At 39.3% G+C, this 72,089-nt stretch overlaps 1 protein-coding gene across 1 annotated transcript; it reads left to right on the forward strand.

Moving 5' to 3' along the window:
• The first annotated feature begins 16,893 nt into the window (after window positions 1–16,893).
• On the forward strand, window positions 16,894–19,705 carry LOC146308095 (tripartite motif-containing protein 16-like). The gene has a single exon (XM_084745905.1). The coding sequence runs from the start codon at window positions 16,936–16,938 to the stop codon at window positions 18,619–18,621; it is 1,686 nt and encodes a 561-aa protein (XP_084602031.1). The 5' UTR covers window positions 16,894–16,935; the 3' UTR covers window positions 18,622–19,705.
• The last annotated feature ends 52,384 nt before the right edge of the window (window positions 19,706–72,089 follow it).

The following is a 72,089-nucleotide window of genomic DNA, read 5'->3' on the forward strand; positions in this document are numbered from 1 at the left end:
ATGAGTTCATGATTTATGACATGTCAACATTTCATCTTGCAGGAATTTTGCCATTTTCATGCCAGCATTTATCTCTGTACATGCAAATTCTTCATCAAAACCAGTTCCTCCCGATGCTATTTTGCAGAGGAACCGTTGGTACATTCTTGGCTTTGCGATGTCTAAGATGATCGTGACCAATTTACGAGATAGACGCGCAGCAATTTTTTTTTCGATGTAGCAGAATTGTTATGTATGCAGTCAAACCTTTGTCCAAGGTGGACACAGGACTCAGGAGATCTGCAGGTGAGACCAGGTGAGATGAGATATTTTATTTCATCATTGTTTTTTTCCAAATAATTTATGATTTCATGATTTATGACATGTCAACATTTCATCTTGCAGGAATTGTTGCCATTTTCATGACAGCATTTATCTCCATACGTGCAAATGTTCTGTCAAAACCAGTTCCTCCCGATGCTATTTTGCAGAGGAACCGTTGGTACATTCTTGGCTTTGCGATGTCCAAGATGATCGTGACCAAGAAATAGATCCGCAGCAATTTTTTCCATGTAGCACAGAACTCAGGAGATCTGCAGGTGAGACCAGGTGAGATGAGATATTTTATTTCATCATTGTTTTTTTCCAAATAATTTATGATTTCATGATTTATGACATGTCAACATTTCATCTTGCAGGAATTTTGCCATTTTTATGCCAGCATTTATCTCCGTACGTGCAACTGTTCCGTCAAAACCAGTTCCTCCCGATGCTATTTTGCAGAGGAACCATTGGTACATTCTTGGCTTTGCGATGTCCAAGATGATCGTGACCAATTTACGAGATAGATAGACGCGCAGCAATTTTTTTTCGATGTAGCAGAATTGTTATGTATGCAGTCAAACCTTTGTCCAAGTTGGACACAGGACTCAGGAGATCTGCAGGTGAGACCAGGTGAGATGAGATATTTAATTTCATCATTATTTTTTTCCAAATAATTTATGATTTCATGATTTATGACATGTCAACATTTCATCTTGCAGGAATTTTGCCATTTTCATGCCAGCATTTATCTCTGTACATGCAAATTCTTCATCAAAACCAGTTCCTCCCGATGCTATTTTGCAGAGGAACCGTTGGTACATTCTTGGCTTTGCGATGTCTAAGATGATCGTGACCAATTTACGAGATAGACGCGCAGCAATTTTTTTTTCGATGTAGCAGAATTGTTATGTATGCAGTCAAACCTTTGTCCAAGGTGGACACAGGACTCAGGAGATCTGCAGGTGAGACCAGGTGAGATGAGATATTTTATTTCATCATTGTTTTTTTCCAAATAATTTATGATTTCATGATTTATGACATGTCAACATTTTATCTTGCAGGAATTGTTGCCATTTTCATGACAGCATTTATCTCCATACGTGCAAATGTTCTGTCAAAACCAGTTCCTCCCGATGCTATTTTGCAGAGGAACCGTTGCTACATTCTTGGCTTTGCGATGTCCAAGATGATCGTGACCAATTTACGAGATAGATAGACGCACAGCAATTTTTTTTTTCGATGTAGCAGAATTGTTATGTATGCAGTCAAACCTTTGTCCAAGTTGGACACAGGACTCAGGAGATCTGCAGGTGAGACCAGGTGAGATGAGATATTTTATTTCATCATTGTTTTTTTCCAAATAATTTATGATTTCATGATTTATGACATGTCAACATTTCATCTTGCAGGAATTTTGCCATTTTCATGCCAGCATTTATCTCCGTACGTGCAACTGTTCCGTCAAAACCAGTTCCTTCCGATGCTATTTTGCAGAGGAACCATTGGTACATTCTTGGCTTTGCGATGTCCAAGATGATCGTGACCAATTTACGAGATAGATAGACGCGCAGCAATTTTTTTTTTCGATGTAGCAGAATTGTTATGTATGCAGTCAAACCTTTGTCCAAGTTGGACACAGGACTCAGGAGATCTGCAGGTGAGACCAGGTGAGATGAGATATTTTATTTCATCATTGTTTTTTTCCAAATAATTTATGATTTCATGATTTATGACATGTCAACATTTCATCTTGCAGGAATTTTTGCCATTTTCATGCCAGCATTTATCTCCGTACGTGCAACTGTTCCGTCAAAACCAGTTCCTCCCGATGCTATTTTGCAGAGGAACCGTTGGTACATTCTTGGCTTTGCGATGTCTAAGATGATCGTGACCAATTTACGAGATAGATAGACGCACAGCAATTTTTTTTTCGATGTAGCAGAATTGTTATGTATGCAGTCAAACCTTTGTCCAAGGTGGACACAGGACTCAGGAGATCTGCAGGTGAGACCAGGTGAGATGAGATATTTAATTTCATCATTGTTTTTTTCCAAATAATTTATGATTTCATGATTTATGACATGTCAACATTTCATCTTGCAGGAATTGTTGCCATTTTCATGACAGCATTTATCTCCATACGTGCAAATGTTCTGTCAAAACCAGTTCCTCCCGATGCTATTTTGCAGAGGAACCGTTGGTACATTCTTGGCTTTGCGATGTCCAAGATGATCGTGACCAATTTACGAGATAGATAGACACGCAGCAATTTTTTTTTCGATGTAGCAGAATTGTTATGTATGCAGTCAAACCTTTGTCCAAGGCGGACACAGGACTCAGGAGATCTGCAGGTGAGACCAGGTGAGATGAGATATTTTATTTCATCATTGTTTTTTTCCAAATAATTTATGATTTCATGATTTATGACATGTCAACATTTCACCTTGCAGGAATTTTGGCATTTTCATGCCAGCATTTATCTCTGTACGTGCAAATTTTTCATCAAAACCAGTTCCTCCCGATGCTATTTTGCAGAGGAACCGTTGGTACATTCTTGGTTTTGCGATGTCCAAGATGATTGTGACCAATTTACGAGACAGACAGACGCGCAGCATTTTTTTTTCGATGTAGCAGAATTGTTATGTACACAGTCAAACCTTTATTTGTGCAGTCAAACCTTACTCTAAGGTCACACAGGACTCAGGATCTACAGGTTTGTCTAGTTGAGACGAGGAGTGCTATCTTACGCCCGGTGCAAAAGCCATTGTGCCACCAGTGCAAGTGTATTTGCTATCTTACGCCAGCGCAGGTGCCATTTTTGCCATGTGGGTAAGATAGTAAACGTGCTTGCACTGGGTCTGTGCTGCTGTGGGCGGGAGGTCTAAGCATGAAGGCCAAACAAAGGCGTGGCCGGTCGCGTTTGCTATCTTGTGCTCAGCACATTGGAGTAAAACGCACTTTTGCCTTAGGGCCGTGTCTTGTGCTGATCGAAAGCGTAAGTGGAAAGCGCAAGGTGCAATGGATTTAATTTATTCAAGGCATGTCCAAATCCACCTTTGCCGTCCTGTGCCAGTGGCAGGAGTGATATTTCACCCTGCCCCGCCCTTTGCTCCACCAGCACAAAGCAGGATACACCTATCAGATGTGCCCAAGTGCCCTCATTAATTCACAGGCGAGTTTAGGCTGAACATGCAATAAACCAATCAGAAAGTCAGCTCTCATCACCTTTTAAGAGGCAGGTGCACCAGCAGCTCAAGTGGTGTCAGCATGACGGCGGATTTACCAGGAGGAAACAAAGAGAAAAGATTTACAAAGCAAGGAGACAGATCTCCTGGTTCGAGAAGAGAATGAGCAAGAGCACGCAATATATGGAGACAGCAGGACAAACAGCTTCACGCTGAAACAGTTTACAGTAACGCCTGCAAAAACCAATACAATAAATATGAACTGCAAATGTCATGCAGATATGTAACTGGTTATGTTTTACACTGAAGCACCTTGAAATTGTGTTGTATTTTATAATTTATTATTAGCATCATCATCATTATTAATTTTACTGGCTGAGGAGCGAGGAGAGAGATGGTGCAGTAGAGAGGGGAGGCGAACAGATCCAGTCCAGCTGTGAAGCTTCCCGGTTCCGCTGGTCCACCTGAGCCAGGTGGAGGAGCAGTTAAGCGGAGGTCTGTGCTCCTCCTTCTTCTCCTCTCCCACCTAATCCTCATCTCCTCCTCTCATCCTCCCTCTTCTGTCCCGCTGTGAAACAAGCTGTTCTGTTCTGAAGTTTGCAGCGCGCAAAATTACACACGGATCTATCCAACCAGCTCTGACAGAAGCACACATAACTTTTTTCTCTCAGTTTGGGCCGGACTCCTGTGGTCCAATATAATGTCTATATTTTGTATGTTATAGATCATAACTGTTCAATCATTGTTTTTCTGGATCATAACAAACAGGCAGACATAAACACTACAGCTGCTCCAGCTGTCATGCTGACTCATCTGATAAAGACAATCTGACAGCTGTGATTGTGGCCGTGCTCACTTCGCAGGTCTATTTAGATTTATTAGTCTTTATAATTCTTTTCCTCATTAATGAGTTCATCTTTAAAGACACATGGGTACACGACTGTTTAACATTGATGAAAAGTGTTCTGTGTGTGTGTGCCTCAGCCAAGCACGAGACACACGTGAATTCTTTTAGCTTCAATATTTATATTTTATTGCTGATAGAAAATATGTTCGAATAACATTTAACTAATTGACACTCAAGTGGGAGTGTCAATTAGTGTTTTGTGATTGTGATTGTGAAGAGGTGTGTGTGTTTCGGCCGAGCCCGCCAGGTGCTATCTTGTGCTGAAAGACCACAGACTTTGCGCTTCCACCAGGTTTTGGCTGGTCTAAAGCACAAGCACGTTTTACTCCAATGTGCTGAGCACAAGATAGCAAACGTGCCTGGCCACGCCTTGGTTTTGCCTTCATGTTTAGACCTCCCGCCCACAGCGGCACAGACCCAGTGCAAGCACGTTTGCTATCTTACCCACATGGCAAAAACGGCACTTGCGCTGGTGTAAGATAGCAAAATCACTTGCGCTGGCGGTGCAATGGCTCCACAATCACCAAACACCTTAATTTACATGAGTCTTTATTCTACACAGGAGTGTAGATTAGTGAAGTGTCCTTTGAACATATCCACCAGCAATAAAGTGTGAATATTGAAGTTAATAGTGCAGGTATGTGTGTGTCTTGGCTGAGGTGCGCACACTCATCTCCACAATCACCAAACACCTTTCATTTATGTTTAAAAGTCCTGCATGTGCGTGTGTCTTTGAAGTTAATCTCACTAGTAAGTACAACAGTACTATTATTATTATTATAAAGCCCAATAAATCTATAAAGGAGAAGGAGGAGGAGCACAGACATCCACATATCTGCTCCTCCACCTGGCTCAGGTGGGCCAGCGGAAGCGGGAAGCTTCGCGGCTGGACTGGATCTGTTCGCCTCCCCTCTCTGCTGCACCATCTCTCTCCCCGCTCCTCAGCCAGCAGAGTTAATAATGATCATGATGATAATAATTAATTATAAAATATAACATACTTTCAACGTGCTTCAGGTTAAAATATAAGCAGTTACATATCTGCATGACATTTGCGGTTCATTTGTTGTATTGTTTCTTGCAGGCGTTACTGTAAACTATTTCGGCGTGAAGCTGTTTTAGAGATGTCCTGCTGTCTCCATATATCGAGTTTTCACTCCTCGAACCAGGAGATCTGTCTCCTCACTTTAAAAATCTTTTCTCTTTGTTTCCTCCTGGTTAATCCACCGTCATGCTGCCTCCACTTGCACTGCTGGCGCACCTGCCTCTCAAAGGTGATGAGAGCTGACTTTCTGATTGGTTTATTGCATGTTCGTCCTAAACTCGCCTGTGAATTAATGAGGGCACTTGGGTAGGTGTATCCTGCTTTGCACTGGTGGAGCAAAGGGCGGGGCGGGGCAAAATATCACTCCCGCCCCTGGCACAGGATGGCAAAGGTGGATTTGGACACACATTGAATAAATTAAATCCATTGCGCCTCGCGTTTGCCACTTGCACTTTCAATCAGCGTAAGATATGGCCCGAGATGTTTGATTTTATTATTGTTTCTTTCTTTTTTAGTAATTTTTCTCATTCTAAGTGTCCAGACACCCACCTTGAAAAAGGGTCCATCTTGTGCAGTTCTTGCTAAGACAGCTATAATTTCCTCTTGCACACTGAGGATGGTCTCTTGATACATAGTCTTTTCTTCTTTCAAATTTCTGATTTCATGATTTATGACATGTCAACATTTAAACTTGCAGGAATTTTGCCATTTTCATGCCAGGATTTATCTCCGTACGTGGAGATCTTTCAATTATAACAAGTTCCTCCTGATGCTATTTTGCAGAGGAACCGTTGCTACATTCTTGGCTTTGTGATGTCCAAGATGATTGTGACCAATTTAGGAAATAGACCCGCAGCATTTTTTTCTATGTAGCACAGGGCTCAGGAGATCTACAGGTGTGATCAGGTGAGATGAGATATTTTATTTCATCGATTTTTTTCCAAATAATTTATGATTTCATGATTTATGACATGTCAACATTTCACCTTGCAGGAATTTTGGCATTTTCATGCCAGCATTTATCTCCGTACGTGCAAATTTTTCATCAAAACCAGTTCCTCCCGATGCTATTTTGCAGAGGAACCGTTGGTACATTCTTGGTTTTTCGATGTCCAAGATTGTGATCAGTTTACGAAAAAGATAGAAGTACAGCATTTTTTCTTCAAAGTAGCAGAATTGTTATGTATGCAGTCAGACATTTCTCCAAGGTGGACACAGGACTCAGGAGATCTGCAGGTGAGACCAGGTGAGATGAGATATTTTATTTCATTATTGTTTCTTTAAATAATAATAATAATATGTCCAGACACCTGCCATGAAACAGGGTCAGTCTCGTGCAGTTCTCTCCAGGAGAGCTTGAGTTTTTTCTTGCCACTTTAAGGTGGTGATATACAGTCTTTTCTTCTTTTACTTTCATGATTTATTTCTTTGCATGTAAATATTTAATCCTGTTGGCATCCAGACCTGTCTACAATGGGAGATCCACAGGTCTGGCTAGTTACGATAGTAACAAAGTATAACAGCAACACAACACATCTTAAGTTCCATTGTCACATTTGCCTCCCTTCCATGTTTGGAAGGAAAGGGTGAGGGGAGATGGTTTCTTCCTACTAGAAGGGAGTGCTTCTTTTCCACTGTCACCAAGTGTTTGCTCATGGCAGGAATAGTTTGGTCTCTGTAAACAACTTCATAAATGAGATAATAAATAATACAATCTGATATGATTTAGCAGAATATAAACAACAATGACTTGAGGAAATCCTCCTCTCTCCTCTTGAGGTTCCTCACAGTTTTTCCCCGTTAAAGGGTTTTTATGTGGAGATCCTAATTTGATCCAGGTATGAGGATGAGAGTATCATATATAATCAACTAACTTATTGTTTCTCAATTTAAATACCCTTAAGTTTTATGATTTAGTTGAATTTAAAACAGCACAGATAATGTACAAAGCACACAATAATTTACTTTGCTGCAGTACTCAGAGGCTGTTTGAAATCAGAGAGGGTCGGTACGATCTGAGGGGAACAGGTTTTTTCAAAAAGAACTAAGACAAGAACAAATATTAAGCAGAGATGTGTTTCTGTTAGAGGTGTTAATTTGTGGAATAGTTGTGAGGATGAATTAAAAATATATATATGAAACTAAACAAATAAAAAAAATATATAAATCAGTTGTGAAGAAGAGTAATAATGAAAATACTGAAACTTTTGGTCGTATTTGCTTGTGTTACTGTTATGGAACTTATTTATTTACTTTTGTAACATGTCTGAGAGTTTGTTTTTTGTTTTTTCGTTTCTTTCTCTTGTTTTCTTTTTTCTTTTTTTTTAACTTACGGTGTAACTTGGACCACGTAGCAAAAGAAGTCGCCTTGTTAAAGTTGTTTTTGTAAAAAGGGTAGGCATAATAATTCAGCCAGCACCTCTTCAATTAGCTTTATCCCTCGTATTATGTTTGTTGTTGCGACAAATCTTCTGTGTATTTGTTGAGGGTGTATTTTGAATGCTAATCGAATAAAAATATATGAATATGTCCTTGCCATATCTGCTTCAAACAGTTAGACTGTCGAGACACAATCAGAACCATTTAAAACATTATCGGTAACACCTGGGTCTGTTTCAGGAGGGAGGCAGGTTTAACAAACTCTGAGCCTAATCCTTAAGTCTGAGTTGTCTGAGGCCCTGTCCACAACCACACGGATAGTTTTAAAAATGTAACATTGGGCTTTTTGTCCTCACACAAACCATGTTTAGGTCACTGACTGAGTTTTTTGAAAACGCAACCCAAGGTGAAGACATTTGAAAACATTTGGGTTTATGGAGGCACCATTGCCTGTTACCCTTTTGTTCACACAAGGAGCTATTTCATGCAATGGGGGAATGGTGAGAAAACTTTCCAGCCTCAGTAAAAAACTGCGCCCCCTGTGGAGGCAGTAACAACAAAAATAAGGGTGCCTGTGGATGCATGTTCTCTGTGACTCTGGAAAATCATTATTGCATTGCCATCATTAAAACAAGTACAGAGTGTGAAGTGAAGGATGCTGTCATCAGAGGCTACATGGACAGGAAGGGGAAACTTTCTTTGAATGGACAACTCTTGTGTGACTAAAAGTTCTGTTTAGTGGACATTTTTATCAATAATGAATCTGTTAGATGTATCAAAGTTTGCTGGTATATGACAGCTTTGGTCGAGTCTGCTGTTACTGTGTTCACTTTGCACATATTTAGTTGTAGCACCAGCTAAATTACTGTCTTTCTGTTTGTGTTCAGTGGCAAAACTAAATATAAATATGTTCTAAATTTATTCATTAATAAAGTAACAGAATAAAGAGAAAAAGTGATTTGGCTGTAAAGCAAATAACAATTAAAATTCAGTTTAATGAATGCCCTAACTATAGGAACTCTTGTGTATGTAGGTGTGGTGGGGCTCCTCCAGCAGTGGAGAACAGTGGGTGGGTTGAATGCAGCCTGGGCTGGACTCCTCCTTTGTTCCAGCCTCCTAATCAGAGCCAGGCAATATAAGGCACCTGTGGGCCTTTCCTTTCCTTCTTTTCCTGCCTCATACCTTGTCCCTGCTGCTGGCTCTGAATGTTTGCTCACAAGCCTGTTTCTGTACAATTGTACTTGCATTTTAGTTTTGTTTACATATGCAGTGTGTTGGTTGCCCAGGTACTGTGACTTCCCTCCTGCCCCGCTGTGTATTAGAGCCCAGACCTCAAGGTGGTGAGTAGGGTGCTTCATTACCAGGGGGGTATACCACGAACACAGCCAGGCTTTCTTTGCATGATCTAGATCGACAAAGCCTAAAACCGCAATCGGAGATAATTGGTACCACGATGGTGGTTATCAACTCGCTTTGTTAACCCAGGCTCCCATGTTACGGCTTTGTGCGCGCTCACATAAAAGGGGGCGTTTGAAGCGTCATTTGACGCAACTTCAATCCAAAATGGACCGATTTCAGTCAGGAGGAGCAAGTCGTCATAATGGAGGGTTATGAGGAGTACAGAAAAATTATTATGGCAAAAAGCAACACTGTTGCTGCAAATAAGGCAAGAGAGGAGTGCTGGCAGAAAATTGCTGACCGTGTCAACACGTAAGATGACACTTATTCTAAGACCCAGTGGTTACTTTCTCACTACTGACCATGTTAGAAGTCTAAAACATTAAATACATTTAAAAATGATACTCACGATGTGCATTTAGTCTCACACTGTCCTGTAATGAGGGATACGTTAAAATCAATTTTATTTGTGACCAATTTAATGTGAAGTTTTTTGATTATTATCTGTGATAAATACCAGTAAATTAACGAACATTTTATTTATTAGCTGTGGTACCAGCACAGCATGCTGTGTCGCGTCACGTCAGAGGAGCTGGCCCTCTCTAACAATGAGGGGCGCCCAATAATGGAGGGGATCGAAGGGGGCATCCAATCCGATCCCTGTGCTGGCAGCTCCCAGCATAATTGATATGTCCAAGGTATGTATAGAGGCTTTGGTGGTAAAGTACTAAATGCCTATGTTTCGTGGCTTTTAGGTGTGAAAATATCTGTATCAGTGTCTGTCGTGACACTGAAAACCCTGGCTTTAGACTCAACATAGCTCGCTAACCCATTAATCTCGCTTCATAGTTACACCCCTCAGTTTTAATATGAAGTGTGGGAGCCTGGCTAATTGTATTTTCTGCCTTTTTTCAGGTCCTAATGCCCCCCCTTTTTACCACTGCTGCTTTGCCCTACTGTTGTTGTTCTGTTTTACATTACTGTTGTTACTTTTGCTTTGCCCTGGTTTTCCTTTACTTTGTATACGGTTCTTTCGTTTTGCCTATGTTTTTTCTTTTACTTTACTTGCCAACTGGGGTACATATTTGTTTGTTGTTTTCTTAATTATTTTTCTTGAGTTGTCTTTATTTCAGGAGCAGAGAGCCATACTGGTGGGAGGCTAGGCACCCGTGGTGAGGTCCCTTCACATTTGTGTGTGAGTAGTTGCACGGGGACACCATGGACTGCACCATTTTCTGTTTGAGGATTGCTGTGTTTGCTGTGCTCACTTGCAGTGATTAGTGGTAGCACCCCTAGACACTCCTGAGTAGTCAGCTGAGTCAGCTCAGTTTTCTTAGTTTCATTAGTTTTGCTTAAGTTGGGCTGAGTTTTTAATTATTGTATTGTTCACCCTTTTTAGAATTTATATCAAGGCCCCTTTTAACATATATTGTAATCAAGTATTTTTATCTAGCTACTTGTTATCGCTTGTTGATTAATAATTATTTTCTTCTTTCTCAGCAGCTCCAGCCCCTGCTATTGTTTTGATCATTTAGTTTTTCAATAAAAGTTTCTGTTTTAATTGAATACATGTCTCCGCCTGTGGTCAGTAACGAGCCTGTGTGCCTTACATTAGCCTTGACACAATAATTGAGGTGCTTCACGTATTTCCTGGGGTGAAATTCCCCAGGTGGCGTTGTCTGGCATATTCTCTTTCCTTCCCTTATGTCATAATTCCATACCTACCAACACCCCTCGCCTACATGGGCTACAAAATTATTAGCAAATATGAGCTCTATTTGAGTTTGTACACTGACTGAATGGATGTTATACAATATTGTCTGTATGTAGACAGATACAAAAGGACAATGGGCCTCATTCATTAACATGCATAAAATGGTTCGGCACTGCCAGTGTCTGAGGAGGAAGGCAAAAAAAGACACTTTTGCAACTCATAACTCCTTGGACTGCATTAACCAAAGTGGTGCATGTTGTGTTGTGTCCACGCTAAAATGGACCGTGTCTCAGATGAATAAGAAATGGTTTGACATCAAAGTTGATGCATTAAAAAGAAAAACTACCAGAAACAAAGGAAACAGCTGGAAAACCAGGAGCAACTGAGACCCACCGCAATTATTGCAAATATCTATAAGTGGGATTTAAAAAAGTTAGGGTGAACGTGGTGACATCCAGCAAGGACTTTTGCCCAATGATAGTGTTGATAATAATAATTAATAATCTAGCACAACACATTCATAGAAAAAGCAATATAAATGCTTTACATAAAAACAGATAATCATGACATTTATGACAAAAGCCTAAAAACAAGGAAAATAAAACAAGACAAACGCTTTCAAGACTTCTTTTAAAGCCTTTTTAATGAATGCAGTTTGGATATGCTTTTTATTTAGTTAAAAGGTGTGTTTCAGCAATTTCTAAGACAGCCGGCTGTCATCATTTCTGTGTACAGATGGTCCAAGGCAGTTCTAATTTTGTTCCCAGAGTACAAACAAATATTGATGAATCCCAGATTTGTGTTTAAAATGTTCATATGCACAGTTTTAGCATAAATCCTGTGTGTCTGCAGCGTTCGTGGATGAGGCCTATTGAGAGTACAGTGATGGAAGAGAGAGAAAAAAAATGTCACGTTCCTCTGGCTCGCTCAGTGTCGTTGAATTTTCATGTGAAATGCATTTTCAGGTGTGTTAATAGACACGGACATTTTTCAGAAACTGTGCCAAAATCCTCTTTAAAAAAAACCCCAAACTACTTGTGGAGTAGGCCTAAGCCTGTGAAGGGAGTTTTCAGTTTCAGAACAGCTGATCAGAATTAGTCAATCAACTCTGAGAATGTTCAAGCTGCAGTCAGTAGAAAGCCAGAAATGTTTGACTTTTGAGTCTCATCTTCAGGTGGACGGCTTCCTGTCTGTCCCGAGCCACTCCCACTAAATGAACACAGGCAGACGCTCACGCTTCATTTGCACACACAGAAGTTTTCCTACTGGAGTGCGTTGGCTCACTTCACTTAATTTTCAGTTATCTTGTCTGAGACACATTTAAGAAAAACTTATTTTACAATCCACAAAAAGCTACTGTGAATAACTTTGAGGATGTGAACGAACAAAAAATAATATTTATGTTAATGTACAAAACTGATAGAGACAGAGGAGTACAAAAGCTAAAGTAGTGCTACCTAACATTAGCCAATAGATCTGGTATTGGTAGTACCTTTATAATAATTACAAGGTATTGTTTATTTTACAGTAACAGGTATCACGACGGTGGTTATCAACTTGTTTTGATAATTCAGACTTTCTTCTTCAGACGCACATAAAAAGGGGCGTTTGTTGAGTCATCTTCCACACAAAGAGAAGCGACTGCAAGCCGACCACTTCAGTCAAAACGATCAAGTTGTTACAGTTAAGAGCTATGGAAAATATAAAAAAGATACTACATAAGTAAGGCAGGAGAAGAAGAATGCTGTCAGAAAATTACTGACTGACTAAATGTGATCTTAATGCTGCCATTAACTTTTAACATGACTGCACATTAAACAGTTAAACCTGACCAGGTTATGAGTTCAGCATAAGTTACCATGGTGATCTATCCAAGCTAAAGGAGAGCCACCTTTGTGACACCAAAACCTCTGGCATTAGACTCAACGTACCTCGCTAAGACATTAATTTTGCTTTGTAGTTTCACCCCTGTGCTCACCTAGTAATCTTCCACTCACCCTGCCTCTGCTCACTTCACCTGTCAGCCACTCCCACCTCATCACCCCACTCCACTCACCTGGTCTCACAGCTGCAGCTCATCTGCAGTCAACCCAGTATATAAGCCTCTCCACTTTGCTCACTTGTTACCAGATTCTTCTTTGTTTTCTCCATGCAAGACTTCCCAGCACTCATTCCCAGACCGATTCCCTGTTGCCAACCCTGCTTGCCTCTGACTCTCCTGTCTTGTCTGAATCCCAGAAAACACCTCAGCTTTCTGTCCAGCCAAAATGCTTGATTCTGCTGGGTCAGACAGTCTGGCAGTCTACCCCTCTGTGGAGTAGACGTTACACTAGTTTTGTCAGAATTGCAAGAGACACATAAAATACCATTATAGATTTTGATAATGCATGTCATTGCAGAATATAACAAACAACGGAGACTGAATTCCTGACAGATAAGATGAGCTTTATTGCTACAAGGCCTGTTCAGATTGTCAACACAAACAACTATCCACGATGTCAGTGTTGTTGAGATGGGTGATTGAGTTGGGATTTGTGGCCTGTATGTTTTGAAAGCATGAAAGCTAAAGAAAAAGAAACTATTATATCAAAATGGAGGCTAGAAAATCTCAGGGAAAAATATGTTTTCACCAGTGAGACAAGAAACAATATTGAACTGGGCCCATCGATGACAAACACAAAATGAGAAAAACTACAGGCTTACCTGTCCCAGAAGATAAAAAATAACACAGTGCACTATTTGATCTGCCTTCCTTGACATCGACACACTTATTCTTTTGCTGTAATATCGCATTAGCTTGTAAGACAATCAGGATGACTGACATGGATGACTATGATCACACGGCTACAGCACCTCTCCTCTCTGTCAGTGCAGCTCCACCATACACACACATACAGTACGTACAGACAGAGTGAGCTCAGTACAGTTCTTTTATCCTGTCTGTCTCATGCGTTGATTTGTTCATCAGCAGGATGTTTCATAAAGTCACCCCACATCCCAACTTGAATTTTGGTTCTTTTTTCCATGCATTCCTCCACCTCATATTTCAACATGAAAAGTTATAAAAGCACATTAAGACAAATTCTGCCTATAAAAGCTCACTTTTTAAACTATGTTTGGTTCAGTTTTAGTCTTAGGCTTAGGCAGGCTTTACCTGCATGACAATCATCCTGACTCACAAATTCACATCAACATGATATGATAACTATGATTAAAAAAAAGTTCCATCAGTGCAACTGATCACATGACAGATAAGACAAATGATTGTTCATTGATAAATGTCTTATACAGATTAATTTGATTTAAACAGTGATTACTATAGTTGCATATATTATGTAAACTAGTTTCAAACAAATTCAGAGTTAACAAGAGTAAACAAGCTTTCTGAAATAGGTCCCTGTGCTATCTGTGAAAAAGGCCTCATCCTGTCTCAGTGGGAAAACTGAGCCAAGGGGGACACCTGGTGGTGAAAGACATGTCCAACCAAACTAAACAACAAAAGGGGCCAGGAGTGGAGACAGATATTTGAAAATAGTCCTTTCATCTGCTCCTTCCCTGACTGGATCTTGTCCTGATGTTAAAACTGTGGTAGGCAATTTTTTTTGGCAATGATGTCATAATAACAATTCAACATATTGTAAATCAAGTGGTCTGAGACAGAACTAGACTTCTGCACCTCCTCTTGGTTCTGTTTTCAGGCTATGGGAAATCTGGCCAGGGATGGTAGATTTAAACCAATCACTGGTCATCTCAGACCAAGGCCTCCTATTGGCTGTTCTACTATTGCAGCTGCACGTCCACATTCCTTTGGTGAGACCTGCGACCAATGACAGAAACTCCTGTAAGAACAGTTGCTATAAAATGGGATTATCAGAACGAGAGTCTTAGAGTCCAGCTGATGAAAAACATACTTCAGCCTTTTGACCTTAACTTCAGTTGCGTTCATTTACGTCTGTCACAGGGCCGAGAGGACGGGGCCGAGCTGAGACACAGCCGACAGACAGCTGCTCTGAGCCCAGTGAAACACCGGTGTCGCTCTGATGCCGACTCCTTTATTTGCAGCTCACAATCTATGATTTAAACATTTGGGATTAAAAGCTGATTTATTTTCACTCTTGCTTCTCAATCCTCTGCAGCAGCAGAGGAAGAAGACATCGCAGACACGAAACTGGCCAGACGGGAGCTCAGCGTTTGTTTCTTAAAACTTTTAGGGTTAAAAAAGTGGATTTATGTTCACGTTATCTTCATGATACTTGTGATTTACACCCCTAATTTTGTATGGTTGTATAATTCCATTATTTTCAGTGCTGTCATTTCTCTTTACTCACCTTTAAATAACTCAAGACATGAGTCTGTATCTTTTGACAGATTAAAATGTACAATAAGTAATCCAGGCCAACAAGTAGGTACCTCCACCACAGAGTGTGTGTGTGTGTGTGTGTGTGTGTGTGTGTGTGTGTGTGTGTGTGTGTAAGTGTGTGTGTGTGTGTTTTCAGACTATTATCCAAAGTTTAAAAATCTGAGTAATTTAGTGCTGTTTGCTAGCCCTGATCATGGATAGCGAGCTAACTAATATTAGCTTTATTTAACCTGTTGCACTCATGACCTCAGATATCTCACACCAAGCCTTGTTGTTCTTGTCCTTATTTTTATGACTCATGTTTGCAGTCGTATCACAAGTTGCATTTGTATTTTGTTGATAAGCTTCTCCTCGTCCATGTTTTGATGAGCCAAGCAATGACGCTGGAAATCATAGTCAGTGAAACAACACCTCTTTAGGACCTCATGGATGCTCTTGCCAGCTGCCTGTCAAGAAACGTTTGGCCCAGAACTCCCTTTACCAGGCTCATTATGGTTATATCATGGCAATTTATTATTTTATCCATTTGATTGATTATTACTAATACATTTCTTCAATAAAATATTGTCCCATGGGGAAAATCTTTACCTTTTTACTTTTTGTTGCTCTCTTAAAAGAGGCACTGTGGCTATAGAAAAATCTGCTGTGGTCGCCCTCCTCCCCATTTGATGCTTCAAAGTCAAAACTAGTTCGGAGTGGGAGCATCAAGGCAGTTTGACATGTGTCCAGATGTTTTCAGTGCATGTTCTGCCATTTTGAACAATGGCTGTGCATTAAAACTCCAGCTACAGATGCTTTTAGTGCATGTTGGCCTTATGTGTCATGCTATTCTAGTCTCAGATTATACAACTATACATTTTGCATCTACTAATATAAATGAATTAAGGAACGTTTTTCAATTTGAACTGCATTTGTTACTTGACTGGAATTGACTTGTTTTGAATGTAGCAAAAATATGTATGATGCCAGTAATGCATACCAATAAAGAAAAAAAATGTTTTCCTGTTCATAAAGTGAGAATAAACCCTGGAGAACATGAAGAGTTCAAAGGTAGGTCAGTATCAGCACCAACACTTTCTGTATTTTTCTGCCTGGGCAGGTCAAGAAACTGTTTACAGTTAATGAAGTAGTTAGATGGAACAGATTTGTTAAATCATGTCACAGCTGCTCCAAACAGAGCAAAGCCTACCAAAGAATGAGTGGTCTGGGTCAACACATCAACCTAAAACTGACTTAATATCTGAGCAAGGTAAGCTTAAATTGTGTATTGTGTGAGCAGAATGGACTTTAAGGGGAATTATTATTCAGTTTGGAGTCTCAAACATTTCACAGACAACAGGAATACTTGACTTGCTTGAATGACTCCTCCCACTGCAATGTATCAAAGCCTCTCCCTCCTCTTCCTGCTTTCAGCAGCCAGTCCCATTCAGGTCATGTGTTTCCTGCTTTCTGACAACCACAGATCTGTAAGTTTACAGATGGGTGTAACAAACATGCTGTGAAGTGTAAGTGCTGTTAAGCCCCATTCAAGGCCTATCAGTGAGTGAACATGAAACTGAAACTCAGTGTTCATCTGGATTGCTCTTGTTTTTTCCTGTATGAGAAAGTGAAACTATTTGACATTCAGTGTCTCTGGGACATGAAATGGCGCAGCAAAGAACTCAGATGGACCAGGAAAAATTCTGCTGTTCAATCTGTTTGGATCTACTGAGGGATCCGGTGACTATTCCCTGTGGACACAGCTACTGCACGAACTGTATTAAACACTACTGGGATGAAGAGGATCAGAAAGAAATCCCCAGCTGTCCTCAGTGCAGACAGACCTTCATACCGAGGCCTGCTCTGGTGAAAAACACCATGTTAGCAGATTTAGTGGAGGAACTGAAGAAGACAGGACTCCAAGCTGCTCCAGCTGATCACTGCTATGCTGGACCAGGGGATGTGGCCTGTGATTTCTGCACTGGAAGAAAGCTGAAAGCTGTCAGGTCGTGTCTGCAGTGTCTGGTTTCTTACTGTGAGCAACACCTCCAGCCTCACTATGAATCCCCTGCCTTTGAAAAACACAAGCTGGTCGACCCCTCCAAGAAGCTTCAGGAGAACATCTGTACTCATCACAATGAGGTAATGAAGATTTTCTGTCGCACTGATCAGCAGTGTATCTGTTATCTCTGCTCCATGGATGAACATAAAGGACATGACACAGTTTCAGCTGGAGCAGAACGGACTGAGAGGCAGAGAGAGCTCGAGGTGAGTCAGCAAAAACTCCAGCAGAGAATCCAGGACAGAGAGAAAGATGTGAAGGTGCTTCAGCAGGAGGTGGAGGCTATCAATCACTCTGCTGATAAAGCAGTGAGGGATAATGAAAATATGTCCACTGAGTTGGTCCGTCTAATCAAGAAAAGAGACTCTGATGTGAGGCAGCAAATCAGATCTCGGCAGAAAACCGAAGTGAGTCGAGTCAAAGAGCTTCAGGAGAAGCTGCAGCAGGAGATCATTGAACTGAGGAGGAAAGATGCTGAGCTGAAGAAGCTCTCACACACTGATGACGACACCCAGTTTCTCCACAATTATCACTCACTTTCAAATCATACTGACACTAAAGACTCATCCAGCATCAATATCCGTCCAGTACAACACTTTGAGGTTGTGACAGCTGCTGTGTTAAAAGTCAAAGATAAACTACAGGACATTCTTAGTGATGTGTGGACAAAGATTTCACAGACAGTGACTGAAGTGGATGTTTTACTGCCACAACCAGAACCCAAGACCCGAGATGAGTTCTTAAAATATTCATGTGAAATCACACTGGATCCAAACACAGCACACACACATCTGTTATTATCTGAAGGGAACAGGAAAACAAGGTTCAATGAATTAGCTGCAGTTGCACTGGCGATAAAAGCAATGTATGGCTTTCAACATGTAATGCCCATTTCCCTCAGGAGGTTTCAGGTCCTGAGTGAAAAGAGTCTGACTGGATGTTGTTACTGGGAGGTGGAAAGGAGTGGGTTAGTTTCAGTAGCAGTTGCATACAAGAATATTTGTTACACAAACGAATGTAGATTTGGAACCAATGACGAGTCCTGGACTTTGGAATGTTCAGATGACAGTTATGAATTCATACATAACAGCATCAGCACTTCCATCTCAGGTCCTCAGTCCTCCAGAATAGGAGTGTACCTGGATCACAGTGCAGGTATTCTGTCCTTTTACAGCGTCTCTGAAACCATGACTCTCCTCCACAGAGTCCAGACCACATTCACTCAGCCGCTCTATGCTGGACTTGGGCTTCATTGTAGATCCACAGCTGAGTTGTGTGAGTTAAAGTAGTGAGATTTTTTTCTCTCTATTTGACTTGATAATCACACCATGTAGGCAGTATGCCTTCTTCTGCCTTTGATTTTCTGTTGAAGTTTAAGTTTTGGGAGGTGAGAGAGAGTTTTTGCCATTAAAATATAGATGCATATATTGAAGGTATTTACTGCAGTGTTGAAAGTATAAAAAGTATATGTAGAAAGATTGAACCATTCATATACCAGGAATGACTGATTATATGTGAACAAAATCATTCAATTAAGTACATTTTTTCTCTCCAGTAAGTATTTCTTTTGAGTTAATTTACAAGAATACCAGACCTACTTGAGATACTTAGAAGCAACTACTGTAGAATGTCTTATGTTGTTGTCCCAGGAAACATAAAGAGCTGGAGAGGCTCAAAGTCTCAAAACAACAAAACAAACATCAAAATTCACAACATGAGTGAAAAAAAAAAAGAGGTTCTTATGAATAAAAACTACACAGCCACAGTGCGCCTGTACCTAACTTGAGACTGCTGTTAAGGCCACAATCCTTAGACACACACATAAACAGTAACCTAAAAAAGATCTTCTTCTTTGAAGCTTAATTTTGTTCTCATCACAATGAGGTGATGAAGATTTTCTGATGATTGAGCTACTGATCAACAGTATATCTATTATCTTTGTATATAGTTTAATAAGAGCAGGTTATTGACAGGTATGCACATTTTCTAAAAAAAAAAAGACTAAAGTAATAATAAAAACAATTTCAATATATATGAAACATTAAGATAAAAATACACATCTGCATATTGAACTATTTTGATAGTTAATCATTTATCCATCCATCATCAACTGCTTATCCAAAGTCTGGTTGTGGAGGTAACAGTTCCAACAGGTGACCCCAGGCATCCCTTTTCTGACTACGTAAACCAGCTCTAACTGGGGGATCCCGAGGGGTTCCCAGGCCAGGGTGGAGATATAATCCCTTCATTTAGTCCTCGGTCTGCCCCATGACCCCCTCTCAGCTGGACCTGCCCTCTGGCTAAGCTCTCTTTTAGTCACAATGACGCGGTAAAGTGAATGCAAAACCGCTCCCGCTGCTCCGATTCTGCGGCCCATCTCGCGCCCCATTGTAACCCTATTACACAGCCGTCAAAATCTGACAAATCATTTTACGAAATTCATTTGAATGGTCCAATGTGTAAGATTTTTACGGTAATTTATTGGCAGAATATGGCAGAAATTGATTATAATATTTTTGAGTGTTTTCAGCAGTGTATAATCACCTGGAAATAGGAATTGTTGTGTTTTTGTTACTTTGGAGTGAATCCCAAATAGAGGAAGCATGTCCTCCTCCGTGGAGTCCGCCATGTTTTACTCCCATGTTTCTGCATTAACTCAGAAAGGAAAAACCAGACACTGATTCTAGATACGTTTTGTTTTTTTGTTTTACATCCACCATTGGTTCTCCTGCATGCTTGGAATGGGATAGTGAGACAAGGTGTTTGCAATCTGCAAGCCTATCACTAGATGCCAGTGGTCCTTTAAGGAAAACAATCTGATTATTTAACTTTACTTTTGTGAACAGTATAATCAAATGAATCCTTTCTTGTTGAGTAGAAGGATTACATTGACGGGAAGCAACCGTATCTATATCTTAAATACAGAAGAATCTAGAAGTAATATTTAATATGTACAATCTGCATGATGTTGTGATGTTATGTTATGTTATGATTATTGTGAGTTTAATTCATCAAATCTAAGTCCAAATCTCTGGATCAGAAATGTGTAATATTTCTGTCCTGTGAAAACAACTTGTCTCCAAAACTGGTGATTTAGAATTTTTCAATAAAACTAAAGGAGGAGGAGTGCTTGTTTTTGAGTTGAGACTACCCTCTTCTTCCTTTAGCCAAATAAACCATTCACAAAGTCACTGGATAATCTGAAAAATGCATTGCCACAAAATTGAAAATGTGGCTGTTTTTCTCCTTAAAAGTTGCCATTTTGGAGATAAGTGTTTTTTTATTTGGCAGCAGTGATATGTAAATGTATGTTTGTGTCTTCATCTGACTGTAAGTACTAAACTCAGGTCTTACTACAAGTGTATTAGAACAGTTTAACAGAAGTGTAAGTGTATCATAAAGAACTGTATAAGACGTCTGTGTGTTTGAATAAATCAGTACTGTTTGGAGCCTCTGGGTGTCACTGCAGGACTGTGTCTCTCTCAGCTCTGACTCCAGTCAAAACTCAGTGTGTAGTGTCACTGTGGGAACAGAGGATGGCAGCTCTCATGGCACCGAAACATCTGAACAGGCTTCACTGCTCATATTTTCTCATATATTCCTGCATCTTCACCTGACAGTGCAATTTGAAGACACTTGAGGATGTGACTTTTCCCCAGACACACACACAGTCCTCACTCCATCTATGAAGAACCTGATTTTTATTCATTTATTTTCCCACTTGTTTGTTGTTTGTTTGTTTTTTTGCCCGACGAGTACATCGGGCTGGTAAAAGCCAAAATTACACCATTTTTAATGTATATATTTTTGATTCATAGCTTTAAATCCACATTCACATTTAAACTAACCAATCAACTTCTAACATGTCCTTATTTATAGAGTTTCTTCATTCTTAGGTGGCATTAGCTTATTTGTGGTTATTTATTTTATTACAATACACAGAATAAAATAATTACATTATATATAGATATATTTCTTCCAGCATGTTCTCTAATTATCATTTGTTCTCTGAGAGTTCTCACATTATTCTAAAATATCAGGCTTCTATAATTGCACATACAGGGGGAGAGCATAACATGTACACCACTGAATCCACGTAAAACCTTTTACTGCACTTATTAGTACCACAGGAGGACAGTAACAAAGTACACTTACATGAGTTCTGTACTTTGGTACATCTTTCCAAGTGTTCATCACAACAGTAAAAACACAGTAAATCACAGTAAACTACCCCGATGCTTTCAGTCCAGTTCAAAGAGTTTGCTGCATTTTGTGAAACCGTTAAATTTGAAACTGGCGGTTTCAATGATAGCAGATAAGGATGACGATTACTCACACCCATGGCTATATCTGAAGTACATGTTTGAGATTTTTAAATGAATACAGATTCATATTGTGGCATAATAATGTTTGTCTTAATGTTTGCTCTTTTTACTGCACACAAATGTATTCACTACCAACAAAAATTCACTATCTTTCATGTAAAAGCAGGTCGAGGTGTGTAAACCCTTTGTTTAATTCCAGATAAACATTTTAAACAAAGTTGTCTGTGCTTGCAGCAGTTACAGTTCTTATACTATGATTTTTATGGATCTTTCTGTGAAGTTGGCTGCAGGTCCTGTGTGAATCCTGTGCTGACACATAATGTTACTAATAGTTAGCTAGCGAAAATGCCAAGTTAACTTTCCTGACTAAAGTCCTTTTAGATATGCATCTTTTAATCTAGTCAAATACAGCATTATTAGTAGAGATGGGTACCAAAACCTGATATTAAATAGAGTCCCAGTCTAAATAATTAAATATAACAGCATTGATAAAAATATGAAAAAGAAAATGCTCTTGAAAACATCTGTATGTTGCACAGAAAGCGCTCCAGGATTTGAACTGAAGTAAAAATTTGAGTGAACAGCTTTAACTTGTATTGGAGTAATATTTGATCAGGAGCGTGTATACTTTGAGGACAGATAAATACGAGTAAACACTTAAAGGCCCTGAAAACTCTACTTCTGCAACTGTAGCAGAAGTAAAGTTTGAACATATTTGTTTTGCAGGTTTGAAGAGTGCAGGGCTCACACTGAGGTCACAAACTTGCATGCACCAATCATAGCAATATTTGAATCAGAATTTGATGGCATTTGTTAGCAAACAGCTATTTACTGTGTAAAGACATCATGGACTGATGGTTTCCTGATTAGAGAACGAAGTCACAGTCCCTCTGTGTGCATTGTAATCTGAGCTTTTCTGGTCTTTAAAAAGTTTTCAATATGGCGGCTTGGTATGCTACACTACGCTCTGCGCTACACGAATTGACTGGCCAGGCACTTCAGCGCTTATTTTCACCGAATGAAAGTGACGTACGCAGTTCATACCACTTGGCAAGATAAGGAGGACATTGCCAAAATTTCAAAAAGTGTTGTATGTGAGAATTATTTCAAAAGGCAAGAGTCAACTTCTATTAATTATACATTTTCAATTACATAATTTTTTTAAAAATAACACTCTCTTCCACCGACACCTGGGTCATGTCACTTCACCTTGACCAGGCTGAATTCTGGGTGAAAACAAGTGCTGTTTAAGTACCAGAGGCAAATACAGAAGACTGGTGTCATTCACATACACATTAATGTTGGCAGTGTAATTAGTTTACCATAATGCCACAGTGGACAGATGACTAAATCAGCAAAATAGTGTTTTAAAAAGTGGCAGATATCAGAAATATATCACCTGGAGATTCAGTAAGGTACTTGCACATGACAATATATATCACCTCCAGCCACTAGGTGGAGTCATTCCTCAATTTGATGACGGCAGACACTCACTAACTCCTATTCTTTATTTATTTTCTATGTAATGATGCTGATTATTGATCGGCAAAGACAGCATGATTGTTCACTTGACTGCCTCCAGGATTTGGGCTCCTAATAGCTCAACTGTGATGCGATTTTTCTTATTTTATGGATTTAAACTGGTAAAGACTTTGGAATTTGCTTTGACCACCAGTCATATTAGAGAGGTTGTTTTCAGGGGCAAAGTTGGATGCCTGGATGGGTTGCTTCGGCCCATAGAGAGGCGAAGTCAAGCCCCCTCCGCAGACCACCGAGGGACCTAACTATGGAGAAAATATGAATGGCAGTCTATGGCGAGAGAAATTATTTTTTGATTCCGTTTGAACCGTGCCACAAATTACACATGATGTTTGTCAGTTTTAAAGATAATTTTACAAGTCAAGAAAGTCTCAGTTTTGTGTGAAACCACTCACTCGTCTCGCACAATATACATCACCAACACCAATCTCACTGCCTCTTGTAACGTTATCTTTATCCAGCGACTCCTGGTGGTTTTATCAGCTGTAAACAGAAAGAACAAGTAAGACCCGCTGTTGTGTGACTACAAACACTGTAGCTTCAACGGCTAACGTTAACTTTTGTAAGGAGAAAGTCCTGACACCTAAGCAACTGCAGGGTGTGTGGTTTTTCTAATTATCTTAACAGTCTGGCACTTCAACAGTTTGATGACAAATGGCGACTTTTTTGACTTGTAAACTTATGCTTTAAATTGACAAACATCATATGTGTGATTCGTGGCACAGTTCAAATGGGATTTCAGAAAACGGACGTGACTTCACCTCTTTGTACCATCTGTGGCTCCAACTTGCTCTACTCTGCTGTATTCATTTCTGAGTGCTAGGGTGTTACATATTTCATCTTTATAGTAGTAAAAGAGACAAAAAGACATCAGAATGTGTCAAAGACAGAGAGACAGGTAAAAATTCTGAGAAGGCAGATAAAAAGTATAAAAACTGAGCAGACAGACTACAATAATAATTTCCTTTAAAATTTGTTTAAGCAAACTCCTGAGCATTAATGGAAGAATAGACAGAGGAGCGTCAGCAACATTTAAGACTTTGATTTGGCCTTAAAAGGATCTTAGTCTCCAAAAAAAGTCACTTAAATTTGTACCTTAAAAGTGTCCATATTAACATTTGATGGTTTCTCTACCTTAAAGCATGACTGACATGAGACTCCATTGGGGTTTTAAAAGTTTAAATTTGATTCGATTCATCCGTACAACCAATAAAATTACTGCTGTAACACTGCTAACAGCATGTTAAATCACCTTTTTTTTGGCTGCTATCTCTCAGTCTCTCTGTCAAATCTGCATCAGTTCCACATCGGAGGCCCCCAGGCGGACTTAGATAATGCTCTCCATATTTACAGTGGCAGGAGGATTGGGAGGTTTTTGACTAGATCCCATTTGTGTGAACCTATTAGTGCTGAGCGCTCTGAGCTCCCTCTGATACGCCTCTGAGATTAGGCAATGGTATTACTGTAAGAGGATCGACTCGCCTCGAGGTGAGGGCCGAATATACAGAGAGGGAGAGACAGAGAGAGAGAGAGGAACACACACAAAGACGGGAACATGCTCACACAGATAGGACCACACACTCCCCGAAAAAAAAAAAAAAAAAAATCAGGACCTGGCAGTGAGAGCGGGGAAGAGATAGAGGGAGGAACACACACACGCACACACACACTTCAGACTGAAGAACTGAAACCAAGGACCTGCAATGATAACGATGGTAATGAGAGAAAGTGTGTGTGTGTGTGTGTGTCTGTGTGTGTGTGTGTGTGTGTTAACCTCTTCTGTTCTGTTTGGAGGAGAGAACCAAAAACCTGGCCCATCCCAATGTGCATAAAATTAATTTCAAAAGAAAAGAGACCTGATCCAAAGCTCTCCATTCATTAAAAGGGAAAGTGCTACAAAAATACATTTCTTTTTTTCTGAATCTCACAGCTCAAAGTTTTCCTCCTGTAATGATATGAGCTGCTCTGGGATCAGATCTGAGAACTGATACAGGTATCGAATTGCTTGCATGCTTTGTAATGTTACTGTAAATGAAATTATCACCATGATCACCAAATAATTAGTGCAGTAGTAATAGTAAAATATTTAATCAAACCTCACAAAGTGAACTGTATACAGCAGAAGTGTCCTTAGACTTGAAAATACTTGATATTTCCCCCGAAGCCTGAGCCCACAATTAATTTTCTGAATCAACTAACATGAGTTCTATTAATTCCCAGCAAGTCGACACTTAATTGCCACAATGCCCAGATCCACTTTGTTTGAGCCAATCTGACAACATCCAGTTGTAGGAAAGAACTATGATGAACTAGTGTGACGTTAGTGAGCTCTAGTTGGGAAAATTGAAACCAAAGATAATTTTGTTCATGTACAAAAAGTACAAGATGGTCAACAAGAAATTATTAAATGTGCATTGTTTTCTTTTGCGTGTGGCCTACTTTTAATTTTTTACAAGATTAATTAACTTTATGGATCGTTTTACAACACAGGGTTGTATAATAAAGTTAATTGTAGTTCTTTTTAAGCTAATCATAATAACAAAAACGTTCACAAAGAATATATATGCAGCATGGATAAATAAAAATTATTAGAATATAAATTGTAAATGATAAAAACTCGTGTCACCACTCGTGTTGTGATTGGTAGGACTATTTATCTTTTACATAAAAATTTCAAGCAAAGGAATGTAAGGATCTGTAAGACACTAATGTGTAGCGCTGTAGTTTAAGTAGGAATGGTAAATTAGTGCTATGCGTGCATGCATGAAGTAAATTTGTACATGTGCATGTATGTACTTCATGCTACCTCTGCAGAAGTTATTGCCCCACTTGGGCCCCTCAGTCAAAAAAGGCTGGATCACAGAGACCAGAGAATTCATTTTTAAGAGTTTTTTTTAAACCCGAAAGTACAAAGTGATCTCTCCATTAGCTTACAGTGAGTAATCTAATTAGGTTTTTTTTTTTTTCTTTTTTGAGGTATCTGAGTGAGTAAAAGAAAAGTCAGCTTCTCTCCCAAAGACCTCAGTGTCACAGGCTTGTCTTGGATTGAGAGGAGGAAGAGGAGATGCAGAGACAGAGGATGATGATGTATGTGTCACACAGAGTAAATGCATTTAGGAGTAGATGAAAGCTACACCTCTGGACTTCAGGAAATTGAATCTTCATGGCTGCTGCTGGACCTCAGTAATAAAATATTTTCCCTGGTTGTAATAACCCTGGATGGATGTTTCTCGGGTTGAATTGACCCCCTGTCTAAGTTCTGTCACTGTCTGGTCGGCTGTTTACACCTGGCACGAATGTTGCATCTCAACATGCACCTTGGACAGCTCTTAAGTGCAGGTGTGATCCAGTCGCTCAGACCACATTCAGAGGTGGTCTGGGACACATGTGACCAGATTCTATCGGCAGTGTGCCCTGGGCCACACTGAAGGACCGCCTACTCAAATGATGTCCTCCAAGTCCTACATTTGCTTTACTGTAATGCAAATTACATGTTTTGGCTCTTAGCAGACGATTTCACCATTGAACTAGAGACCGACAGCATCCAATTTTTTAAAAAGTCACACAGTTTAGAGTCACTGAGTGAGGAAAATCTTAAATATATCTTGCAAAATGGCTATGACACATTCTTTATCAGTTGTGTCCTCTTGTAGATTCTGGATTAAATGCAATACATTAAGTTGTTTCTTTCCATGTCGTTGTGAATGAGGACCCTGGATAGTGATCTTAAAGATCCTAAAACACAAGAGTGTGTCATATGATTTTCCCCAATTCCTCTGCTGAGAAACAACCAGAAAGTATCCAAGTACTTTTAGTTATGCTTCATTTCAATTTAGGTCTTATTTTTGTAGTTTTTTCATTCCTTTTTGTATGTTATATAATTGTTCTCATCAAATTAGGGGCTTATGCTGACATCACAAAAACAAAGTCAGATGGGACAACAAACAGTTCATCCATTATTATTATTATTTAAACTTGACGGTAAAATTGAACGTGGGCTCCTGCAAAATGTCAGTAATAATCCCTCATTGTTACTGTACAGGAAGCTGAAACAGGAGGTCATGTATATACATATATATGTATGTATAAATATATATATATATATATATATATATATATATATATATATATATATATATATATATATATATATATATATATATATATATATGTATGTATGTATATATACACATATATGTATGTATGTATATATACACATATATATGTATATATATATTATTTTTGAGTCACAATTTCATTACCATATGTGCCAATCAATTTAAATGAAAAGAAAATTGTTTGAGACAATAATCAGATGTATGGGTTTCTAACAATATATATATATATATATGTATATATATATATATGTATATATATATATATATATATATATATATATATATATATATATATATATATATATATATATATATATATATATATATGTATATGTGTGTGTATACATTTTTCTCAGTTTTACAGTTACAGACATCTACTCCCTCTAAAAGATTATTAATGATTTGTTACGAGACAATAACTCAATCGGCAAACATTCAGCATTAATTTGAACTCTAATTTGAACTCTAGTTACAGGCTGAAATAGAAATGTCAATGGAAGACAACATGACTGCAGAGTTGTTGCCAGAAGAGCAAGTATTTCAGTTTTGCATGTTTCCTTAAAATCTGATGACAAGTTGTGGTAATTTTATGATTTATTACAGTATACATTACAAATTTCTCAAATTTTGTGTTTTTTCTTTTTGCTTAAGTTTTTTTTTTTTTTTTTTTAACCTATAATGCATCACAAAGAAGACAAGATGACATATGACTACAAGATAAGATTGTTTATCATATTTTGATTTTTGAAGTTTATCTTTAGGTGAACATTACCATAATGCATAATATTTCATGTTTTCGAAATCCTGAATGTCTCAATCAACACTTTGCTGCTTTGATTTTGCTGTGTGTGTGTGTGTGTTTGTGTGTGTGTGTGTGTGTGTGTGTGTGTGTGTGTGTGTGTGTGTGTGTGTGTGTGAGACGGTGAACCTCGGTCAGGAAGAGGAAGGTTGACGAGGAGGAAGTCAGAGACCCCCCTCCAGCAGAGGGAGAGAGCGCCGTGTCATAATTTATGCCTTAAAAAGCATGAATTTTTCAGTGCACAGTGGCAGAGATGGCACTTCATGTTTACGACAATCATTTCCTTAGTGAATGATTCATGTGGATGTGGCGCTTATGAATCTTTCAGGGAACAAACAGAAACACTGATGCTCAGAGCTTCAAGCTCCTTCGCTGGTTGCTGCTTCAACATCCAAACTGAGTGTCTGGGAACGGAACAAACAGTGAAGTGAGCGTGGGAATAATAACCCTCCCTGCCTCATTCTCACTTTTTTTTATTTCCAATGATTTATTTTCTAAGCACTTCTCAGGGTCACACGAATATTATACAGCTGAATAGATGCTGACAATTTGGATATTTTTCTTGAAGGTGGTGCAGCCAATCAGCATCCTGGGAGGGACTATTGGCAGCTAGAGGCGTGGTTTTAGGTGTGATGACAGCGAGAAGCATCTATGAAAGTGACTTGTCTTGAACAAACAGTGGAAGAGGTTAGCGTAGATACTGTGAGAGACAGTTATATCAGAACTGGAGTACTGCTTCATTGAAAGAAGAGCAAAGAACAACACTGAAGGCTTTTCTTGATGGAAAAGATGTTTTCACTCATCTTCCAATTGAAGAGTTTGATCTGATTGGTTTAAGTTAACCTGTGCTAGATGTGATAGACAGATGGTTCATCCGATCACCTGCCAAGCGTTTTTTGAAAGTGCTTGCCCTTTTCCAAACAGTTACTAAGGACAATTTCCCAGATGGTTCTGTGTAACAAACCATCTGGTGTGTCAAAATCCACCTTTGCCGTCTTGTGCCAGGGGCACAGGGGTATCCTGCCCCATCCTACCCCTTGCACCGGCAGTGCACAGCGGGATACACCTATCAGCTGTGCCGAAGTGCCCTGATTAATTCATGGGTGAGTTTAGGTCATTACATTAAACCAGTCAGAAAGTCAGCTCGTATCACCTTTAAGAACCAGGTGTGCCAGGAGTTCAAGCGAGGAGACAGATCTGCTGGTTTGAGAAGTGAAAGCATGAGCGCGCAATATATGGAGACAGCAGGATGTCTCCAAAGCAGGTTTAAAGTGTAAGGAGTTTGTTTTACATTAACATCTGTAAAAAGTAATACAATAAATGAACCATAAAAGTCGTCCAGATATTTAACTGGTTATGTTTTACACTGAAGCGCCTTGACATTATCATTATTATATCATTATCATCGTCACTATTATGCAGCTCTGCTGGCTGAGGAGTGGAGGAGAGAGCCGGTGTGGTCATGAGGAGACCCAGTCTGGCCACAAAGCTGCCATCTCAATCTGGCTCAGATGGGCCACCTGAGGTGCAGTTTCGTGGCCACCAACACTCCATCACCTTCCCTTTCTCATTATCCTCATCTCTTCCCCCCATCATCGCTCCTCGGTCCCACTAGCACAGCTGTGGGTGGAGGAAACAGGATCAGACAGTGTTTCTGAAGTTTGATAACTTGTACGCAAAATTACGCACAGATTATCCAGCTGTTTAATCCTTGATCATGTTCTGGATCACAATAAACATGCAGACACAAACACTACAGCTACTTCAGCTGTCATGCCTTCATTTTTAGAACTCCCACCCGTTGCCACTCAGACCAGGCGCAAGTTCATTTGCTGTCCTGCAGACGTAGCAAAAATGCTAACTGCACGGGTGTAAGATAGCAATGGCACCTGCACCACGAGTGTGGGGTGTAAGATAGGGCCTGTAAAGATCAGCTTTGACTTCATGGAGAATTTCTTGCAGCAACTCCAATTTATTCCATTGGAACCACTGGAAATGCATATTAACTTGATGAACTTTGACTTGCAAATTTGTATCGCTGACCCACAGCAAACTGTCTTGACAGTGCTTGGAGGGATATAGAGCCAAAGAAAACCATAAACTGCCTCCATACTGCCCATTTGGTGTAATATAAGTCTCCCAAAACCCCCACAAATACTTGAAAGATGTCATTAACACCATGTTTTTAGCCTTAATCTTCACTGTAGATTCTTAGCTTGGAGCCATGTTCACATGCATGTGCAAACTGTCTGAACTGGGTGTGTGTGGTGTGATGGTGTGCAGGCGCCAGTGGATGGTATGTTGGAGCTTCAGGAGACTTGGATCACACCAGACGCACTTTATGGAGACTTTTTTTTACTTACTATACACCAATAAAAACATACTTTTTATGTGTTATCTCTGCTATGTTCTTCCAATAAATCCCTGTAAATCTTAAACCAACCTTGAACCTTAAACTGAACATTATATGAATTTTAACCCTTAATCATATGACAGTGTGCTTCAGTTGTGTCCCCATTTTATATTTGCATTGTTGTTAATAATACTACAACTAATAATAACTAATAATTGTAATAATAAAGTATATAAATTAATGTGCAGTGTGAATGAATTTGGGTGGTTTACATCACATTTGCACCAAAATATCAGTGTCATGCTGTAACTCCTTTGTACAAAGTGGCATCTGTAGCTGCCATAGTCAGTGCACCAGTTGCAATGTTGGCAACAGCTTTGCTATATTTTGTGTGTCGCTGCCAGTCAATCTGTATGACTCTATTTCAAAATGTTGAGATCTGATCATGTTGGAAGCAGTCGAGCGTGTCAGTAAATATGGCTAACACAGAAACCAGGCTATTATTAGCTGATATAAAATTGTTGGACGGGCCACTGTCACCCTGATATTCAGTGCCGCTCCTCCGCTCAGTGGAAGCATGTCCTCCTTTAAAAATCACATTTATCTGTTGCCTGGAAGCTGCAGTCGCCTGGTGGAAATCTTTCATCTTGTCTGTGTAGTGCCCTTCAGAGGGCCCTACCGGCTGTTTGGATTTTAGCCAAGGTTACTATAGAAACACACAGAGGGAGAAGTGCAGGGAAACAGGAAAGGCTTGCTCATGCTAATAGGAAACACGCTTATTGATTCCCATAAAAAAAAAAAAAACACACACACACAAACACATTACAAAATGTGAACAAAATGTAAACATCAAAGGTTTCATTTTGTTAGTGATCAAACGGTGTGTATTACCTCTCCTTGTGAATAATGACTGATTTAATCAACCTGAAAGTATTGAAAAAGCAGATAGGTGCACTGATTGATCGTTTAATTGATTTAATTGATTCATTCACTGAAGGCATCAGAAGATCAGCTCATGCCACAAAGACTCTCTCATCCACAGACACCAAAGCTGAAGCCTTTAAAGGGCTGTTCTGCAAATGTATTCACACACTCATCTTCTCTTTATGTGCAGTTTTAATATCTCATTTGGGGTAAAATCCTTTGTCAACAACTATAAAAATGTGTTTATATTCAACTGTATTCTTATTTTTCTCTGCAGAGTTGATCAAATCAGCGTGATGTGTGATCGGGTGACTCCATCCAATCACAGGCTGACACTGGGGGGTTCTGGGCGTATGTGTGTGTGTGTGTGTGTGTGTGTGTGTGCATGACCTCAGAGGAGTGTTATTCTCTTTGAGGTGAGTTTGATAGTGACGGCAGACACCTGCACAGATCACAGCTGAAAAATTTAAATGGTGTTGACTGGGAGGGTATGGAAGGAACAGATGAATTCATTAAACTGCTGATCAAACGTGTTAAATTAAAATGTACGTTTGATTTAAGTCAGCCACGTTGAATGCACCCAACATGCATATTAAAAAAAAATACCATGAATAAATGCACACATGACTGACAGAGCAAGAGAGGTGATGAAGGAATGGATGAACAAATCAAATCAAAATACATATATTGATAGATAAGTCTTGGGGCGTGGCTGCTTTTAGTGACAGGGGGGTACTCTCACAGGTGGATAGCTGCTAGGTAGCCGCTTCATTCAGTCGCCTTACTTTTACCCATGCTCCGCCTCTTTGCCCATTTTTAAAACTGGCCAGGAGGCTGTTGGAGTCAGGTACCACCAAGATGGTGACAGTGTGGTTGCACTGGGACCTGGTCGGGTCTGATGGCAGGAAGATGCAAGAGACAGATCTATTCATTGCAAGAAGCATCCCTATTTCATCTTATCATTTTTATTCTACTTTTATTTTATCTTTTACTACATTTTCCCCCTTGTGCTGCCGTTTTTTCCCAAGTGGTGTTGTGTTAAATTGAATTTCAGCTACAGTAGATCAAAAAAGGTTCATCTCATCTTATATTCAGATTGCCACCATGGACACATACATAAGCCTGGTGTTCAAACAAGAACAAACATTTATTAAACCTGCAAACCCAGACAAATAAAGTAATTGCTAGAAAATTAAATTTTTAGACCTATTTATTTGGACAAAATTAAAACAAAATCTATATCATTTATATTTGTGGTATTTTGTTGATTTATTTGATAACAATTTTGATTTTAGAAGCAGTTTGTTCATTCAGTTTGAAAAGTTTGGCACATTTCAAATGGTTTGATTCTTTTTTCAATCTTTTGTCATGTGGTTGGAAAAAAACAGCTTGGTCAATGTCAACTGAACTGGTCAATATAACATACAACAATGACAGCTAAGGGATTTATTTTAATTGAAAATTAATTAAAAAGACAATTATTAGCAAGTGCTCACTTTCTAATAATTATTTTCAATATTCAAGTGATTATAGTAGCAGGTTGCATATATATGAAATACATATAAATATCTAAATTTCAACTTAAAATGTATCTCTTCAAAAATCCTGTGAGTGCTCTGTTCACTATTTATCACAGTGTCTAAGGTAAGAATGTAGCCTTGGTATGTGGTGTCTGTGGTCTGCTAGGCGAGCTGGCACCTCAAGTACAGTTGATTTTTTGAGTGGAGGAGCTGCTCATACCTGGAAAAAATTGTGGATGTTGGTGAAACAGCTCCAGAAAATAAAGAGACGGGGACAGTTAACCCCCAAAACAGAAAAGCATATTTTCCCCTGACCTGTAGTGCTATTTATCATCTAGATTTTTTTGGTGCGAGTTGCAGAGTTTTGGAGATGTCTGCCTTCTCTCTAATATAATGGAACTAAAAGGCACTCAGTTTGTTTTCCTCAAAATACCAAAAAAAAAAAAAAAAAAAAAAATATATATATATATATATATATATATATATATATATATATATATATATATATATATACATTTGAAAAATTCAAAACCAGAGTCTCTTTCCAGGAATCATGACCTGGTTTCTCAAAATAATCCAAAGACCTTGTTGTGAACAGTTTTATGTGGGAACTACTGTGAATAAAATTCTGGAAAGAGACAGTGATGAGTTTTTCAAACGTATTATTTTGCTGCTTTTAGCACCACAAACCAAGTGTCATCTAGTCCAATTATATTGAAGAGAAGGCAGACATGTCTCCAGCCAGCATCTCCAAAACTCTGCACACTCACACCAGAACAGTATAGATGGATAAACAGCACTACAGGCAAGAGCAAAAATATATCTTTTTGATTCTGAAGTGAACTGTCCCTTTAAGCGAGACATTTTGTTTTCTCTTAGCAAAGTTTAATTGACTCAAAAGTTAAGTGACTGCCAATGTCATACTTGTATAATTTCCTGTTTGTCTAAAATGGTAAAATGTGTCATATCAGTTGGTAAGAATGTATATGATGATTAGTATGTAGTACACACTGTATGGAATTAGTATGGATTTAGGACACAGTGTCCCCAGCTGCTTCTTTTCACCTGCTATTAGCTTCACCTGAGAAGTGTCATCCCTGTTTACACACGCAGACTTACACTGGAGGCGTGACAGTGTAGTTAGAGTTTCATTTTAAATGCATGCAAGTACCGCACACTTACACTTATGCTCTCAAAGACGCCTACTTTTTCATCAAAACGCTTTCTCCTTTTCATTTAACCTAATTCTTCATAACATTTAAACTCCCCCGGCGCACTCCTTCCCCTGAGACTTCTCATCTGACTGTGAATCACTTCCTCTCAAATACAAACACAACTGCTTTATTATCATCAAGCGTTTGTAATATTAGGTTCCATTTAGTTTGTCAGAGTTTGCGCTCATTTTAAGCATGTGTGGCCCCACAGGGAATCGAACTCTCACCTAGGCTGTGGTAGTGCCTTGCTCTGACGATTAGAGACGGTGGATCGGTAAACTGCTGCACCCAGGGGATAAAAAAGAAGACAAAAAAAAAAAATAGAGAAGGTGTGTATTTGAACCGATAAATCAAACTGATACAGGATCATTATGTAAATTCTAACCTCAGAGGGCAGTTTCACTTAGTACTGATGTAGGTGTGTGTGCATATGTGTAAACAGGGAAACAGTTCTGCACCACACACACACACACACACACACACACGCACACACACACACAGAAGACATTGTGCCAGCTGAGACCCAAACAATAAAAAACAACAAATAATAAAACTCTGACTGTTCCTCATCCCTCTAGGACACACTATCCCTCTTTCTTTCTTTCTTTCTTTCTTTCTTTCTTTCTTTCTTTCTTTCTTTCTTTCTTTCTTTCTTTTATTAATGCCACAAATACAAGTATAGTTGTCTCCATCTTTTACTCACCATCTCTTTTTAATGTCATGCTCTCTGCCACTGTTCCATCTTTATTTTTTGGGATAAAAAAAAACTTGGTTTTTGATTATTTCATATTCAAAACCGCACTAATCAATCTTTTTATAGCAGTGGATCAAATGAATGGTTTCGCTCTGATGAACCCACACAGATAGCTGCCTGTTCTGGAGCCCGGTGCTGCTGGTGCTCATTCAGTAGCTAACAAGCCTCCGTCAATACTGAGGTCACTTTTCCAAAATTCCTCATACAGTCACCATCTCCAACATCCATCCTCGCCAAACATTTAAACTCACCTTCAAAACTCTCAAACTACCAAAACACTTCATACATGTCTTAAAACAAGCTTGTTGGACCTAAACACTGCAACAGTTGTCACTCAGGAAGCAAATGTTTTCACTCAGAACACACTGACCAGAAAAACACTACAATATAAAAAATGCAGTAGGAGTAACACCTCTTCACCTCACTGACTGTATTAAATTATGTCCACCAAGAATGAATCAGAAATGCAGCGATTTGCTCCAATATCCTTTTATTTTTTTTTCTACATATATCTTTGCATATAGCCAGTCACTTGAGAAAAATAGAAATTTGAAACAACAAAATTATTGAAATTCTTTGAAACTCTCCTCTGTCCTCTATGCATTCTTCCTCTTTCTGCCACTCCTCTTTACCTTAAATCTGTGCCCAAACCCGACGGACCCGATGGGTTTCGGTTGGGCCATATTTCTTACATATTTAATGGGCTTATGTTCGGTTTGGGCAGTATAATTATATAATTTTATTCCCCCCATGTATTGTCCCTGTCACGGCCAGCTCCTACTGTTTGGTACATAGAGGGAAGCTTGCTAAGAATGAATTTTGGGCTGTCGGGTTTGGGCTGAAATATGCTAATGAGGGACAGGTTCAGGTTGAGTTTGGACAGAATTTTGTCAGGCCTTGGCCTTTTTGGGCTTAACTTTTCAGGCCTGATCAAAGTTCTGTTCCAAAGCTGGTCCCTTTTCTATGTTTGGTAATGATTTCATTCATTTCATTTTCATATTTACATATACTTCAACATGGTTTCTGGAGAAATGCACCACGTTTGCCTTCATTTTGTTTTGAAAACAGTGTGTAAACGTTTGAAAAATGTGCTGCAGATACACAGTGTTTTGCAGGTGGTGAAGTATGAATGAGAAAGGAAATCATGGGTTTTGCAAAATGTGGTCATTGAATGCATTTTGTGTGAAAACAATGAAAAATGATCCACAGTTTGGTCCATATAAACATCTGCTTCTCCGATAGTGTGTAGGATTTTGACAGTGTGACTCCAGTTGTGATCAGTGCATGTTAGCAATCTGTAAATAGAAACTGTAAACAGAAGTTTTTCCTCGCCACTGTCGCCTTAGTGCTTGCTCATGGTGGGAACTATTATGTCTGTAAATAATATTATTAAGAGCACGATCCAGACCTGTGTCATAGCATCTGTGTAAAAAGTGCCCTGAGCTAACATTGATCCATATAATCCAAAACCAAAACATTATTTAAAGTTCGGAACATCATGTGACTTTCGTCATTTGACCTTTATCTTGTGAGTCGCTTCAGTGATGTCACATGACATACATAATGTACCATGCTTATTGCAACCCCAAACATGATCACAACACTTTACCACAATGGCCACAAGAGAAAAAAGATAGTTATTGTTTAAAACCTGAATAAAATGTATTACAATATTAATGGAAAATATTCAGCTGCTTCGCCAGTTCAAACTTTATGCAATCTGAAATTTAAAAAAAAATTGAAAATGAACTCTTTTCTTAAGTTTGTTTGTCTGGACGTTACCTTCAGGCAACGTTGTGCCACTGTGGAACAGCCTGTAGGAATGAATCCATTAAAGAGTGTCGGCATATTTCAGCAAACTCTCTTCAACAGAAGACAGCGGGTCACATTTTTATTTGATCATTTGTGTTACATTAAAATTCTTGTTGTCAGTTTCCTGGTGTGTGTCTTTCACAATATACAGGTGATTTGTTGAGTTGCTGCCATCTTTGGCTCACTGCTTACGAGTTAAAATACAATAAAATAGTCATCAGTCCATTGTCATTGTACTCCATATTTTCAATTGGTTGATCAGTATATAAACCTCAATATACAATATAAAAAAATGTCATGATGGCAATCCAAATGTTACTTCAAGGCAACATTTACATTTACACAGTTTTCCATCAGTAAATTATCAAACAAAGTACAGTAAACAATTAAAAAATAAAACTTTACTCATCTATTAATGTGAAACCAATTTTTCCAGATTGTAAAATGACAGCTGAACTGTGTGAGGAAGGCTGCAAAAAAAGTCATCCTCCAGAGAGTCATGTGACAATTTAAAGGACTGCAATTAGTTTCCTCGGGACCTTGCCTTTTTTCTTTTAAAGTATTGCATCATATATGTGAGTGTAAAGGGACACAAATGCATACATTACCAAGAGGGAACACTGTACCATAGAGGGTTCACCATGTGTTAAAAGAGGCTTTCTGTCATGAGGGCAGTTGACACAACGTTGGCGTGAGAACATGTTGAAATATTATACACAAAGACTCAATATAATATCGTGTTATGATGAAACTTTTGATTTACACCCCTAAAAACTAAAGAATAGTTAGACTCAAGTTGTATGAAACTGACATTTCCCTTCAAACTATAACCACGCCATAGTGGTTCAGATGAGTCATTTTCATAACAAAAATGACAAACAGCTTATTTTGTTGTTCTCATGTGAGGCAGTCGAAGTAGAACTGCAAATAAAGAAACATCCTGTATCCTTCCTCCATCATTTCTCCAATCACACACCTCGTGTAATACTTCTTCCCAGATACTTATTGCTGCATGTATCTGTGTGTGTGTGTGTGTTTAATCCCCATCTCTCTCTCTCTCTGACACACACACACACACACACACTCATACACACATGATCAGTGAAGGATGCAGAAACATGAAGCTCCTCTCTTTCCCTCTTCGGCACGTCAGAAGCATTTTGCCGGGTGATTAATCGCCGCGGCGAGCGTTCGGGCCCCGTGGTCGGCCCGGGGGCGTCGCCACGATCCCTGCACCTGCCACTCTGATCCACTGACCCCCCCCCCTCCCCATGCACGCATGCACACACACACACACACACACACACACACACACACACACACACACACACACACACACAAACACAAACACATTTTCATACACAAAAACCACAGATAAATGTACAAATGAACAGGATATGTACCATTGTGCACAGAGGGAAAAATACACAGAAGACAGCTACATCATGCAGACTAAATTCACTAAAAAGCCTCAAAAAGTACATTAATTATTATATTATGTGAATGAATTTACACAATCATACAATTAATAACTTCTATATTTAATGAAAACATACACACACACATTTAAATCCATGCCTGAATACAAAAAAGAAAGACAGAACAAACATACCTGCTCCTGCAAGAACGGATGACAGAAAGCAGTAAACTGACACTGCGGGGTTACGGGTTCAACTCCCTGAAGCGAGGCACCAGTCAACCAATGAGTGCATCGAACATGCAACATACACACACACAAATTAAGAACAGCGGGAGCAAGAGTGCAGCACCTGATGGACCGATTTCTGGGACTAGTATAGTGGCTTCCTCAAGGGTAATGACAGGGGGACTCTAAATGGTTGCAGTGACTGGAAACTGGAGAAACTGGGAAGGAACCTGAAGGAAACCCATGTTAACGGTGAAAGCATGTAAACTCCAGATACCTTTTCTATCATGGAGCGACCCCTGACCAGGTGACATTTTATGAATATTTCAAATCAAAGCACAAAAATAGAGACCGGTCTAACTCCCAGCTTGACACATACCGACAAGTTGTCACCACTCCTTAGTCGTACAGACTCACACGGTACCTGTTAGTGACTAAAAGTGATGCAGTGGGATTTCCGGTGAATTGAATGTAAATTGGATGAGAATGGGTTGTATAAATTGTACAATTAACCCAAATAATAAATTATTTAAGGAGCTATATAATGTTCATTATCATGTGCGATATTACTTAAAATATCAGGGGCTTTATAATGTTCTTGATTATGTGCAATACTCAATATCGTGGGCTACAAACGATTGCTGTGGTGGCGTCTCCTTACAGTATGAGCACAAATGAATGCGAGATGCCATACGAAGTGAACAATTCTCTACTTTTACACTTATTTTTTTATGCAGTGTTACTTTTGAAAACAATGTCTAGGAAGTCTGGAAGAACCTGTGCTGTTCGGCTGCTCCAACAGTCGTGTCAAATGCCAACTTTGGAAACAAACAGAATGCAAAATACACATACCTTTACTTGATGAAGAGAGCTGCTGTCTGAGAGCAGAGACTCTACAGAGATTCACTGAATGTGCAGAGGACCAGCATGTGTCACAGTGGATCAAAAATATTAACAGAAAGGAACTTTGTTCTTGAAAATCTTCAATAGCTGATGAAAAATTTGAATTCATATATATATTTTTTATATATATTACCCAGTATTGCATCACTTAAATGTGGCGGAGGTGGTCTGTTTTTCTCTTCTTCATTATCTGCGTCTAACTACTATGTAACATTTAAATAACGTTAATCAAAGGAGCCTTCACCACTAACTGAGGGCTGCTGTCAATCCAATTATCAGTGCTGCCATATTAGCAAGTAACAGCAGACATGGTGCCTATAAGGGAACCCCAGATCCTCAAGATCTCGTGAGAGTGAACATTTTGACCAAAACCATGAAAAATCTCACGAGAGTTGGGGTTTCCCTTCTAAACCCAACCAGCAGACACCAGGAGAGACGGACATGATGTGCCACCACAGTAATGGCTGCGACGCAAGATGGCGGAACACACAAAGCGGTCACCAGATTCGTCTATATGTGCAATAACATTTTTTCTCTGCAACTTTTAATGTCTAGTGTGTTGTGTAATATTACTTCCACTATAAATATCTTTCGTACTTTTACATTCAAAATCATGAGCTGTCTTACATTCATTATCTGGTGCAATCTAACTTTTTATTGGCTCTTAATTAAACTGCTAATATTACTTTCATATTAATTGCCATTACTATTGTTTCTTTTTAGCTACTATTGTACTTCACTTATGTACTTCTATTTTTATTCTACAAGGCACTGTCAGTATTTACTTTATGTTTCATGTTTATTTGTTGCTCTATTGTTGGTGTGTTACTGTAATTTTGGAAATAAGGATTTCATTTGGGATTAATAAAGTTCTTTCTTATCTTAATAGCAAAAATAATAACTACAGGAAATTTGTGTAAAATGAACCATTTGGATGAATTTTGAGCATTATTTTCTGAAACATTGCATCAAGGATGAGTTTTTCTGGTATTTTTAGTAACTTTTTATGCAATTTTCTCTCTGTATTATGAACATTCTACATTTCTAAAACCATACACACTTAAAAGTCTTTTTTTTTTTTTTTTTTGACAAATTCAGTGTTTTTTCCCTGACACTTGGCCAATGTTGTGAGTGTTTTCAGGGGATGGGGGGTTGTTTTATTTCATATGAACACCCCCCCCTCTGGAGGAATTGTTCAATCTGAATGCAGCAATTGTTGCTGAAAATGATCAGTTTTGGTCAACCAAATAACCATGTAAGAAACCCCAGCTAGTTTCTCATCAACTGATTCTTTACTAAATGGATTGAAGACAAATATTTTGATTGTGTATATAGAAGATCAGCATGTTGATCCAAAAGTTGTACTATCACACTCGAAATCCCAAAAGTCTTAAATATTTCGCCAAATTTCTAAAATGTGAATTAATCATCTACCTTGGCTTTTACAACACATCTTTGATCAGCTGATACTGAGCCGCTCTCACCATCCGCACAACATCTGGTCGCAGGCTTCCAAACCTTTGTAACATTTAAGGCCTTCAGCTTGTGTGGGCTCGGTGGAAAAAAGATGAAGTAGTTCACAGGGACGGGATAGGAAAGAGAAGGTAAAATCTCTGGGTCATCATTCCGAGACGAAGGAGCCAGCTCGCATGGATCCTCACCACCTATTAACTGTAGTTTCTCCAAATGTCTTGTCCTTTCCCCGCCAAACAGGAGTTTTAGCAGCTTCCTCACATGGTTTACACATCCTGAAGCCAGCTTGAATCAAATATTCACCATGTATCCATTCTCTTACTGGATTTACAGCCCAGCATCTCAAAAATGCCAGTGCATTTGGGTTACTGACCAAACCGTGATGTTGGTGCAAATTCTTTGGTTGTTTTGACTGTGTACTTTTCTAATGCAAGATGAGGCATTACAGGCAGAGACAGTGTTCGTGTTTTTACCATGCGTGGAATTTAAATCTTAAATCATAAATGAAACTTTAAAAATACCTTCGATCACAGAAATAAAGGAAATGCTGAGATTGAGGCCTGTACATATTTTTTAAAGGTTTTCTTACACCCCTTAAAATAATGCCTTAGGGAAAATAAAATTCTTCCTTTGTCTTTTCTACCTATGTTATATTTAATATCTGGTTTTGAGAGATCATATCTAGTTTGAAAGTAACTTTTATGCTCTGGTTTATTCCACTTTGGGTTGCCTTTGTGTGTGAAATGTGCACTGTAAATAAATTTGCCTTGCTTATTCCAGATATATTCCACCCATTACTCCTTGTACTTCATCAATAATGACAACAACATAATGTTCAGAACATGTAAAACAAAAAGAGGATAAGTTTCCTTTCTCTCTCTCTCTCTCTCTCTCTCTCTCTCTCTCTCTCTCCCTCTCTCTCTCTCTCTGTGACACTCTCTGCTCTCTCTCCACCTGAGTTGGAGGAGGGCGAGCATGTGTCTCAGGCCCACACTACATCTGTTACACTCCAACGTGTGTGTGTGTGTGTGTGTGTGTGTGTCGCACCACCGGTTAGCATGTGCGTTCGTGTGTTTATATATACTCTTGGTGGTGTGGTGTGTGTGTGTGTGTGTGAGTGTGTGGTAGCAGATGTCATTTGTTCTGAAATCAGCAGCTGGATCCCTAAGTTCCCAGTGGGACCTTTAATGTCTACAACACACACACACACACACACTCACACACATACACACACACACTGCCGACCACCAGCCCTACCTGTAGACTATACACTCACGTACACAGGCAGATGTCATGTGGGACAGTGGGACAGTGTGTCTGTGTGTGTTTGCGCATGTGTGTGTGCCAGAGACCAACAGGTTTGTGTTCCCTGATGCTTGTGGAGGTGAAGCAGTGTGTGTGTGTGTGTGTGTGTGTGTGGATATTAACAGAGCTGAACTGCTGACCGTTAACATATGGAGCAGATTACCTTTAAAACCATAGGTAGCACACACACACACACACACACACACACACACACACATGCACCCACAGATTTTATATTCTAAACAAACCTTTGAAAGAAGTTTTCCAGCTTTTCCAAGTTTTCAGAGAAGAGTATAAACTTCATGTGTAAAACTTTCTTTTCTCTATTTTTTTTTCAGCAGAAACAAATTAAACCAAAATCTTGCTGGATAAAAATCACGTTAAAAACAAGGACAAGTGTTAAGTAATAACTGCATTTGTTAAAGTCAATGTTTCTTATTAATTACATTTCGTCAGGTTAAAATATTTTTAAGAATTTGGTAACACTTAATGGTAATTGTACATGAATTATTATTATCTCCTGCCTGAAAAAGACTGAATTAATTTATACTTCATGAATTATCCAAGATGTACAAGAAGTAATGCAAGAAATATGCAGTTGGTCTGATAAGTTGCACTGTCACGAAGGCAGAAATTAAAGCAATTTCAGCCAATCAAAAATGAGTTTGACCAAACATCATAAAGGTACATCTCAATGAACAGACTCTTATTTTTTTATTTTGTCATGGGTATAACAAAAGGTTTGTGATTATTATTTACATTTTTTAATGCTCTTTATACATATATAACATATACAACAGTACATTTTCCTAGAGCTGTGTAATCCTGAGCCTTTTTGGGAAGGTTACCTAGAACACTCAGAACACAGTGTGGTTTTATTCTCCATTCAACAAGTTGCCTTTGACTTATGATGAAATATGCTATTTATTCATTTAAATATTTATCAATTTTCACCTGCTCCTACAAGTTCATGGCATGGAAATTATGAAAGTATCTGTCTCTCTTTCTTGTGTGGCTTACATGGGTGTGTTGCTGCTGTGATGATTTAAAAAAACATTTCAAATATTTCATGAGTAATGTAGTTGTTTGACAAATTTTAGTACACTTTTAGTAAATAAAAGTAAAGGTTTACAGAGGGATACGAGTGATAACTTGTGTTAGAGAGGCTGTTTTACATAGATGTGAAGACATGCACAAAAAACCTGAAAACCACTCAACTAATTTCAATCATCTTGATTTTCTGAGTCATTAACGATGTTCATGTCTTTTTCATTGGTACGTCTGCTGGGGACAAAGGGACAAAGCAAAAAACTCATGTGATTGATTAACTAAATATTATATAGTATTCTTCATGACTTCATCATGTTTTTGATCCTTACGCATAAGTGGAGCCCTTCTCCATTTTAACATCTTTGGGATATGGCTGGGTGGAACTGGTCCCATGGGCCATTAAGCCCATAAATTTGGTGGCCAAAGTAAATTTTTGGTAGCCCAAATAAAAACAATACAGAAAAGGCAATTTAACACAACTTAACACGGCCTTCTTTAACTGCGATGCTTGGGTTGTCCACTTTTCACATGAATTGTGATGTGGTGTTTCCTGAAGGCACTGTTTCTGGTTAAAAAAACAAAAAACAAAAAAAAAAACACGAGCTAGACTTCTCAGTTAGTATAGAAAGTATAGACATGTCATATTCCAGTCGCTTAAACTCCGGCTTCCATTTATTCCTAAATATTTGTTGCTGTCTCGTTTTTTCTTTTGTGTTGTTGTTCTTCTGTAAGGACCGTGTCAGCAGTTTGAGTAGGCTTAGTAAACCCGGACATCTGTAGCCCCGTCATATTGCTAGCTTGGTAGCAACGATAACAGTTTGCTGTTTTTTTTAGAGTGTTGAACTAAAAGGCACAAAGCAATGAGGACATCTGTGGAACTGTAACATTGTGTAGATGATGGCTCACAGTATGGGGCCACCTACATGGAATATTTGGTGGCCACAGAATAACTTTTTGTGGTTAATGTGGAACCCTGGTCCAGTTTAGACTGATGAGAGCTGAGTCATGTCTGACAGTCTAGTGGTAAGCCGGTCTGAGACGTCATCAAGGCCACCATACAGAGGACAAAGTTCACATGCTTTGACCCACTAGCAGAAAAGATCTGACAAAAGAAAAGTTGTCTCTTAATTTGACATCCTTTCACTGTTTTTTTTTTCCTGGCATGTAATGAGCATTCATACATGTATAACTTTTTTTTTTTCAGTGTGACCATTTCACAAACATTCACCTTAAAACGCCCGGGGAGTTTAGCCCTGCAGCCAGGGACCATATGGCCGTCTCATACAGGATCTACCCTCGTCCTGACAATTAGGACCACGGGCTAAAACCCTGCTGGATCTGGAGCACAGCCAGATGAGAGGAGGACAGAGAGAAACTGAGAGAGAGAAAGAAAACAAGAGCAGATCCAACAGACAGAGCCAGAGAGAAAAAGACAGAGAAAAATGACAAGTGGAAAAGATGCACAAGATTCATGTGAGTGACAGAGAAACAGGGTGAGGAGAAGGGAAGCAGGATGGCTCTAATAATAATAATGATAATAATAATAACAATAATAATAATGATAATAATGATATAAAGGAAAAAAGTAGAAGAGGAAAAACTGACTAAGTGGGCTAAACAATGTTTAGCCAATTAAGCGTTGCAGAGGAATCCATGTGCACAATGAGCCACCCATGACTGAACGCAGAGACAGAGGCAGAGCTGCTTAATTACAGCCTGAAGAGATGGGAGTCTTCATCAGAGCGGAAACAGAGAGAGAGAGAGGAAGGAAGGAAGGAAGGGAGGGAGGAAGTGATTTTTAGTTTTAGGAAGAAAAGATGGAAGGATGCGAGGGGAGGAGAGGAAGGAAACAAAAAGGCTAGATTGTTAAAAAATGAGTCACTTTCAGGCGTAATGGAATCTTCACCTATTTGTTGGATATTCCTCCTGATGTACCTGTGAAATACAAACACTCACACACATGCAGTCGCACATACTTGTGAATAAACAGAGAGGCTGAGGAGAGGAATTATGATGGTGAAATAAAATAAAAACACAACAAGCCGGGAGGTTTATGAAAAAACATCTCACCTCCGAACAAAAATAACAGGCCTGGAAAATAAACATCAACACAATATGAGTGTATTCAGGTATAATATAAAAACCAGATCTAAATATAACAGCTGAGAACAAGAAGTCAATTTGTGTTCGGAAGCTATGAATAAATCAGAATACACTTCTCACAAAATGAACATGCTTTACTGTGAATGAAATGTAGACAGTAAAGTTTATGGTGAACTCAGTGTTCAGCACAGTGAATAAATACAACAATAAACTTCACAGTGTGTACTCCTGCAGTGAAATAAGTATCAAGACAAAAGAACAGACACAAAAACAAGCCCAGCCTAATATATAGCCTAATATGCTGCGACTGTGACCATGGCGCCAGACACCAACTGGTCAAAGAGCTGCTTAATATTTTGATGCACCTCAGACACAGCAGGAAGCAATTCAATTACGCTTCCTGTCTCCACTAGGTGGCGCTATGACTATGACTCCTGATTGTTATGTAGATGTGTTCAGGCCGGGACTTTTATCAAACATGTGAAGTTTGGTGTAGATTGCATCATTTAATCCAAAGTTTATAGCAATGTTGTGTTTCATGGCGAGACATCAAAACTCAAAGCCACGCCACGGCCACGCCGTTTAACGCTGACCAAATCTTTTAATAACTTTTGATCACAAACTTCTGTAGATGGTACACACCCATTTTGAAGCCAATTGGATTAATTCTGTAGGAGGGGGTCTGCAAAATACAATGCATGGAAATTGCCACACTTGTCCACGAAAATCAAAATGGCTGACTTCCTGTTGAGTTAAGACGGAGGGTCCGAGAGACTTTTTTTTGTGTGAGCATGATATATGTGTGTGCTTATTAGTGAAATGTGCCATGGGGGCTGCTGTTAAGTGGGCGTGACCAAGCCATTTGGCCACACCCACCACCAAAGGCTATATTATACGAAATTTTTCACCATGACTAATGTGTGTGCCAAGTGTCATGTGCCATTGACCACATTCAGCTCCTCAAAAATGTGACTGAAGAGGGAGGAAAAAAGAAAAGAAGAAATAAAATAATAATAATAGTGTAGAAAATTGAGGTAATAACACAAGGACCACAACAGAGGAAATAAAACAATTAATTTCTAAATACTTAAAAACAAAAGAATAGAATAATACTGCATAATGTCAGTAGAAATGAATAGAAATATGAATGAAACAAAAGATTAAAACGTATAAAAAGACATCACATATCACACAAATTACAGTCATATTGGATGATTCTACATATAAGATTAGATGCTCAATGCCAGTGTTCAGTGCCAGTGCAGGAAATAGTGTGTCCTTTAGTGATATGAGGTCTGGAGGTTGGGCTGGTCCAAAAACAACAGTTTATTCTTAACTGTACTGTAGGTGCACATATGAAAAGAGTTTTTACAAAACACTTTTTAAATGTAAACCAGAATCGTCCATTATCAATGTTCTGTTTGTCGTCCAGCGACTGAATACATGTCAGCACAACACGGGTGCATTCAGGTACAGTATGATTTAACCAACATCAGCCATCATCAAGAAAAGTCTATAAGAAACTTATATCGTATTAAGCTGCTGTGAGCTGATAATTCACCACTTCTGAGCAGAAGGTGGAAGATAACGTTATCTCAGAGACTGACCGGACAACACCTCTCTTCCTCTGGGGCAGCTCCGTCTCAGAACTACCACCTGTCTCTGGTGTCCACAGCTGGTTCTGTACACGCCCAGTATAACAGGGTATAATCCAGACTTCACACAGAGTGACCCTAAAGGTCCAGCCGGATCCAAAGTTGCATTTGCCAAGTTATCTTCACGGCGATATTTGAGCAGTGTGAAGCTACTTCTGGGGACCAACACGTCACCAGAAGTGCACTGCCTGACAAAAAAACAAAGAACAACTGCTCAGCTTTAAGAATCTCAGTCAGCTGAGGGGCTTCTGTTTGATGATTTGAATCCTCCACTTTCAGGGACCAGCCCGTTCTCACAGTCTACAACCTTCCAGTGCAAAGTTCTTCATACAATGAAAAGTCTAATTCTCTGTTTCCTTGAACTTTCAGCATATTTCAGTGGTTTCTTTTCAACTTATCTTTACATTCCCACACTTCAGTTCCCACTACAATACCTCATCTCCTTCAGCACTTTCAAATGTCTCTGAGGTACTACAATTCATCATTTTACTTATATCAGCTTGTTTTATTTTTATTTACTTTTAATTTATCAATAATAATTTGTCAGTTTGTTAGATTAGTTTCTGAGTTACATTAATGATTTCTTGTAATGTGTGTTAAGGTTGTAGTGGTAGTTTGTGTTGCCTGTCTAACTTGTGTTTTTTTTCCCCCACTGTATAAAGGCAACCAGCCTGGTTTCCTTTTATAAAGTTGTATGTTTCATATGAATTAATACACACGCTACAACTGATAATATAACCAGTGACTAAATGTCATAAAAAGAGTCAATAAAAAGACTCTAATGACTGAACAAATGCTGGATAAACAATTAAAAAACAAACTAAATAAATAATAAATCCACAACTGGAACAAGACTCTCAGAGAAACACGGCACATATGGAACAACTGAGGATAAATAGTGTATCTTCAACCAGTTAAAAGCAGTTTGAACCTGGTTTAATGTTACACATTAAATGAAGAATACAATATATTCACTTCGTATGTCTGTGTGTGTGTGTGTGTGTGTGTGTGTTGGTTAAAGTGGTTAAATTAATAATACTGAACATTTAAATAAGTTGATGGTATGTATCCCTGTCCACCTGATGTATGAGGGTTATAGAACAGTCCACTGGAGGGGAGGAGGAGGATGAGGAGGGGGGAGAAACTTCTTCATTTATTTTCTGCTGTGCTGCCTGGCACACATGTTTAGCCCGGGGTGAAGGCGAGCAGGAAGTATTTCTAAAAACAGGGCAATTCTGGAAAAATCACTGGCAGCGAAGCCCCCCCTCCCCCCGATGTCTTTGGCTGGGTCATTGCATAATTTAGTAATCAACTAAATTAAGGTACGGAGAGATGAACTTGCAGCTCGTGAGCATTTGTGTCAAGTTCATCGGCTTTAGCGGGAAAACGGCGTCCAGGCAGGCGCCGCGCTTTAATGAATCTCAAACTGCCTCCGATTTTCATCTGCAGCGACGAGGGAGGGAATTAGCTGGGGCCCCTGCATGCACACACACACACACACACACACACACACACACACACACACACACACACACACACACACACACACACACACACACAGGAAACAGGCACCATTTGGTGTTTATGTAAATGTGCAAAAACAAAATGGCTGACTGCCAAATCCTGTCAGTAAACAAAGCTTGTTTGAGTGCCAGGCAGAGTGTTGTTAAGGTGGACTGCTCAGGATGGAGTCTGAGCAGTAGGTGGCCTGGCGGGGCCGAAACACCTTAAACGAGGGTGCCGGTGACCATGTAAAACAGCCATTAACTTGTGATCGGATGCAGGAGCGTTGGTCTGCATCTCTAAAACAGGAACATTGTTCCCGGGCCTCTTGGTTTTGGGGGATGGTTGGTTGTCATGGCAGCCGAACAGCCAATAATCATTCAGAGCAGAACAGTGGATCTGACCTACATCAGCTTGGAGGTTCTGACTGAGGGTCCATTCAAATCCCGCCCTCGAAAGGCAGAAATATCACTGTGATCAGATCAATGTCGAGTTTGAGAAGTCGATCACTGAATGTTTACTTCAGAGGACCTGGAGGGATGTTTCCTCCCACAATCCACTGCAGTTAGGGCCTAAAAGGCCCTTATAAGAGACATCACAAATCATACTCATAGCCGTTGCAGACAGCTTGTTCTTATGTCCACTGCATCCCCTAATTCATGTTCGTGAAGTTGGACAAAATATTAAAAACACCTTTCAACAGCACTGACTAAAGGTTGGAAAATGACCACAGAATTGAATCAACTCTAATCTGACGGTGTCAACAAAACTGGAACATAACAGCCTTCTTAAAGTTAACATTTTTCATAATTTGCTGTATTAGGTTGAGTTAGATTTAGCTACTGTACTGAGATAGGCAGTCTTTTGCTGTCATTGGGAAATAGCAATCTTTAAGCCTATTTTAATTCAAGTCATATGCGAGAAAAGTAGACGTCTGTACCTCCACTTGGCTCTGTTTTCAGCCATTAGAAAATCTGGCCCCTGAAGGAAGACTCTGGCCAATCACAGGTCTGTAAAGCAGCTGACCGTTAAGTCTCATTCTCAGAATATCAGTATTCGATGGAAAGAACACGACAAGAATTCACACTTCAATCTTTCTTTCAAATACAGCGAACTTGCCACAAAAATGACTCATAGAACACCACAACTTCTAACTGGTCAAGTCAGTTTTATTTCTGTAGCTTGTCTCAGGGCACTTTTTATAAAGAGTAGGTCTAGACCTTTCTTTATAATATTATTTACAGACCCAACATTTCCCACAATGAGCAAGCACTTGGCAGCAGTGGTGAGGAAAAACTTGCAGTGGCACTACTTGTAGTTTAGTGCTCAACTTCAGCTCTTTGGTCATATGGATTTGTTTCAGTTGTGACTTTTGAATAGATCTACTTCTGAACCTTCCTGTGCCACATACTGATATTCTGTTACCGCCCCTCTGCGCCTCATATGGACCCACAAGGCACCATTTACCAGCTGTAGGAGACTTTGCCAGAAAGCTTCTAGTCTAGCAGGTTTAGGCACACAAAATGCATGTGTAGGTGTAGGATAAGACCGTGTTTGGGGTTACAATAACTATGAACCTACATCAAGCGGCCTGCAAGACAAATTTTTTTTTACAGTCAAAATCAGTTAAAACTGACCAATTTGTACAATCCACTTGGAGGCTGGCAAAAATTATGTTTCACCTCAGTGTATTTATGGTAATTTAGTAGTAAAACAAACCTGTATGATCTGTCATCATAGGAGTGACTCTTAAGTTTCAGTCAGCCATCAGATTTCCAGAAGCTCCAGTGTGTCCCTGAAGGCCTCAGCAGGTATCTTTAACCAGTTCAGACTGTGTTTGGAGGCTTAAAGGATCACATTGACCTTTTCATCTTCAGGGACGAGATAACATGTTTGGTACTTAAGGGAAGTAAAGAAATATTCATTAGCTGTGGATGTGATTAATTGGTGTCATTGAGCGTGTTGTATTTAGGCCATTTCCTGGTACCTCAGAGATAGCAAACAGCAAAATACACCAAAGGACAAAAAGTAATAAGGAAGGTTTATTTTCATCTTTTCTCATTTCTTGGTTCAATAAAATAGTTTAAGATTAGAACATGTAATATTTAATCAGCACACTAAAATTTCTAATTAGTTATTTTTTGTTATTAAGGACATTTGTAAGTTTTTATTTACTGAAACATCAAAAATGAAAATATATTCTCTTCCATCCTTCTGACTTTGCTCCTTCCTCCTTTTGGAAACAGCAGCTGTTGTTGATGTTTCACACTTTCTGAACGCTGTGCACTTTTAAATTATTCAGCATAAATTATCTTTGAAATTATTATCTTTAAAATAGATCTAAAATTTAAATGAACACCCGCGATCTTCTTCTCTTCTCCCTGCATATATTTTCCCAGTGTTTTGTATCTATTTCGCCTGTTTAATTTTTCTTATTTTCCCTCTTGACATGCACTTTTGACATCTTTACTTTCCTCGGGGACAGATTATGAGCCAACAGGCCTGTGGGCACAGGCTTTACAGGTGCACACCCATAGTTGTTTTGTTTCTCTTTGTGGTACTTTTGGGTCTCTTTGTAGTCTTTTTGTGTCTGTGGTGGTTTTGTGTGTATTTGTAGTTGTTTTGTATCTTTTTGTGGTAGTTTTATGTCTTTTCCTAGTAGTTTAGTGTCTCTTTGTGGTAGTTTTGTTTGTCTTTGTAGTTCTTTTATATCTCTTTGTGGTACTTTTGTGTCTCCCAATGAAAAGAAAAACAGAGCAATAAAATACTAAAAAAGAGGATATGTATGGAAATTCGTAGAACAAAGAACCAAAATGTAGGGTATTAAAAGGAAAACAATACAGAGAATAAATAGGTTAAGAAGAATAGGTGCATAAAACAAAAGGATAACAGATTAGGACAACAGATTTAGATGTATAAATTAATATAGAGTAAAAAAAATTAACTAAACTATAATTAAAAACCAGATTAAAAAGGTAGGTGTTGAGTTTGCTTTTAAAAATATCAACACTCTCTGCAGCCCTCAGGTTTTCAGGCAGCCTGTTCCATAGATGTGACTAACTTTGGGGATAATTGAAAGCTACTACCAGAAGGATTGTAGAGTAGATTGTAGCTTAAAATTGTGTCTCCTTGTAGTAGTTCTGTGTTTTGTTTTGTTTTTTTGTATTTTTTTTTTTTGTAGTTGTTTTATGTCTCTGTGGTTGTTTGGGTCTATCTCTTCATGGTCGTTTTGTGAGTTTTTGGAGTTCACTTTGAACAGACGCTCTGTTCCAGAGGCCCCCTGACACCTTGGGCCCCTGGGCCTGTGTCTAGTAGGCCTGTTCAGTAATCTATCCATGACTTTTCTCATTGTCCATCCTATGTTTTCACACTCTGTCCATCCCTCTTGCCACCCCCCCCCCCCCCCCCCCAACCTTCACCTTTTCCTGCTCACACCTCTCTCCCTCTATCTAACTCCTCCGCTTTTTCTTTTTGTTCTGTTTCCCCTTCACAATATTGAAAATGATGCTCCTTGTTTCACTTTTCTAAAGTTGCTTTTTGACATAGGATGTAGGACGGAAGGATCACTCCCTACTATATGCCCCTGGCTCTCAATTTGTTTAACCGCACACCAGAACTGGTAACAATTAGCAATCGGGGACTGGATTAATTTGGTCGAAGTGACGCGGCGGGTGGGGCCCCGCCCCCTGCAGCACGGCACTGTTTGCTCAGCGCGTGGACGGACGAGAGGGAAAGAAAAATACACTGGCTAATTATTTCAGATAATGCAATTAAGATATGCATATTTAGCATAAATTCCACAATGGAAATGTAGACGTCAGCAGATACACAGCGTGTGTGTGTGTGTGTGTGTATGTGTGTGTGTGTGTGTGTGTGTGTGTGTGTGCAGTGGTCTCTGGTGGCGGGTAGCTACATTAATCTCGCCCTGTTTTGGGTCTCATAACTACACAGAGGTTATAGTCTGTATCTGAACATGCGTGTGAGTGTGTGTGTGTGTGTGTGTGTGTTTACCTCGACTAAAAATAAGCACGTTTGAAATCTTAAAAAATGTTTATTTATCTCTGTCATGCTCAGCTCTGCATACTCATTCCTACACACACACACATTGTATGCAGTAGGCCAGGTGCAGCAGTGTGTCTGTCCGCAATGTGTGTGTTTGTGTGTGTATAGTGGTTGGTCTGTGTGTGTGTGTCTGTACCTGCTACGCTAATGATCTGCAGCTGTCAGCAACACACACACACACACACACACACACACACACAGCGGAGAGAAGGAGGGGTGGAGAGAAATGGATGGGAAAATTAGAAAAAACAAGGAAAAGAGGAAGAGAAGGAAAAAAGGAAAGGAGAGAGGGAACCAGACAGGAAAGAAATGAGAACATGATGAAAAAAGAAATTAAAGGAAAAAGAAATACGGTTGGAAAAGTAAGAATAAAAATGTCACAGCCGTGGTCATGTCACTAGTTTTCCCTGTTTTTCCTTGCCTTCTGCTTCCCTCGCCCCTCCCCCTGTTTGTCTCTCTGTGTTTCTGAGTTGTGGGCGTGGCAACTCCCTCATTCAACTCACCTGCTCTCTGCTGCTCACCTGAGAACCACCCAGTAATCAACCCTGCAGTATAAAACACCAACTCTCCTCTCCAGATCGCTGTGTCAGCCATTGTGGTACAGTCATGCTTCAGGCTGCTTTGAATTGTGCTTGACTTTTTGTTCGTGTATTTTTTTCGTCGATACTTATCTTGTATTTCCTCTGCCATAGGATCACTGCCTACCTACCTGCCTCTTCGTCCCTCGGCCGCGCTCCCAGCCAGCCAGACTCTTCCAACCTTGCTTGCTTCCCTGCCATCGTCGCACTTCCCTCAGCCACCATCACTTGGATTTCCCCCTTTGTCATCGTGGCAATAAAACCCCTTTTTTACCACTCCAATTCTGAGTTTGTATTCAGCATTTGGGTTCACCTTGTTGACAACAAGAGAAAATGAAAAAAAAAAGAAACAGTGGGGAAAAAAGTGAAAAATAAAGACATAACAGAAAAGGGGGAAAAAATATAGATAGATGGATATAAATGAGGAGAGATAAAGGGTGAAGGATTTTAGAAAAAAGAAAAGGTTGGAGTAAAGGAAAGGAAGAGAGTACAAAAGTCTGAAGAAAATAAAGGAGAAAGGATGGGATGAGTGAATGGAATCAAGAGAAGCAGAAAAGTAACTGATGAAAAAAGGAGACACAAAGGAGAGGAGGAAGACAAGGGGAGAGAATTGTTGGCATCCGTCCAAATCGCAGCCTCTTCCTCTCCTCCGTTCTGGTTTGAATACTGCTGCATGTCATTAGAGCTGCCAATCAACAGCTGCTAACGCTCTGCTGCAGCGTGCAGCTCCATGCAGGCCGACAGCTGCAGCCGACGCCTCGGGGTCCTAAATGGGCTTCACCCGCAGGACTCCGAGAGTAGATTTTTTAAGGTAACCCGCCCGATAAGGTCAGCAGGTCCCGACCCCGTTCAAATGGACCAAAAAGAAGGCTTTGATGCTAGCAAGGCTATCAGGATTCAGGTAAGAAAGATTTAACCAAAAAGTAAAATTACATAAAAGTATAAGATGAAGATGCAGGTGAGAATATAAAAACTAAGTAAGTAAAAACAAATTGCACAATAGTCCATCTTGCTCTCAGGTTTACAGTCAATACAGGTGACACTTGTGTCTTTGCCTCTAATTACTGGCAATTTGCTTAACTTGCATGCTTCATTTGCACAGCAGAAACTTGTGAGGAACTAGGGTTGGGTTCCTATGCAACCAGTACCTCCCAGACTGAATCACAATGAAGATTGCCGTGCCTCATTTTCTGCTTCTTTTTAAATAAAAGCCCAAACAACACCCAGCCCATGAAAACCCCAACTGGCTAGTTTCTCTAATATTCTTAATTGTTGATAAAACTTAATTCACTGTAAGCTTGGAGGGATGTGATTAGGAGCATCACTAAAAACATCTGAGGACAACTGCACTAACCTCTGTTAAAGAATACCTGGTACTTGACATCATCTCTCAAAGAAATACAAAAGCTTATTTTTTGATATTTGATGTTAGTTTTCTCCTTTTCCCTAGTAAAAATTCCATTCCATCAAGTATTCTAAAATTTATTCATTAATGTGTTGAGAAAGCAAAGCAAAAGAAAACAATAAACCGGGCTAATTGATGATGCTTCTAAAACTAGAAGTTGCTAAAAGTCTCTTAAGAGTCACCAAATCTAGCTAGAGAGCAACGTGTTCTCATACTTAAACAACTGAAGAAGGTAATTGCCAAAGTGATTCTTGACCACTGGAAAGTACCAGTGACAGGCATACCAGACCTTTGTTGTACTGGACCTTTGTTGAACTGAACCTACGTCTTTTTGGACCTTTGTTGTACCAGAACTGTCACAATGGACCTTAATCTTGCTGGACCTTTTTTTGTTATGGATCTTAGTCATACTGGACGTTTGTTTTGCTGGACCTTTGTTGCACTGCACCTGCATCATCCTGGACTTTTGACATCTGGTTGATGTTGTAAAATGTTCAGTTTGGTTAGGTTTAGGCATAAAGAAAAGATTATGGTTTCTTTTAAAAAGTACATTATTAGTAAGTAAAGCACACTTCCTTAAAAACTTAAAAGAAGTCACAGTTGACTTTGGGTTTCAGAGGAACTGCAGTCTCCTGGATGAAACTCAGTGTTTGACCCATCCATCCAGCCCAACCTCCTCCATACACAGACTTTGTCACTCTATCTAGCCTGTGAGAATGTGGCTGAAGTGGCAAAAGTGCTGAGAAGCTGCATTGATAGCAGAGAAGGTTCAAATCTGGTCTGGATCTTTGAAAACAAAACACGTGTCTTGCAAGGAAGAGAATTTTATGATACCCACCAAATTTGGCTCCGCCAACTGAATGAAATATTGTCTTTACTATGGCTTGAAAAACAAAGGAAATGACAATCATTGGACGTGGTATTCTGGGAACCTCACAATAGAACCAGTCATCATGGGCAAGAGTTTCACCTGCACTACCTCCAAATGATTAAATTAAATTTGATAGCCTATTTCTTCTGTTTTTCTCTGGAAAAGAAATACTTTTGTTGTCTTTATATAGCCAAAGTATTTCAGCACCAAACTGGGTTTGTTTCCTACCTGTCCATTACCATCTTCTTCTATGCACTTTCCTTCAGTGTTATTATTGTTATTGTTTAATTGTGTGGTGCGGGGTGTATGGTAAAAAAAAAAAAAGACTTTTTAATAATTTTCACAACTGGATTACATCTAGCTACTGATTTTCTTGAGTATCATATTAAATATAATTAAATTTTATGAAACCCAGAGAATATCTGGGAATTATCCAAACTCCTCACAGAAACAGAAGACAGTGAATTTCCTGGCTAGTTTTTAGGTTTTCATTCTGTCTAATGAAACAAACCAGACTGCGAAACTTCAGTTTTAAGCCACTTAGACAGCATATCTTTAAATTACTGTATCATTTTCCTTCTTACTGTAAGATGAGCATTCGCTGGATTCAGTAGATGACCAATGGTTCAACAGCCACCAAAAACAATAACTTGTGTGCCTGAAAATATTTCTCTCTGAAACATCTGCCTTACAGTTGATCAGCAGAATCTCAGTGGGGATATTTGTTTTGTCTTTTGTTCTGCAGTGACCAGAGACCTACCTGTCATCTATAGGCCTAGTGGGGTGTGTGTGTGTGTGTGTGTGTGTGTGTGTGTGTGTGTGTGTGTGTGGATTCCATGACTCTTTCAGTTGAATGTGAATCTGTTAACGAAGTCTTAAGTCTCTCTCGGTGTGTTTTGTTCTGTCACAGGATCAGAGAGCTCAGGTCCAACAGTATCAGCCACGTCTCTAATTAGCGACTGTGTGGTGGAGCTGATAAAAGTTATTAGTGCTGTAATGGAACTGAGTGTAGGACTGAGCCCAGTCTCCAATACAGATCACTCACCTGCCTTATCAACAGGCTGCTAATGAGACACACACACACACACACACACACACACACACACACACACACACACACACACACACACACACACTTGTGTTACCATATTTGTCAGGACCCGTCAATAATATGATGCATTCCTTAGCCCAGTGTTTCTCAACTTTTCACACCTCGTATGACCTCAGAGAATATTAGACTCACCATTGTGACTGATGTTAAAGATGTAAAGGAAAAAGGGAGTTTTTCTTTGAAACACATAATACATGTTAGAAGAGAATAAAAATGTGAAAAGACTGATTTACTATTTAGGACCGAATTGTGGAGTTACACCTGTAAACTGTTGTTGACTTTTTGGGCGGACCTGAAACATGGCTCGGTGACGTGCCGGAGCCACGGTCCCCCTAACATTATGTAAGCCCCACGAGCCAACACACAAAAAACACCGCTTCCCCCTCCCCTCACCTCCCTAGCAGAGTTACCAACATACCTTTAGCAAGGCCTTCACTCCCAATCAGCTCAGCAGTTCACTTCAGCTCACTTCAGGTCCAACAACCTAACACAGAAGAAAAGAAAATGTCACCATCCTCTGGCGGCACAAACATGTCTGGAGTGGAGTGTAAACTTATAACACACATTTATTGTTTCTTCACATGATCTTTACAATACAGTAGTTTAGGCCTACTATTCAGTAATAGACAGTTCGCACAGGAGGCAAGTTTATTTCTAATAGGAAAATTATTAATTGTTGAATGTCGTTAGCCTTCACGGTAAGGCAGTGACTTACTGCCTACTGACACGTAGCAGGCTGATACTGAAACTAAAAATATTACAGGGAAGACAATATTTACTTTAACTTAAAAACCAAAATCAAAATAACTATTTCCCTCTGGTTTGTAGTGCTTTTTTAATCACCTAGATAGTTTCTGTTTGAGTTGCAGAGTTTTGGAGATATCGGCTGTAGAGATATCTGCCTTCTCTCCAAAACATGGGGCTATATTGCGCACAAAGCACCAAAAAAATACTTTAAAAAAATCTCAAAACCAGTGTCTCCTTCCAAAAATCATGACCTGGCTACTCAAGATAATCCACAGAGCTTGTTGTCAGCAGTTTCATATAGGAACTACTTTCTTTGTGGAGTAGAATCTATCAGAACTACTTTAGAATCTACTGGAACTACTTTCTTTTCTACTAGAAAGAAAGTAGTAAGGTTTGATTTACAAAGTGGTTTGTAAATCTTTTTATTGTGTAGTAAACAGAAGCATATTTTAAGCATATTTTTAATCCAGATGTTTGGGGAAGTCTTTCTGAATTACCTTCAGAACAGCTATAATGTTTTCTCACAAATCAGCAGCTGACTGAAATGTCATGCTTGTATATGGGAGTCATGTTCTCGGTATAATCTAGACTCTGGTAGTTTCATGGAACATTTAAAGGAAAAATAATATTTGTACAAACACATTGAATAAAGTAGGTTTAAATTCCACAGCAGTTTGGACACGAGGCAGAACCTTTAACCTCTGACCATTCAACATTTCTTTAAGATGACTATGTTTTCTCACACACCTGCTTCACACTGCAGGAAAAATAAACGTGAAGAGAAAAAGACAAAAACGTAACGTCACCAGTGGTCAGATTTAAATCTGATACCCCCATTCATCACAGCAAAGTTTTCCAGACTGGGAAACCCAAATGTCAAAATACTGGGACAGGAAGAATGTCTGTTGTCCTGGCAACCCGGTAAATATTTAAGGATGTGGGGAGCTTGTCCAGCTGGTGAACTGGTGACTGAGGACTCTGTCTCACCCTCCTGACCTCTGTCTGTCTGTCTTTTCACCTGTCTATCTGTCAGCCTTCTAGTTTCTTTCCCGCCATCACCTGGGTCTTTTTTTTTTTTTTGTTAGATCAGTGAGCTTTAGAAAAAAGCAGAAAAATGACTAAAATGAAACAGAAACCTAAGTTACTTGCTACTTTGGATGCCTCATCTCATGCCAAAATGAAGTTTCAAACAAAAACATTAAGCTCTTATCAGAATAATCTCTGATCTTCTGTGTCCTTCTGCAAACGGACATGGATCCGTTCATCAACTGGTCATTTTTAGACTTTTTCTTTTTACTTGTAGCTTTAGCCTCATTTGCATCAATATGTTACTGAGCTATCTAATGTATTATATCTAATGTAGCCTATACTGAAAACCCTCATTCTTTTAATACTAAATTCAGCTAGATGCTAAGATTTCAACCATTTTCTGACGTTAAGGTTAATCAGCTAGCTTGCTAAAGCTGAAGTGTGTCAGTATTGACGATCCAGGAAGGTGAACTGATGGTTGCTGGCTTAAGTCTAATTCACATACAAGTAAAGGTGGAAAAACAAGGAACCTGTGCTGCGTGTTGGTCAGTGCAGTATTGAACTGTGCTACATTGCTTATATTTCTAGCAGTAGATGGCTGTGATTCACAGTCTAAAGCAGTCTCATTTTAGCTAACTTGGTAGCTACACATGTATGCTGATATTTCACCAAGCAAGTACATTTTTCATTTTTTGTCTAATCTCAGTTTGAGGCACATTTGTTATTGTACAGTTATTGAAATTCCAGGTCACAAACAGTTTTTAGCGATTCATCCTTGCGGCTGAACCATGACTGACCAGCCTTCATATTTCTTATAGCATTGATCCACTCATTTAAAACGCATTGAAGACATGACCAATAGTGGCTTTTGCAGCTGCTCGCTCTCCTTAGCAGTTTGTCAATAGCACAGCATTTCAAAATTTGGGGTGTCGCAACAGCCCTACTAGCAGCTGCTGCACACCACATGATCAACACAAGTTATTTCTGATTTGCTCTTGTTCTGTCTTAATTCAAAAACCCACTGTGACAAAAACCACTACAAAGTTTAAGAAGTAAATCATCCACTTAATAAGTCTATACATGGCCAACACGATCATACTCCCAACTCACCAAATATGGCTGCTTGGTCAGTAACCCTCTAGCATAATTTTTGCAAGTGCAGGGCTCTATGATTAAGTTATCAATAATCAATATACAGCGTTTACAAAACATCTTGGTTAAGTTTAGGAAAAGATCAGGGTTGGGTTACAATGCGTACCTCAGTTACATGAGTTCACGTAACTTATGTAGGCTCAGCAGTGAATCAGAGAAACCATACCTCTGCACAACACCAGATTTTGAGTGAATACAGCCGAAGTGATCCTCCGTCTGCTCTGCCTGTGTGTGTCTCTGTGTGTAAAACTCTCAGCTGTCAGCAGAGGAATGAGAGACACAGTGTGATGGAATCACTGGTTACAACATTTTTACATTCCCGATATTGAAACCTTCGTGCAGCACTGAGGTGTGTATGCCACTGCCAAACAGGCTGAAGGCCAGAAGCGTTCCGAGCACAGCAAAAAATGAGAAAATGCATCATTTCCTTTACACAGACTTTATTCTAGGCTAAAAGATGTTATGTGGAAAGAAAGTGTAACGGGAAAAAATATTTCCCACAATGGAGGATGACCAACACTGTCTCTCCCTCTGATTTCACTGATACGTCTCTCTGTCTCAGTCCACAGCAGCTGCTTCAACTCCACTACTCCAGTGTGTGCACGAATGTGTGTGTGTGTGTGTGTGTGTGTGTGTGTGTGTGCATGTGTGAGAGATCAGATAACAGAGCATATTTTCTCACCAGCTGACTGTATGGGAAATGGATTATCCTAAAACCTGCAGGTTTACATTTCATTACATTTCCGCCTTAAAGCCACAACTCCCAGTATATCACAGCATGAGACACACAGTTCACTCAGGGCTAAAGACCACTGACTGGTCATGATATGTGCTTTACTTTAAAAGGAGAAAGCTGTTGAATTGTTAAAAGTGAGTTTGATATCTGCATGCACAAATACAGGCACTTTACCGAAGGAGCAGTATGATGAAAATGCAAATGTAATTGTCATTATTGTTGTTTTTCTTTGTAAAGTTTGTTTATTTCAGCCACTTGGTGGCAGGATGCTCCACAGAAAGCTTACAGACACACAGTCTGACATCAGCACGTTACAAAGTTTGCTAATGATGAGTCAGACAAACTTATGTACTTGCAAAATCATCATCCCATTAAAGCTGTGTTTGTGCCCACCTAATTACTATAAAAGTCCAACACGCAATCTTTTTTTTTTAAGCTCTGGTTTGGTCTCCACCAACTCCTGTGAAAAATATCAGAATTTTTAGTTTCCACGGGCCGTATTCACAAAGCTTCCTAGAGATGCAATTCTGAAATAAATCTTAGAATTGTGAAAAGATTGTGTAAAGAATTTCTCCTCAAAGTTAAGAGTAGATCCTGGTAAAGATTATTCACAAGCATCGCAGCCCCTGAAAGATCTTCGAAAGTGAAAAACTGTTAGGAGGAAGGAGTTTCAACTTTTAGCTGCTACTTTTAACTTTTCAACTGTTTCAGAGTTTCTTAAGCAAAGGAGAAACTTAATTTATATAACACTTTTATTAATGTTACAAAGTGTTTTACAGAAGAAAATAAAAAAAATGGGCATAGCATGCTCTCCCTGTTAATATCAATATGTTAAGTATTAAAATTACCAGATGGTAAATAAACATAAAGAAATAAATATTACATAAATATAACAACTATCAACACGTGGAAAGGCTACTGCTCAAGTACAACCATCTTTTTAAACTTTTTCTCAGCTACTTTTAAAGTCTGGCTTCAAATGTATTCATGAGAGATGTTCTTAAATAATATTCATAATTATGCCATTACTTAACAGACTAAATCTTTTTGATTTTACTGTCCATTCTATACCCATTGTCATAAGAGTGCATTTTTTCCCTCTTTTTTGGATCAACCAATCACATTCTTTCAAAGCATGACTCATAATTAGCAACAGCCTCAACCACAACTCCTCACTGAGATGAAAGTTTCTGTCCTCTTCCTCACAGTTGCTCTGAGAGTTTCCTAGATCACTCCTAAGCAATCACATTACTTATACTTTACTTGAATATTCTTATTTCTACTCCACTACAATTCACAAGAAAATATTGCACTTTTTACTCCACTACATTTATTTGATGACTTAAGTTATGACTTACTTTATAGAATACCATTATTGATACAAAATATTATTAACAAATAAAATATTATGTACTATAAATTAAGCTACACAGCAGAATATGAGGTAATTCAAAATATCCCAGAACTTAACCAGCTGCAACAATGTTACAACAGTAATATGCACATTAATATTAATGATTATAATCCAACAATGTAAAACATATAAATGATTCTATGATGGGTCATTCTGCAGAAGGGGTGCTTTTGTTCTTTAAGTATATTTTCATATTTTCTTATAATACTTTTACTTAATTAAAATGTTGAATGCTGGACCTGAATCCTGGTCATGAAATAGTTTGCAGTTGCAGTTTTGTTACAAACCTGTTGTTCAAAAGCTTCTGCAGAATGAGCCACACTCACTCTTCTTTGATAAAAATGGTGATGTTGGTCAGTTGGTCCAGCCAAACCTTAGATATCCAGACAGCCTTCGGTCAGATTCTTACTTGATTTGCTGATCTTATACAGATATTAATTCTCTCAAGAAGATGATTTTGGTTACCATCTTACTTTTGAAGCAGTAAAGAATTCTCTTCTTCACAAGAATTATCAAAATCTAATGGAGTGATTGTGACTAAATTTCCAGATATCTCCCTGTTCCCCAGAGGATAAGATTTTAATGACCTCACGATCTCATGACCTTTCCTCACGACAGATTTAGGCTAATAAATGTTCAGCTCCACTGCTGGTACGACTCCAAGAAAAGCTAAATCATCAGTATGTTTTTTGTTTGTTTGTTAGAATAATTTCATATTGTGGCTGTTTCAAACTCTGGAGAACCTGCACATGTATGCACACACACACACACACACACACACACACACACACACACACACACACGCACACACACACACACACACACACACACACGCACACACACACACAGCTCCCTCCTTTCTCAGACTGCAGGTGCAGCCGCTCAGCTAGCTGCTATGGAAAAATGTGTGTGAGCATGTGTGTGTGTGTGTGACAGAGGGGGTGGGGGTGGGGGGGGTGGGGGGGGGGTGTGTCAATGGGACAGTGAGAGGAAAAGGGACGTGAACAGGACCATAGATAGATAGATAGATAGATAGACACAATATATACATATTTCTATATGTATGCTCTAAACCTGTTACTGCTGTATTTAGAGAATGAAAAATGAAATGTTAAAAATGAAAAAAATTAAGAATGGAAGGAAAGGAGAGCAGCGAGAGAGAAAAAAATGAGGGAGGGAAGGGGGCGTTCATCATGAACATCTGGCCCTGTGGCTATGAAAGGACTCCCTGCTACACACACACACACACTCACACACACACACACACACACACACACCTTCCCCTGTGTAAATCTGTCTGGCCAGGTGAGGTTTTAAACTCAGCAACGTGCAGACTAAAATTATAATCTGAGTCAGGAGTTTAGTCTGAACAAAACAAAACTTCACATAAATTTGTCTGATCTCAGTTGTTTTGTCAATTACCCCCCACCCCCCCCTTTTTTTTTGTTTAATTTTACTGAGCAGCTCAGTCTACAATAACATGCCAACATGTTTGTTTATTGTTTGTTTTATTATTATTAGCATTTTACTCTATTTCTGATGTGTTTTTTTTTTTTTTTTTGGTTTCTTTTTTATTTGGTTATTTCCTAAATTCTGCCTGATTTTACTTGTCCCACTCTAGAAATGTTTTAATCTTGGGTCTACCATGTAAAGCACTTTGTACATGTTTGTTTATTATTAGTATTATCATCATTATTATGATTATTATATGTATTTCATTAAAATGTGTTGTGCACATGGTTTTACTGTCATTTGGATTAGATATGGTAAATATGTTTTCTTATTTATGTCTGTGTCTCAGTTCTCACCCCGGCAGTCTGGTGATTCTGACAGTTCTGTGGCGCATCTCCGACAGCGTTGACACTTGTTCACACATTCAGCAACTGAGGTTGAAACACCTGAGTGTGAGTTTGAACATCCACATCACCAGATATATGGAAAAAAAATGTTCAAGTTCTCACATCATAAGTCTGCTTGAGATAGATAAAGTAATGTTATTCCACACTGTCATGTATATTATCTTGTTCCAGCTCTCCATTAAAGCTGCATGATGTTTACAATATCAATATTCAAACCAAAGACTCCATGGGAGATCCCAGTGGACTCAGCCTCCAGGACAGACTGTGGCCAGTCTCACAGGGAATACAGTACCGAGGTGGTTCCCTCACTGGGTTTGGCTCCTGGCACCCCGAGGCTGAGTCAGCTAATAGGATGACAAGCTGTATGGCTAACTGAGCTAATGCCAGCTATAGTTTACAGCATATAGTAGTTAGCCTACTTTAGTAAACTAGCTAACTGCTAACCATGTATCAGAAAGTTCTGTAGACCACCTTGGTTCTGTGCTCTGCCATCAAACTGACCCTATAACATTTAATGTCATCTTCATGACTAGTCTACTTCAGCTGAAGTCCAGGAAAACATTCAGGACACACTTATAATGGTCTCACAACAGCCAATGCCAAAACCACATGCTTAACAGTTTTTTTAAAGTTTGATCATGTCAAGTTGTCATAGAAAAGACAAAGACATATCAAACAATATCCATTTTGCTTGTAAAATGAGCAAAATTTGAGCAAGTGGCACTTAAAGGCAACAGCCATAAACATGCATAAAGACTATGTCATGTTCAGAAAAAAGAAGAAAAGAAAACAGCAACAAAAAACACATGTCCATAACTGCACAAAGCTGTAGGGTTGAACTGCTGTTTACAAGATTTAAAATTGGTAGTTAGCCTGCTACTTGTTTTATTAGCACTAACACAAGTGACAGTTGTCTATGCAGCATATATAAAATAGCATTTAGCACGGAGGTTAAAGCTAACAGACTAACACAAGCAGCAGTTTTCCAGGACATATTAATGTTAGCAAAGGAGCTAGAGCTAACTGTTAAATAAGACAAGTGGTATTTGTCCGGGCTCACAAATCTCATTACACAAAAGTACAGGGTTTCTCAAAGTTGTGAACCAGGAGGACTGCACTGGCGCCAACCAGCAACCCTTGCCATCCCATCAATGACCCAGAAGCTAAATAGGCCGGCTTCAGCTGATCTGCAGCGGTACTGTCACTGGAGGTCAGTCCATTTGCACAGGGGAACAGCACCTGGCAAATGACACAGAACCTCAACAGAACGTTGTCCCTCTTCACCAGAAACGTTAATGCAAAAACACAATGGCGAGTAATGATGGTGTTATGTCAGTCTTATGCACACCCTTTCAAACACAGTGCTGCAAATGTTTTGCTGCAAAGCATGTGTTTGTACGGACTGACCCATGGATGAGTCAGAGGGGTTTCATGTTTCAGTGTCAAATATTCCAGTCAGATAATCCTGAGCAATGAACTGAGTTCACATCTATTCTTGGTTTACAGTTCTATGTGCATTTAAATACAATTCTAGTAGAAATACTGCACCGAAGAGACCTGATGCAGATTTAGGTGTTGAGGTTAGACTTTTAGGCTTAGCTTCATTCATCAACAGGTGTGATCTCCCTGGATTTCCTCTATTGTAAACTACAGCCGTCTCCATCTTCCCCTCCTAATGGTGAGCTCCTCATGAGCCTGCAGTCGCTCATTATGACATCACATAATCAGCGTAAAACTCGCCGAGCCTTTAATCCTCCACAGAGATGATTCCAGATTGTTCCTCTGTGCTGGCCTCTGTTCATTACATTTAATTCATATTATCTCTATAGATTTAATTCTAATTAATTTCATTAGTAAAAGTGGAGCTGCAGAACATGGCTCTGACTGACCTGGACTGTGACCTTTTTAGATTTGCAGAACAGCAGATTGTGGACAACATCGACTGACGGGATGTGGCCTTATTTATTTAAATGACACACGCACACACAAAACAGAACAGACAAAGCGCTGTGGATAAAACCAGCCCGTTGTCACTCCCAAAGCACCAAATACAGCAAGATAGTCCATTTATGAAGGTGGTGGAGGTAGGGAGGATGGATAGATTAAAACATATGCAAGACTTTCATGCAGGAGACTGGGTTTGTGTCCTGTCAATGCTGACTTCTTTCCCTCTTTGCACCACTGTAGAATTAGTCTAAAACACCTATCCAAGGCTTACCCAAAGTAAATTGGAAGCTGCTCTGGTTTGGTATGGTTTTCATCTCTTTTTAAAAGTTGTTTTTTTCCATGTATGTTTTTTCTTCCTGAAAAATATGCCTGCAGATGAACTGTGACTTCTTAGCTGGAAAATGCTATTTGGGGACCCCAAACCCTCCTGTATGCGAGTAACTGAAGCATAAATACATAATAGTTCTTCATCCCCTGTTGAAACCATACCTTCTGCATATTTGTGGCATTGACTGTACTTGCGGTTGCCATTGATTGAAACACAAGAATCTCAACAATGAGTATACGTGTTTACATAGTAGTTGTGTACTTTGACCCTCTGTTTGCCTCTGTCAAAGCACAGTGAGCTGAGTTACATACATGAACTGTCCAAGTAGTTTTTGTGCCTTTATTTTGAAAGTCTACCTGGATGTTGCATTGGTAACTTGACTGTGGACCCCTACACATGCAAAGTGTAGGCCTGCTGACAAAGCTGTCATATTTGATGAGTTGGGAGTGAGAACTGGTTGGTTAAAAACAGTCTTTATTGTCTGTTAGGGGCCACCATTTTTTTAAAAAAAGGTCAAGAAATCAAGGAATCCTGTTGGTTTAATCATTTTCAGACACTGTACACATGTCCTTAGTTTGAATTAAGCATCTAATTTTGGTCTCCTCTTAGTTCCTTACTGTGGAAAAAAAAAAGATCAGACAAATGAGCTCATTTTAAAGCTCACCATCAAGTCTTTTCACCCAATCAATGGTCAGGTGATTTTCTGTCACTTTTGAGACGGTCCCTGAAACTTTGCCTCCCATCGCTTCTCTTTTCTTCTTTTTCTTTCTCTCTGATGGACTAATTATTGTCGTTGTTCTGCCGCTCGCGCTGCTGGCTGCCAAATGGAATTAAAAACCAATTATTGATAAATGAAGAGTGGCTTTAGCTGTGTGTGTGTGTGTGTGTGTGTGTGTGTGTGTGTGTGTGTGTGTGTGTGTGTGTGTGTGTGTGTGTGTGTGTGTATCTGGAACCGAGCCTGGACCAGAGTACTACATCTGTCATCCAACCGCCGTGACAGCCACTCATGTGTGGCGTCGCATCCTGTGCAATTCAACACACACATCTGCACTGCAGTGCCTTCGCGTGTGTGTGTGTGTGTGTGTGTGAAATATGTTTTATTGTGCATCTGTGCTCTCATATGTGTGTTCAGATGTGTGTATGATGTATATCTGTGACATTTTAGCATGTGCATATGTACATGTGTGCAGGTGTGTGTGCAGGTGTGTGTGTGTGAAGACTGATGCTATCTTTGACTGCATGTTGGTTGTGCGTTTTTTTCTGTGTTTGTGTGACAGATTGACGTGTGCACAGATGGTGGCTGATGAACATATGAATTTTTCTTCACACTTTACATGTTGACATGACAACAGTTTTAAAGCACATATGATGCAAATTTCATAAAAATAATCAAATTAAAACACACTCTATTGATCCGTGTGGAGTGTTAAAGTAACAGGAGAAATAACATGTCGTGTCCATCCATCCTGGAGGAAATCACCTTAAGTTTCTTTCATTTTTCTTCTGATCGTTTTCCCCTCTGAACTGTGAGTCTTAAAATAAAGGCTGTACTGGCCTGATTTTGAAGCCCTCTGAGACAAACTTGTAGCTCTACATGAATGACTTGGACTTGACTTGAAATACAATATAGCAGGACTGAAAGAAAAATGGCAAAGTGAAAAGAGGATGATCAACAGCATGCAGGGAAAGTTTATTTGCACCTCTGGAACACAATAATAATGCAAACTGCTTCATGTAGCACAAAGGAATTCATGAAAACACAATGAACAGGAAAATAAAATAGGTATACAAGCAAAACAAAGGTCTGAAATGCGTCTCTGAGGGGTTTATCCTTTGCTCTGCAAGTGTTTAGATTCATGTCTGGAGATTTCAAAGCCTTGCACACCTATACACAGGTGTTTTCAGTCAGAGCTGATTACACCTTGGATCAGGCTGAAGTCGACTGGAGCCGTGATTGTCATTAATTGATGTCATCAAACTAAATGACAGTGAGGTCAGACCAGATCTGGCATGGTGAGATCACAGTGTATTTGCTGTACAATGCACCGCACTTAGACATTTCATTTAAGTGTTCCGAGTGTGAAATTTGTGCTCATGCCACTACTGTCCGCTCATAATCCTACAATGGAATGTACCACATGATGTACAAGATGCAAAAATTGCAGTTGTGCAACTCCACAGCTATCAGTGGCTACATTTGCATGCACATGCTACACATACGCTGGTATTAATTATTTTTCTTCTTCCTCTTCTTAATTCTTCTTCAACAAATTCACAATATGCACCTCAATTGGGGTTTTTACAGAAATTTGTGACACACAACCTATTCTGCTCTGTGCTGTAAACAAACCAAATAGTCAACAGTTTGCAGGACTGGGGTAGAAATGTGTGCACAAAAGAAAATGGTGGTGGGAGAAACACACCTACTTTTAAACATTATTTGAAACATTTTATATGAAAATATTTTTTTGATCTGCGCACTTATCACAATGCTGACCATTTCAGTAAGGTGGTTAAATGAATGAAAGAGGGAGGCTGAGTTTGCATGGTCAAACAAGTCTGCCACCGGTGGAAAATGTAGAAAAAATCAACTATTTTAATGGAAAGAAGCCTCCATAATCAGAGTATGCAGAGTTGCATGTAAACAGGAATATTCATTTTCATTAACCATGTAAATAGCTTAGTAGGAATATGATCTTTTTCAGAAAAAGGGCAACAAACAGAATATTGTGTGCATGTAAAAGCAGCCAATGAAGCAAAATGATGATGATTAGTAAGGTTGTTTTCACACCTACCTCCTTTGGTCTGGACTTTTGGAGTTTTCAGTTTGACCAAAACCAAATTTTGAAAAAACAAAGAGAAGCAAACTGCCGAACCTCGGTCCAACTTAAAGAGGTGGTGCAGAAAGTTCTGACAGGCTATCATCATAACCAGGGAAGGCAAAACTACGCAACAATACAGAATGAGCTGTGGTAGCGCGTGAAGAGAGAAAAGAGAGACCCAGAGTTTAATGAATGGTGTGTCGAACAACTTTATAAAGAGAAAAAACTCACAAAAATTCAGGCAATTTTCAGTGTGAGGATGAGAGAGTGAGAAACTGAACAGAAATGGCCACATGCCAACGTCAGACACATGACTACAAACCAATCAACTGCATGTACAGGGAGACACAGCTCACATACTGCAGGTGATTAACAACAGGACACAGGTATGTCATGTATAGATCTTTCACTGACAAAGACCACTCTATATGTGCAGTTTAAGAGGGAGTTTATTCAGATTGGCAACAAGATTCAGGAAGGATGGAATGGAGACTGTGTATGAAGGGATGATAGGGGTCAAGGGGAGGGATAATGGGGGTTGATTGCATGGGGATGAATCAGGGTGGCGGTTTGGTCAGAGCAGCCAGGAGCCTGAAAGTCCAGAACTAGGCGTCCTGGTGTTTCACCCAGTCTGTGGCTCCTGAAGTAGACGAATGAGAGAATAACTTAGATGGAAGTATGAACATGCATGTCTTTGATGGTGTGAGGAGACTGGAGCACCTGCAGAGACCCACCTGAACTGGGAGAATGTGTGAGCTCCCTGCAGGGGCGAACTGGGACCTTCTTTCTGTGTCCACTGTGCTGACAGCTGAGCTGCCATGCTGCCTGCTGAGTGGATAGAGAGGACAAGAACAGGGTCTTTTTTTTGGAGGTGACGGGTCACAGGAACTGAGACAAACAGTGGGGGGGTGATTGGATTAGCGACACACTGCTGATTGGGTTTGTGAGAAAGCGGCATGAACTCACTGATCAAATGTATATAATGTAACAAAAACATGAGCCTTATTGATTATATAGAAGGACTATTGAATGAGACATAAAACATAGCCATAGACCGTCATTATCTTTTCCCTGATCAGCGCTCATTTGAAACTCACTAAACACTACAACACAACATATAAAAGATACACAAACCTGGGTGAAAACTGGATTATGTCGGACATTTTTCGGAAATGTAATATAAAGACCGAATAGACACACAAAATTGGTATGTTTTTACTGTTATTATTTATTTCAGGAATATCATGGTTTAGAGCTCCCCTTTAATTTCTCAAAGCAGGCTTTCAGGGGAGCTCATGTCCTTTTCAGGAGAGCTGAACGCCCCGTAGCTCCTCCGTAGTTCCAACTATGCCTCTTTTACTGTAAACTGTGGTAAACCTGATAAATGTCGTCTTCCCACATGCAGAACGCTCTGCGTGAAATATGGCCTAGAATCGTCTTAAAAAATCTTTTGAAGAACTATGAAAATGATGAGCCTTAATAACACAATTAATTCAGACACAGGAAACACACACACACACACAAAAGTCTCCATACATACAGTTTAAAACATGCCCCACCCCCAACACACACACAGACACACACACACAGTAAATTATTATTAATCCTAGTAATAACGGCCTCACTATGAATCCATCAACTGATCTCTATCTGTAAGGACTATTTTTAGAACTGCTGCAAGGGACCGTGTGTGTGTGTGTGTGTGTGTGTGTGTGTTTTTACATGTATATCTATGTATATGTTTGTGTGTTGGTGGGGGTCGTGGGACTGGAGTTGTTTTCCAGAAAATAGTTTTGTAATTACATCTGCGAGGGGGGAAACTCGTTATCTGCGTTAGCGAGCGGCCGACGGCGAACGCTTTGAAATATGGCTCCTCTTCAGCGCGGCGACGCCAAAATACTGGTAATAACTGCTGATAAACAAGGCGAGTGTAATTGCATCTATTTGCATTTTTAAATAATGCCGCTGAAAAATAAATGTGTTTGCTGTAGACAGTGGCTGCTAGGTGTAAACCACACAGTCCCTTTCACACGGTGGGAGCTGCCTTTTTTTTTTTTTTTTTTTTAAACATTTCTGGCTGTTTTCATTTCAGATTATCGTTTCAGCTTTTTAATAAGCTGATATATTATCTCATTATTTTTAAGGATTAATATTAGTATTATTTCAGAGGTTAAAACCAGGGAAACACCGCCGCCCTTCAAAAAGTTTGAAATGCTTTTCAATGACATAAAACATTTTTTTTTGTTTGCTTATTTGTCTCGTGCTTTCAATGGAGCCTGCCTACAATAACTTAATGAGGAGCTTCACGTTCCACGTTATTATCCTAATTATTTGCCGTGTACAAATAATCATATACATTAGATTCTTGTTGTTATATTAATACATAAGATATTTCAATTAATACATATTGTAAGAACTGCTTTTGGTGCTCAGAAATAAATTGTAAGTGTCTAGCTGGAGGTGAAAGGTCGGGTAAGGCCTCTCCTCAACCAGAATGAGAGATACGGAGGTTGTCGCTGTTCACATTAGCTAGTAATGGCTGATGCAGATCCTAATAAACAACAGCGATAATTTTAAGCCTCCTTTTGTGTTTTTATGAGTGTATGTTACAGGAAAAACATTACATCACAACAGGCTTATCCCAACACATGATGTATTCACTGGCTCTCCTGCTTTAATCAAAATATCTCTGAGGTTTTTTATCATACAAATCATTTAAAACAAATCAAAGTATTGGACAAACTTGATGGCCCTTTCATGACAACCCATCCAACAATTTTAAGGACATCTCCTGAAAAAACAAACTGTGGAAATTTCATAGCGATATATTACAAGGCTCTGGTGCTGTTAAGTATTATTTAGAATTCTAACCAGTGGAAATCATTTTCTGTTGGCCCCAAACTACAGGAGTTTCAAGTCAGTCTTCCTCAGACTCAGCCCTCCCGAGAATCGGAGGAGAAATTTGGGCCTCGGACCTCGGGTCGGCACAGACGTTCAGCCCAGATTATCCTGTAATGTGAGAGGTTGACCGATCCAGTCTTCATCTGCTGATTTGTTCTTAGAGTCTTTTGGGCCACACAGATAATTTTAAATGTGTTTAATATATATGATTTAAAGTCTGGATGATTCGGTTGGTACAGAAGTGAAAGAGAGGTGTGCCCTTTTGGCTAATGTTAGCTTGCATGCTACAGCTGACCATACATACCAACCCTCCTGATTTTCCCTGGAGACTCCTGTTTTTCATTGCCCTCTCCACTTTCCTGCCTGGATCACAATTCTGTCCCATTAATCCCAACTTATGTCAAATCTTTTTTTGTTTTTGTCTTTTAGAAAGTTCTAAAGGAAGGGGCGCATTTTTTTCTAAGAGCTTAGAAAAACTTGTAAAATATCAATTCTGTTATTGTAATTCACATGAAATTGAACCACTTTTTCAGTTAATAATTGTCATTTGTAAGTCATCTGCAAGCAATTGTTTGTAAAAAGAAGTGATTTGGTTCGAAATGTTCTCCATTTTTGAGGTCTCAAGGTCGGCAAGTATACTGCTGACAGATATTATCCCAACTATTAACATCTCAATTTTTCAGCTATCACTGAGGAATTGACTTGCTGTGTTGACTGCATCTCTACAAACGTTTTCTCATCCAGACTCCTTTAACTTTTGTTTTTTTCTCACTGTAAAGCATTAGTTCTTACAGTGAGAT

This window comes from Lutjanus erythropterus, chromosome 20 (assembly GCF_056507025.1).
Source record: "Lutjanus erythropterus isolate fLutEry1 chromosome 20, fLutEry1.hap2, whole genome shotgun sequence".
Taxonomy (NCBI): Eukaryota; Metazoa; Chordata; class Actinopteri; order Lutjaniformes; family Lutjanidae; genus Lutjanus; species Lutjanus erythropterus.

What these genes read in the sequence shown, in the direction of transcription:
- LOC146308095 (XM_084745905.1), top strand. Translation starts at nt 16,936, where the DNA reads ATGGCGCAGCAAAGAACTCAGATGGACCAGGAAAAATTCTGCTGTTCA.